Raw genomic sequence first — 72,089 nt, 5'->3', positions numbered from 1 at the left:
CATACTGCAGCACGCGACATAACTTTGCAGACGATAAGTACAACCGTTTCAGAGAGAAGAGCGGCCAATGTGACGCACTGCTTTAAGTCGATTCGATAATATATTCCGAAAACGGACGGATTTCTTAGGTTTTTACTACATATGAAAACTTTTCGCATTCTCCCGTGCAACTCGGCTGCTAGTCCTCCTTTCATGCAGAATCTTAAGGTCCTAGCTCTAGTCCAAGGCACCAAAGCCAGCTAAAAAGTCAATAATCGATACCTAAAACTTGAATTGTACTACTTCTCACTGGCTATCACATCAACTTAGAAGCTTCATCTGTGTTCTACTATGGTGCTTTTAGTGACTCCGCATACCGCAGCACGCGACATAGCTTTGCAGACGATAAGTACAAGCGTTTCAGAGAGAAGAGGGGCCAATGTGACGATCTGGCTTTAAGTCGATTCGATAACAAATGACGAAAATGGACGGATTTCTCAGGTTTTTAATACATATGAACACTTTTCACATACTCCAGTGCAGCGCGGCTGCTAGTCCTCCTTTTATGCAGAATCTTAAGGTCCTAGCTCATGTCAAAGGCACCAAGGCCAGCTAAAAAGTCAATAATCGATACCTAAAACTTGAATTGTACTACATCTCACTGGCTATCACATCAACTTAGAAACTTCATCTGTGTTCTACTATGGTGCTTTTAGTGTCTCCACATACTGCAGCACGCGACATAGCTTTGCAGACGATAAGTACAACCGTTTCAGAGAGAAGAGCGGCCAATGTGACGCACTGCTTTAAGTCGATTCGATAATATATTCCGAAAACGGACGGATTTCTCAGGTTTTTACTACATATGAAAACTTTTCGCATTCTCCCGTGCAACTCGGCTGCTAGTCCTCCTTTCATGCAGAATCTTAAGGTCCTAGCTCAAGTCCAAGGCACCAAAGCCAGCAAAAAATTCAATATTCGATACCTAAAACTTGAATTGTACTGCTCCTTACTGGCTATTACATCAACTTAGAAGATTCATCTGTGTTCTACTATACTGCTTTTAGTGACTCCGCATACCGCAGCACGCGACATAGCTTTGCAGACGATAAGTACAACCGTTTCAGAGAGAAGGGCGGGCAATGTGACGATCTGGCTTCAAGTTGATTCGATAACAACTGACGAAAAAGGCCCGATTTCTCAGGTTTTTACCACATATGAACACCTTTCACATTCTCCCATGCAACTCGGCTGCTAGTCCTCCTTTCATGCAGAATCTTAAGGACATAGCTCATGTCCAAGGCACCAAAGCCAGCTAAAAAGTCAATAATCGATACCTAAAACTTGAGTTGTACTACTTCTTACTGGCTATTACATCAACTTAGAAGCTTCATCTGTGTTCCACTATGGTGATTTTAGTGTCTCCGCATACCGCAGCACACGACATAGCTTTGCAGACGATAAGTACAACCGTTTCAGAGAGAAGAGTGGTCAATGTGACGATCTGGCTTTCAGTAGATTCGATAACAAATGACGAAAATGGACGGTTTTCTCAGGTTTTTACTACATATAAACACTTTTCACATACTCCCGTGCAACGCGGCTGCTAGTCCTGATTTCATGCAGAATCGTAAGGTCCTAGCTCATGTCCAAGGCACCAAAGCCAGCTAAAAAGTCAATATTCGATTCCTAAAACTTGAATTGTATTACTTCTTACTGGCTATTACATCAACTTAGAAGCATCATCTGTGTTCTACTATGGTGCTTTTAGTGTCTCCGCATACCGCAGCACGCGACATTGCTTAGAAGACGATAAGTACAACCGTTTCAGAGAGAAGAGCGGCCAATGTGACGATCTGGCTTTAAGTCGATTCGATAACAAATGACGAAAACGGATGGATTTCTCAGGTTTTTACTACATATGAACACTTTTCACATTCTCCCATTAAACTCGGCAGATAGTCCTCCTTTCATGCAGAATCATAAGGACCTAGCTCATGCCAAAGGCACCAAAGCCAGCTAAAAAGTCAATAATCGATACCTAAAACTTGAAGTGTACTTCTTCTTACTTCCTATTACATCAACTTAGAAGCTTCATCTGTGTTCTACTATGGTGCTTTTAGTGTCACCGCATACCGCAGCACGCGACATAGCTGTGCAGACGATAAGTACAACCGTTTCAGAGAGAAGAGCGGCCAATGTGACGATCTGGCTTTAAGTTGATTCGATAACAAATGACGAAAATGGACGGATTTCTCAGGTTTTTACTACATATGAACACTTTTTACATTCTCCCGTGCAACTCGGCTGCTAGCCCTCCTTTCATGCAGAATCGTAAGGTCCTACCTCATGTCCAAGGCACCAAAGCCAGCTAAAAAGTCAATATTCGATACCTAAAACTTGAATTGTACTACTCCTTACTGGCTATTACATCAACTTAGAAGATTCATCTGTGTTCTACTATACTGCTTTTAGTGACTCCGCATACCGCAGCACGCGACATAGCTTTGCAGACGATAAGTACAACCGTTTCAGAGAGAAGGGCGGGCAATGTGACGATCTGGCTTCAAGTTGATTCGATAACAACTGACGAAAAAGGCCCGATTTCTCAGGTTTTTACCACATATGAACACCTTTCACATTCTCCCATGCAACTCGGCTGCTAGTCCTCCTTTCATGCAGAATCTTAAGGACATAGCTCATGTCCAAGGCACCAAAGCCAGCTAAAAAGTCAATAATCGATACCTAAAACTTGAGTTGTACTACTTCTTACTGGCTATTACATCAACTTAGAAGCTTCATCTGTGTTCCACTATGGTGATTTTAGTGTCTCCGCATACCGCAGCACACGACATAGCTTTGCAGACGATAAGTACAACCGTTTCAGAGAGAAGAGTGGTCAATGTGACGATCTGGCTTTCAGTAGATTCGATAACAAATGACGAAAATGGACGGTTTTCTCAGGTTTTTACTACATATAAACGCTTTTCACATACTCCCGTGCAACGCGGCTGCTAGTCCTGATTTCATGCAGAATCGTAAGGTCCTAGCTCATGTCCAAGGCACCAAAGCCAGCTAAAAAGTCAATATTCGATTCCTAAAACTTGAATTGTATTACTTCTTACTGGCTATTACATCAACTTAGAAGCTTCATCTGTGTTCTACTATGGTGCTTTTAGTGTCTCCGCATACCGCAGCACGCGACATTGCTTAGAAGACGATAAGTACAACCGTTTCAGAGAGAAGAGCGGCCAATGTGACGCACTGCTTTAAGTCGATTCGATAATATATTCCGAAAACGGACGGATTTCTCAGGTTTTTACTACATATGAAAACTTTTCGCATTCTCCCGTGCAACTCGGCTGCTAGTCCTCCTTTCATGCAGAATCTTAAGGTCCTAGCTCAAGTCCAAGGCACCAAAGCCAGCAAAAAATTCAATATTCGATACCTAAAACTTGAATTGTACTGCTCCTTACTGGCTATTACATCAACTTAGAAGCTTCATCTGTGTTCTACTATGGTGCTTTTAGTGTCTCCGCATACCGCAGCAAGCGACATAGCTTTGCAGACGATAAGTACAAGCGTTTCAGAGAAAAGAGGGGCCAATGTGACGATCTGGCTTTAAGTCGATTCGATAACAAATGACGAAAACGGACGGATCTCTCAGGTTTTTACTACATATGAACACTTTTTACATTCTCCCGTGCAACTCGGCTGCTAGCCCTCCTTTCATGCAGAATCGTAAGGTCCTACCTCATGTCCAAGGCACCAAAGCCAGCTAAAAAGTCAATATTCGATACCTAAAACTTGAATTGTACTACTCCTTACTGGCTATTACATCAACTTAGATGATTCATCTGTGTTCTACTATACTGCTTTTAGTGACTCCGCATACCGCAGCACGCGACATAGCTTTGCAGACGATAAGTACAACCGTTTCAGAGAGAAGGGCGGGCAATGTGACGATCTGGCTTCAAGTTGATTCGATAACAACTGACGAAAAAGGCCCGATTTCTCAGATTTTTACCACATATGAACACCTTTCACATTCTCCCATGCAACTCGGCTGCTAGTCCTCCTTTCATGCAGAATCTTAAGGACATAGCTCATGTCCAAGGCACCAAAGCCAGCTAAAAAGTCAATAATCGATACCTAAAACTTGAGTTGTACTACTTCTTACTGGCTATTACATCAACTTAGAAGCTTCAACTGTGTTCCACTATGGTGATTTTAGTGTCTCCGCATACCGCAGCACACGACATAGCTTTGCAGACGATAAGTACAACCGTTTCAGAGAGAAGAGTGGTCAATGTGACGATCTGGCTTTCAGTAGATTCGATAACAAATGACGAAAATGGACGGTTTTCTCAGGTTTTTACTACATATAAACACTTTTCACATACTCCCGTGCAACGCGGCTGCTAGTCCTGATTTCATGCAGAATCGTAAGGTCCTAGCTCATGTCCAAGGCACCAAAGCCAGCTAAAAAGTCAATATTCGATTCCTAAAACTTGAATTGTATTACTTCTTACTGGCTATTACATCAACTTAGAAGCTTCATCTGTGTTCTACTATGGTGCTTTTAGTGTCTCCGCATACCGCAGCACGCGACATTGCTTAGAAGACGATAAGTACAACCGTTTCAGAGAGAAGAGCGGCCAATGTGACGCACTGCTTTAAGTTGATTCGATAATATATTCCGAAAACGGACGGATTTCTCAGGTTTTTACTACATATGAAAACTTTTCGCATTCTCCCGTGCAACTCGGCTGCTAGTCCTCCTTTCATGCAGAATCTTAAGGTCCTAGCTCAAGTCCAAGGCACCAAAGCCAGCAAAAAATTCAATATTCGATACCTAAAACTTGAATTGTACTGCTCCTTACTGGCTATTACATCAACTTAGAAGCTTCATCTGTGTTCTACTATGGTGCTTTTAGTGTCTCCGCATACCGCAGCAAGCGACATAGCTTTGCAGACGATAAGTACAAGCGTTTCAGAGAAAAGAGGGGCGAATGTGACGATCTGGCTTTAAGTCGATTCGATAACAAATGACGAAAACGGACGGATCTCTCAGGTTTTTACTACATATGAACACTTTTTACATTCTCCCGTGCAACTCGGCTGCTAGCCCTCCTTTCATGCAGAATCGTAAGGTCCTACCTCATGTCCAAGGCACCAAAGCCAGCTAAAAAGTCAATATTCGATACCTAAAACTTGAATTGTACTACTCCTTACTGGCTATTACATCAACTTAGATGATTCATCTGTGTTCTACTATACTGCTTTTAGTGACTCCGCATACCGCAGCGCGCGACATAGCTTTGCAGACGATAAGTACAACCGTTTCAGAGAGAAGGGCGGGCAATGTGACGATCTGGCTTCAAGTTGATTCGATAACAACTGACGAAAAAGGCCCAATTTCTCAGGTTTTTACCACATATGAACACCTTTCACATTCTCCCATGCAACTCGGCTGCTAGTCCTCCTTTCATGCAGAATCTTAAGGACATAGCTCATGTCCAAGGCACCAAAGCCAGCTAAAAAGTCAATAATCGATACCTAAAACTTGAGTTGTACTACTTCTTACTGGCTATTACATCAACTTAGAAGCTTCATCTGTGTTCCACTATGGTGATTTTAGTGTCTCCGCATACCGCAGCACACGACATAGCTTTGCAGACGATAAGTACAACCGTTTCAGAGAGAAGAGTGGTCAATGTGACGATCTGGCTTTCAGTAGATTCGATAACAAATGACGAAAATGGACGGTTTTCTCAGGTTTTTACTACATATAAACACTTTTCACATACTCCCGTGCAACGCGGCTGCTAGTCCTGATTTCATGCAGAATCGTAAGGTCCTAGCTCATGTCCAAGGCACCAAAGCCAGCTAAAAAGTCAATATTCGATTCCTAAAACTTGAATTGTATTACTTCTTACTGGCTATTACATCAACTTAGAAGCTTCATCTGTGTTCTACTATGGTGCTTTTAGTGACTCCGCATACCGCAGCACGCGACATAGCTTTGCAGACGATAAGTACAAGCGTTTCAGAGAGAAGAGGGGCCAATGTGACGATCTGGCTTTAAGTCGATTCGATAACAAATGACGAAAACGGACGGATTTCTCAGGTTTTTACTACATATGAACACTTTTTACATTCTCCCGTGCAACTCGGCTGCTAGCCCTCCTTTCATGCAGAATCGTAAGGTCCTACCTCATGTCCAAGGCACCAAAGCCAGCTAAAAAGTCAATATTCGATACCTAAAACTTGAATTGTACTACTCCTTACTGGCTATTACATCAACTTAGAAGCTTCATCTGTGTTCTACTATACTGCTTTTAGTGACTCCGCATACCGCAGCACGCGACATAGCTTTGCAGACGATAAGTACAACCGTTTCAGAGAGAAGTGCGGGCAATGTGACGATCTGGCTTCAAGTTGATTCGATAACAACTGACGAAAAAGGCCCGATTTCTCAGGTTTTTACTACATATGAACACCTTTCACATTCTCCCATGAAACTCGGCTGCTAGTCCTCCTTTCATGCAGAATCTTAAGGACATAGCTCATGTCCAAGGCACCAAAGCCAGCTAAAAAGTCAATAATCGATACCTAAAACTTGAATTGTAATACTTCTTACTGGCTATTACATCAACTTAGAAGCTTCATCTGTGTTCCACTATGGTGCTTTTAGTGTCTCCACATACCGCAGCACGCGACATAGCTTTGCAGACGATAAGTACAACCGTTTCAGAGAGAAGAGCGGCCAATGTGACGATCTGGCTTTAAGTCGATTCGATAACAAATGAATAAAAGGGGACGGATTTCTCAGGTTTTTACTACATATGAACACTTTTCACATACTCCCGTGCAACGCGGCTGCTAGTCCTCCTTTCATGCACAATCTTAAGGTCCTACCTCATGTCCAAGGCACCAAAGCCAGCTAAAAAGTCAATAATCGATACCTAAAACTTGAATTGTACTACTTCTCACTGGCTATCACATCAACTTAGGAGCTTCATCTGTGTTCTACTATGGTGCTTTTAGTGACTCCGCATACCGCAGCACGCTACATAGCTTTGCAGACGATAAGGACAACCGTTTCAGAGAGAAGAGCGGGCAATGTGACGATCTGGCTTTAAGTCGATTCGATAACAAATTACGAAAACGGACGGATTTCTCAGGTTTTTACTACATATCAAAACTTTTCGCATTCTCCCGTGCAACTCGGCTGCTAGTCCTCCTTTCATGCAGAATCTTAAGGTCCTAGCTCATGTCCAAGGCACCAAAGCCAGCTAAAAAGTCAATAATCGATACCTAAAACTTGAATTGTACTACTTCTTACTGGCTATTACATCAACTTAGAAGTTTCATCTGTGTTCTACTATGGTGATTTTAGTGTCTCCGCATACCGCAGCACACGACATAGCTTTGCAGACGATAAGTACAACCGTTTCAGAGAGAAGAATGGCCAATGTGACGATCTGGCTTTCAGTCGATTCGATAACAAATGACGAAAATGGACGGATTTCTCAGGTTTTTACTACATATGAACACTTTTCACATACTCCCGTGCAACGCGGCTGCTAGTCCTCCTTTCATGCAGAATCGTAAGGTCCTAGCTCATATCCAAGGCACCAAAGCCAGCTAAAAATTCAATATTCGATACCTAAACCTTGAATTTTACTACTTCTTACTGGTTATTACATCAACTTTGATGCTTCATCTGTGTTCTACTATGGTGCTTTTAGTGTCTCCGCATACCGCAGCACGCGACATAGCTTTGCAGACGATAAGTACAACCGTTTCAGAGAGAAGAGCGGCCAATGTGACGACCTGGCTTTAAATCGATTCGATAACAAATGACGAAAACGGACGGATTTCTCAGGTTTTTACTACATATGAACACTTTCCACATTCTCCCATGCAACTCGGCTGCTAGTCCTCCTTTCATGCAGAATCATAAGGTCCTAGCTCATGTCCAAGGCACAAAAGCCAGCTAAAAAGTCAATAATCGATACCTAAAACTTGAATTGAACTACTTCTTACTGGCTTTACATCAACTTAGAAGCTTAATCTATGGTGCTTTTAGTGTCTCCGCATACCGCAGCACGCGACATAGCTTTGCAGACGATAAGTACAACCGTTTCAGAGAGAAGAGCGGCCAATGTGACGATCTGCTTTAAGTCGATTCGATAACAAATGACGAAAACGGACGGATTTCTCATTTTTTTACTACATATGAACACTTTCCACATTCTCCCATGCAACTCGGCTGCTAGTCCTCCTTTCATGCAGAATCAGAAGGTCCTAGCTCATGTCCAAGGCATAAAAGCCAGCTAAAAAGTCAATAATCGATAGCTAAACTTGAATTGTACTACTTCTCACTGGCAATCACATCAACTTAGAAGCTTCATCTGTGTTCTACTATGGTGCTTTTAGTGTCTCCGCATACTGCAGCACGCGACATAGCTTTGCAGACGATAGGTGCAACCGTTTCAGAGAGAAGAGCGGCCAATGTGACGCACTGCTTTAAGTCGATTCGATAATATATTCCGAAAACGGACGGATTTCTCAGGTTTTTACTACATATGAACACTTATCACATCCTCCCGTGCCACTCGGCTGCTAGTCCTCCTTTCATGCAGAATCTTAAGGTCCTAGCTCATGTCCAAGGCACCAAAGCCAGCAAAATATCAATAATCGATACCTAAATCTTGAATTGTACTACTTCTTACTGGCTATTACATCAACTTAGAAGCTTAATCTGTGTTCTACTATGGTGCTTTTAGTGTCTCCGCATACCGCAGCACGCGACATAGCTTTGCAGACGATAAGTACAACCGTTTCAGGGAGAAGAGCGGCCAATGTGACGCACTGCTTTAAGTCGATTCGATAATAAATTACGAAAATGGACGGATTTCTCAGGTTTTTACTATATATGAACACTTTTCGCATCCTCCCGTGCAACTCGGCTGCTAGTCCTCCTTTCATGCAGAATCTTAAGGTCCTAGCTCATGTCCAAGGCACCAAAGCCAGCTAAAAAGTCAATATTCGATACCTAAAACTTGAATTGTACTACTCCTTACTGGCTATTACATCAACTTAGATCCTTTATCTGTGTTCTACTATGGTGCTTTTAGTGTCTCCGCATACCGCAGCACGCGACATAGCTTTGCAGACGATAAGTACAACCGTTTCAGAGAAAAGAGCGGCCAATGTGACGATCTGGCTTTAAGTCGATTCGATAACAAATGACGAAAACGGACGGATTTCTCAGGTTTTTACTACATATGAACACTTTTCACATTCTCCCATGCAACACGGCTGCTAGTAGGCCTTTCATGCAGAATCATAAGGTCCTAGCTCATGTCCAAGGCAGAAAAGCCAGCTAAAAAGTCAATAATCGATACCTAAATCTTGAATTGTACTACTTCTTACTGGCTGTTACATCAACTTAGAAGCTTAATCTGTGTTCTACTATGGTGCTTTTAGTGTCTCCGCATACCGCAGCACGCGACATAGCTTTGCAGACGATAAGTACAACCGTTTCAGAGAGAAGAGCGGCCAATGTGACGCACTGCTTTAAGTCGATTCGATAATAAATTACGAAAACGGACGGATTTCTCAGGTTTTTACTACATATGAACACTTTTCGCATCCTCCCGTGCAACTCGGCTGCTAGTCCTCCTTTCATGCAGAATCTTAAGGTCCTAGCCCATGTCCAAGGCACCAAAGCCAGCTAAAAAGTCAATAATCGATACCTAAAACTTGAATTGTACTACTTCTCACTGGCTATCACATCAACTTAGAAGCTTCATCTGTGTTCTACTATGGTGCTTTTAGTGTCTCCGCATACTGCAGCATGCGACATAGCTTTGCAGACGATAAGTACAACCGTTTCAGAGAGAAGAGCGGCCAATGTGACGATCTGCTTTAAGTCGATTCGATAACAAATGACGAAAACGGACGGATTTCTCATTTTTTTACTACAGATGAACGCTATTCACATTCTCCCATGCATCTCGGCTGCTAGTCCTCCTTTCATGCAGAATCATAAGGTCCTAGCTCATGTCCAAGGCACCAAAGCCAGCTAAAAAGTCAATAATCGATACCTAAAACTTGAATTGTACTACTTCTCACTGGCTATCACATCAACTTAGAAGCTTCATCCGTGTTCTACTATGGTGCTTTTAGTGTCTCCGCATACTGCAGCACGCGACATAGCTTTGCAGACGATAAGTACAACCGTTTAAGAGAGATGAGCGGCAAATGTGACGCACTGCTTTAAGTCGATTCGATAATATATTCCGAAAACGGACGGATTTCTCAGGTTTTTACTACATATGAACACTTTTCGCAACCTCCCGTGCCACTCGGCTGCTAGTAATCCTTTCATGCACAATCATAAGGTCCTACCTCATGTCCAAGGCACCAAAGCCAGCTAAAAAGTCAATTTTCGATACCTAAAACTTGAATTGTACTACTCCTTACTGGCTATTACATCAACTTAGAAGCTTCATCTGTGTTCTACTATGGTGCTTTTAGTGACTCCGCATACCGCAGCACGCGACATAGCTTTGCAGACGATAAGTACAACCGTTTCAGAGAGAAGAGCGGGCAATATGACGATCTGGCTTCAAGTTGATTCGATAACAACTGACGAAAAAGGATGGATTTCTCAGGTTTTTACTACATATGAACACTTTTCACATTCTCCCATCCAACTCGGCTGCTAGTCCTCCTTCCATGCAGAATCTTAAGGACATAGCTCATGTCCAAGGCACCAAAGCCAGCTAAAAAGTCAATAATCGATACATAAAACTTGAATTGTACTACTTCTTACTGGCTATTACATCAACTTAGAAGCTTCATCTGTGTTCTACTATGGTGCTTTTAGTGTCTCCGCATACTGCAGCACGCGACATAGCTTTGCAGACGATAAGTACAACCGTTTAAGAGAGAAGAGCGGCCAATGTGACACACTGCTTTAAGTCGATTCGATAATATATTCCGAAAACGGACGGATTTCTCAGGTTTTTACTACATATGAACACTTTTCACAACCCTCCCGTGCCACTCGGCTGCTAGTCCTCCTTTCATGCAGAATCTTAAGGTCCTAGCCCATGTCCAAGGCACCAAAGCCAGCAAAAAGTCAATAATCGATACCTAAATCTTGAATTGTACTACTTCTTACTGGCTATTACATCAACTTAGAAGCTTAATCTGTGTTCTACTATGGTGCTTTTAGTGTCTCCGCATACAACAGCACGCGACATAGCTTTGCAGACGATAAGTACAACCGTTTCAGGGAGAAGAGCGGCCAATGTGACGCACTGCTTTAAGTCGATTCGATAATAAATTACGAAAATGGACGGATTTCTCAGGTTTTTACTATATATGAACACTTTTCGCATCCTCCCGTGCAACACGGCTGCTAGTCCTCCTTTCATGCAGAATCTTAAGGTCCTAGCTCATGTCCAAGGCACCAAAGCCAGCTAAAAAGTCAATATTCGATACCTAAAACTTGAATTGTACTACTCCTTACTGGCTATTACATCAACTTAGATCCTTCATCTGTGTTCTACTATGGTGCTTTTAGTGTCTCCGCATACCGCAGCACGCGACATAGCTTTGCAGACGATAAGTACAACCGTTTCAGAGAAAAGAGCGGCCAATGTGACGATCTGGCTTTAAGTCGATTCGATAACAAATGACGAAAACGGACGGATTTCTCAGGTTTTTACTACATATGAACACTTTTCGCATCCTCCCGTGCAACTCGGCTGCTAGTCCTCCTTTCATGCAGAATCTTAAGGTCCTAGCTATTGTCCAAGGCGCCAAAGCCAGCTAAAAAGTCAATATTCGATACCTAAAACTTGAATTGTACTACACCTTACTGGCTATTACATCAACTTAGAAGCTTCATCTGTGTTCTACTATGGTGCTTTTAGTGTCTCCGCATACCGCAGCACGCGACATAGCTTTGCAGACGATAAGTACAACCGTTTCAGAGAGAAGAGCGGCCAATGTGACGCACTGCTTTAAGTCGATTCGATAATAAATTACGAAAACGGACGGATTTCTCAGGTTTTTACTACATATGAACACTTTTCGCATCCTCCCGTGCAACTCGGCTGCTAGTCCTCCTTTCATGCAGAATCTTAAGGTCCTAGCCCATGTCCAAGGCACCAAAGCCAGCTAAAAAGTCAATAATCGATACCTAAAACTTGAATTGTACTACTTCTCACTGGCTATCACATCAACTTAGAAGCTTCATCTGTGTTCTACTATGGTGCTTTTAGTGTCTCCGCATACTGCAGCATGCGACATAGCTTTGAAGACGATAAGTACAACCGTTTCAGAGAGAAGAGCGGCCAATGTGACGATCTGCTTTAAGTCGATTCGATAACAAATGACGAAAACGGACGGATTTCTCATTTTTTTACTACATATGAACACTTTCCACATTCTCCCATGCAACTCGGCTGCTAGTCCTCCTTTCATGCAGAATCAGAAGGTCCTAGCTCATGTCCAAGGCATAAAAGCCAGCTAAAAAGTCAATAATCGATAGCTAAACTTGAATTGTACTACTTCTCACTGGCAATCACATCAACTTAGAAGCTTCATCTGTGTTCTACTATGGTGCTTTTAGTGTCTCCGCATACTGCAGCACGCGACATAGCTTTGCAGACGATAGGTGCAACCGTTTCAGAGAGAAGAGCGGCCAATGTGACGCACTGCTTTAAGTCGATTCGATAATATATTCCGAAAACGGACGGATTTCTCAGGTTTTTACTACATATGAACACTTATCACATCCTCCCGTGCCACTCGGCTGCTAGTCCTCCTTTCATGCAGAATCTTAAGGTCCTAGCCCATGTCCAAGGCACCAAAGCCAGCTAAAAAGTCAATAATCGATACCTAAAACTTGAATTGTACTACTTCTCACTGGCTATCACATCAACTTAGAAGCTTCATCTGTGTTCTACTATGGTGCTTTTAGTGTCTCCGCATACTGCAGCATGCGACATAGCTTTGCAGACGATAAGTACAACCGTTTCAGAGAGAAGAGCGGCCAATGTGACGATCTGCTTTAAGTCGATTCGATAACAAATGACGAAAACGGACGGATTTCTCATTTTTTTACTACAGATGAACGCTATTCACATTCTCCCATGCATCTCGGCTGCTAGTCCTCCTTTCATGCAGAATCATAAGGTCCTAGCTCATGTCCAAGGCACCAAAGCCAGCTAAAAAGTCAATAATCGATACCTAAAACTTGAATTGTACTACTTCTTACTGGCTATTACATCAACTTAGAAGCTTAATCTGTGTTCTACTATGGTGCTTTTAGTGTCTCCGCATACAACAGCACGCGACATAGCTTTGCAGACGATAAGTACAACCGTTTCAGGGAGAAGAGCGGCCAATGTGACGCACTGCTTTAAGTCGATTCGATAATAAATTACGAAAATGGACGGATTTCTCAGGTTTTTACTATATATGAACACTTTTCGCATCCTCCCGTGCAACACGGCTGCTAGTCCTCCTTTCATGCAGAATCTTAAGGTCCTAGCTCATGTCCAAGGCACCAAAGCCAGCTAAAAAGTCAATATTCGATACCTAAAACTTGAATTGTACTACTCCTTACTGGCTATTACATCAACTTAGATCCTTCATCTGTGTTCTACTATGGTGCTTTTAGTGTCTCCGCATACCGCAGCACGCGACATAGCTTTGCAGACGATAAGTACAACCGTTTCAGAGAAAAGAGCGGCCAATGTGACGATCTGGCTTTAAGTCGATTCGATAACAAATGACGAAAACGGACGGATTTCTCAGGTTTTTACTACATATGAACACTTTTCGCATCCTCCCGTGCAACTCGGCTGCTAGTCCTCCTTTCATGCAGAATCTTAAGGTCCTAGCTATTGTCCAAGGCGCCAAAGCCAGCTAAAAAGTCAATATTCGATACCTAAAACTTGAATTGTACTATACCTTACTGGCTATTACATCAACTTAGAAGCTTCATCTGTGTTCTACTATGGTGCTTTTAGTGTCTCCGCATACCGCAGCACGCGACATAGCTTTGCAGACGATAAGTACAACCGTTTCAGAGAGAAGAGCGGCCAATGTGACGCACTGCTTTAAGTCGATTCGATAATAAATTACGAAAACGGACGGATTTCTCAGGTTTTTACTACATATGAACACTTTTCGCATCCTCCCGTGCAACTCGGCTGCTAGTCCTCCTTTCATGCAGAATCTTAAGGTCCTAGCCCATGTCCAAGGCACCAAAGCCAGCTAAAAAGTCAATAATCGATACCTAAAACTTGAATTGTACTACTTCTCACTGGCTATCACATCAACTTAGAAGCTTCATCTGTGTTCTACTATGGTGCTTTTAGTGTCTCCGCATACTGCAGCATGCGACATAGCTTTGAAGACGATAAGTACAACCGTTTCAGAGAGAAGAGCGGCCAATGTGACGATCTGCTTTAAGTCGATTCGATAACAAATGACGAAAACGGACGGATTTCTCATTTTTTTACTACAGATGAACGCTATTCACATTCTCCCATGCTTCTCGGCTGCTAGTCCTCCTTTCATGCAGAATCATAAGGTCCTAGCTCATGTCCAAGGCACCAAAGCCAGCTAAAAAGTCAATAATCGATACCTAAAACTTGAATTGTACTACTTCTCACTGGCTATCACATCAACTTAGAAGCTTCATCTGTGTTCTACTATGGTGCTTTTAGTGTCTCTGCATACCGCAGCACGCGGCATAGCTTTGCAGACGATAAGTACAACGGTTTCAGAGAGAAAAGCGGGCAATATGACGATCTGGCTTCAAGTTGATTCGATAACAAATGACTAAAACGGACGGATTTCTCAGGTATTTACTACATATGAACACTTTCCACATTCTCCAATGCAACTCGACTGCTAGTCCTCCTCTCATGCAGAATCTTAAGGACATAGCTCATGTCCAAGGCACCAAAGCCAGCTAAAAAGTCAATAATCGATACCTAAATTGACTACATCTTACTAGCTATTACATCAACTTAGAAGCTTCATCTGTGTTCCACTATGGTGATTTTAGTGTCTCCGCAAACCGCAGCACGCGACATAGCTTTGCAGACGATAAGTACAACCGTTTCAGAGAGAAGAGAGGCCAATGTGACGATCTGGCTTTAAGTCGATTCGATAACAAATGACGAAAATGGACGGATTTCTCAGGTTTTTACTACATATGAACACTTGTCACATAGTCCCGTGCAACGCGGCTGCTAGTCCTCCTTTCATGCAGAATCTTAAGGTCCTAGCTCATGTCGAAGGCGCCAAAGCCAGCTAAAATGTCAATATTCGATACCTAAAACTTGAATTGTACTACTCCTTACTGGCTATTACATCAACTTAGTAGCTTCATCTGTGTTCTACTATGGTGCTTTTAGTGTCTCCGCATACCGCAGCACGCGACATAGCTTTGCAGACGATAAGTACAACCGTTTCAGAGAGAAGAGCGGCCAATGTGACGCACTGCTTTAAGTCGATTCCATAATAAATTACGAAAACGGACGGTTTTCTCAGGTTTTTACTACATATGAACACTTTTCGCATCCTCCCGTGCAACTCGGCTGCTAGTCCTCCTTTCATGCAGAATCTTAAGGTCCTAGCTATTGTCCAAGGCGCCAAAGCCAGCTAAAAAGTCAATATTCGATACCTAAAACTTGAATTGTACTACACCTTACTGGCTATTACATCAACTTAGAAGCTTCATCTGTGTTCTACTATGGTGCCTTTAGTGTCTCCGCATACTGCAGCATGCGACATAGCTTTGCAGACGATAAGTACAACCGTTTCAGAGAGAAGAGCGGCCAATGTGACGATCTGCTTTAAGTCGATTCGATAACAAATGACGAAAACGGACGGATTTCTCATTTTTTTACTACAGATGAACACTATTCACATTCTCCCATGCATCTCGGCTGCTAGTCCTCCTTTCATGCAGAATCATAAGGTCCTAGCTCATGTCCAAGGCATAAAAGCCAGCTAAAAAGTCAATAATCGATACCTAAAACTTGAATTGTACTACTTCTCACTGGCTATCACATCAACTTAGAAGCTTCATCCGTGTTCTACTATGGTGCTTTTAGTGTCTCCGCATACTGCAGCACGCGACATAGCTTTGCAGACGATAAGTACAACCGTTTCAGAGAGAAGAGCGGCCAATGTGACGCACTGCTTTAAGTCGATTCGATAATATATTCCGAAAACGGACGGATTTCTCAGGTTTTTACTACATATGAACACTTTTCGCATCCTCCCGTGCCACTCGGCTGCTAGTAATCCTTTCATGCACAATCATAAGGTCCTACCTCATGTCCAAGGCACCAAAGCCAGCTAAAAAGTCAATTTTCGATACCTAAAACTTGAATTGTACTACTCCTTACTGGCTATTACATCAACTTAGAAGCTTCATCTGTGTTCTACTATGGTGCTTTTAGTGACTCCGCATACCGCAGCACGCGACATAGCTTTGCAGACGATAAATGTAACCGTTTCAGAGAGAAGAGCGGGCAATATGACGAACTGGCTTCAAGTTGATTCGATAACAACTGACGGAAAAGGATGGATTTCTCAGGTTTTTACTACATATGAACACTTTTCACATTCTCCCATTCAACTCGGCTGCTAGTCCTCCTTTCATGCAGAATCTTAAGGACATAGCTCATGTCCAAGGCACCAAAGCCAGCTAAAAAGTAACTAATCGATACCTAAAACTTGAATTGTACTACTTCTTACTGGCTATTACATCAACTTTGAAGCTTCATCTGAGTTCTACTATGGTGCTTTTAGTGTCTCCGCATACCGCAGCACGCGACATAGCTTTGCAGACGATAAGTACAACCGTTTCAGAGAGAAGAGGGGCCAATGTGACGAACTGGCTTTAAGTCGATTCGATAACAAATGACGAAAATGGACGGATTTCTCAGGTTTTTACTACATATGAACACTTTTCACATACTCCCGTGCAACTCGGCTGCTAGTCCTCCTTTCATGCAGAATCTTAAGGTCCTAGCTCATGTCCAAGTCACCTAAGCCAGCTAAAAAGTCAATAATCGATACCTAAAACTTGAATTGTACTACTTCTCACTGGCTATCACATCAACTTAGAACCTTCATCTGTGTTCTACTATGGTGCTTTTAGTGTCTCCGCATACCGCAGCACGCGACATAGCTTTGCAGACGATAAGTACAACCGTTTCAGAGAGAAGAGAGGCCAATGTGACGATCTGGCTTTAAGTCGATTCGATAACAAATGACGAAAATGGACGGATTTCTCAGGTTTTTACTACATATGAACACTTGTCACATAGTCCCGTGCAACGCGGCTGCTAGTCCTCCTTTCATGCAGAATCTTAAGGTCCTAGCTCATGTCCAAGGCGCCAAAGCCAGCTAAAAAGTCAATATTTGATACCTAAAACTTGAATTGTACTACTCCTTACTGGCTATTACATCAACTTAGTAGCTTCATCTGTGTTCTACTATGGTGCTTTTAGTGTCTCCGCATACCGCAGCACGCGACATAGCTTTGCAGACGATAAGTACAAACGTTTCAGAGAAAAGAGCGGCCAATGTGACGCACTGCTTTAAGTCGATTCGATAACAAATTACGAAAACGGACGGATTTCTCAGGTTTTTACTACATATGAACACTTTTCGCATCCTCCCGTGCAACTCGGCTGCTAGTCCTCCTTTCATGCAGAATCTTAAGGTCCTAGCTCATGTCCAAGGCGCCAAAGCCAGCTAAAAAGTCAATATTCGATACCTAAAACTTGAATTGTACTACTCCTTACTGGCTATTACATCAACTTAGAAGCTTCATCTGTGTTCTACTATGGTGCTTTTAGTGTCTCCGCATACCGCAGCACGCGACATAGTTTTGCAGACGATAAGTACAACCGTTTCAGAGAGAAGAGGGGCCAATGTGACGAACTGGCCTCAAGTCGATTAGATAACAAATGACGAAAATGGACGGATTTCTCAGGCTTTTACTACATATGAACACTTTTCACATACTCCCGTGCAACGCGGCTGCTAGTCCTCCTTTCATGCAGAATCTTTAGGTCCTAGCTCATGTCCAAGGCACCAAAGCCAGCAAAAAAGACAATAATCGATACCTAAAACTTGAATTGTACTACGTCTCACTGGCTATCACATCAACTTAGAAGCTTCATCTGTGTTCTACTATGGTGCTTTTAGTGTCTCCGCATACTGCAGCACGCGACATAGCTTTGCAGACGATAAGTACAACCGTTTCAGAGAGAAGAGGGGCCCATGTGACGATCTGGCTTTAAGTCGAATCGATAACAAATGACGAAAACGGACGGATTTCTCAGGTTTTTACTACATATGAACGCTTTTTACATTTTCCCGTGAACTCGGCTGCTAGTCCTCCTTTCATGCAGAATCTTAAGGTACTAGGTCATGTCCAAGGCACCAAAGCCAGCAAAAAAGTCAATAATCGATACCTAAATCTTGAATTGTACTACTTCTTACTGGCTATTACTTCAACTTTGAAGCTTAATCTGTGTTCTACTATGGTGCTTTTAGTGTCTCCGCATACCGCAGCACGCGACATAGCTTTGCACACGATAAGTACAACCGTTTCAGAGAGAAGAGAGGCCAATATGACGATCTGGCTTTAAGTCGATTCGATAACAAATGACGAAAATGGACGGATTTCTCAGGTTTTTACTACATATGAACACATGAACACTTGTCACATAGTCCCGTGCAACGCGGCTGCTAGTCCTCCTTTCATGCAGAATCTTAAGGTCCTAGCTCATGTCCAAGGCACCAAAGCCAGCAAAAAAGACAATAATCGATACCTAAATCTTGAATTGTACTACTTCTTACTGGCTATTACATCAACTTTGAAGCTTCATCTGTGCTCTACTATGGTGCTTTTAGTGTCTCCGCATAGCGCAGCAAGCGACATAGCTTTGCAGACGATAAGTACAACCGTTTCAGAGAGAAGGGCGGCCAATGTGACGATCTGGCTTTAAGTCGATTCGATAACAAATGACGAAAACGGACGGATTTCTCAGGTTTTTACTACATATGAACACTTTTCACATTCTCCCATGCAACTCGGCTGCTAGTCCTCGTTTCATGCAGAATCATAAGGTCCAAGCTCATGTCCAAGGCACAAAAGCCAGCTAAAAAGTCAATAATCGATACCTAAATCTTGAATTGTACTATTTCTTACTGGCTATTACATCAACTTAGAAGCTTAATCTGTGTTCTACTATGGTGCTTTTAGTGTCTCCGCATACCGCAGCACGCGACATAGCTTTGCAGACGATAAGTACAACCGTTTGAGAGAGAATAGCGGCCAATGTGACGCACTGCTTTAAGTCGATTCCATAATAAATTACGAAAACGGACGGTTTTCTCAGGTTTTTACTACATATGAACACTTTTCGCATCCTCCCGTGCAACTCGGCTGCTAGTCCTCCTTTCATGCAGAATCTTAAGGTCCTAGCTATTGTCCAAGGCGCCATAGCCAGCTAAAAAGTCAATATTCGATACCTAAAACTTGAATTGTACTACACCTTACTGGCTATTACATCAACTTAGAAGCTTCATCTGTGTTCTACTATGGTGCTTTTAGTGTCTCCGCATACTGCAGCATGCGACATAGCTTTGCAGACGATAAGTACAACCGTTTCAGAGAGAAGAGCGGCCAATGTGACGATCTGCTTTAAGTCGATTCGATAACAAATGACGAAAACGGACGGATTTCTCATTTTTTTACTACAGATGAACACTATTCACACTCTCCCATGCATCTCGGCTGCTAGTCCTCCTTTCATGCAGAATCATAAGGTCCTAGCTCATGTCCAAGGCATAAAAGCCAGCTAAAAAGTCAATAATCGATACCTAAAACTTGAATTGTACTACTTCTCACTGGCTATCACATCAACTTAGAAGCTTCATCCGTGTTCTACTATGGTGCTTTTAGTGTCTCCGCATACTGCAGCACGCGACATAGCTTTGCAGACGATAAGTACAACCGTTTCAGAGAGAAGAGCGGCCAATGTGACGCACTGCTTTAAGTCGATTCGATAATATATTCCGAAAACGGACGGATTTCTCAGGTTTTTACTACATATGAACACTTTTCGCATCCTCCCGTGCCACTCGGCTGCTAGTAATCCTTTCATGCACAATCATAAGGTCCTACCTCATGTCCAAGGCACCAAAGCCAGCTAAAAAGTCAATTTTCGATACCTAAAACTTGAATTGTACTACTCCTTACTGGCTATTACATCAACTTAGAAGCTTCATCTGTGTTCTACTATGTTGCTTTTAGTGACTCCGCATACCGCAGCACGCGACATAGCTTTGCAGACGATAAATGTAACCGTTTCAGAAAGAAGAGCGGGCAATATGACGATCTGGCTTCAAGTTGATTCGATAACAACTGACGAAAAAGGATGGATTTCTCAGGTTTTTACTACATATGAACACTTTTCACATTCTCCCATTCAACTCGGCTGCTAGTCCTCCTTTCATGCAGAATCTTAAGGACATAGCTCAAGTCCAAGGCACCAAAGCCAGCTAAAAAGTCAATAATCGATACCTAAAACTTGAATTGTACTACTTCTTACTGGCTATTACATCAACTTTGAAGCTTCATCTGAGTTCTACTATGGTGCTTTTAGTGTCTCCGCATACCGCAGCACGCGGCATAGCTTTGCAGACGATAAGTACAACGGTTTCAGAGAGAAAAGCGTGCAATGTTACGATCTGGCTTCTAGTTGATTCGATAACAAATGACTAAAACGGACGGATTTCTCAGGTTTTTACTACATATGAACACTTTCCACATTCTCCAATGCAACTCGGCTGCTAGTCCTCTTTTCATGCAGAATCTTAAGGACATAGCTCATGTCCAAGGCACCAAAGCCAGCTAAAAAGTCAATAATCGATACCTAAATTGACTACATCTTACTAGCTATTACATCAACTTAGAAGCTTCATCTGTGTTCCACTATGGTGATTTTAGTGTCTCCGCGAACCGCAGCACGCGACATAGCTTTGCAGACGATAAGTACAACCGTTTCAGAGAGAAGAGAGGCCAATGTGACGATCTGGCTTTAAGTCGATTCGATAACAAATGACGAAAATGGACGGATTTCTCAGGTTTTTACTACATATGAACACTTGTCACATAGTCCCGTGCAACGCGGCTGCTAGTCCTCCTTTCATGCAGAATCTTAAGGTCCTAGCTCATGTCCAAGGCGCCAAAGCCAGCTAAAAAGTCAATATTCGATACCTAAAACTTGAATTGTACTACTCCTTACTGGCTATTACATCAACTTAGTAGTTTCATCTGTGTTCTACTATGGTGCTTTTAGTGTCTCCGCATACCGCAGCACGCGACATAGCTTTGCAGACGATAAGTACAACCGTTTCAGAGAGAAGAGCGGCCAATGTGACGCACTGCTTTAAGTCGATTCGATAACAAATTACGAAAACAGACGGATTTCTCAGGTTTTTACTACATATGAACACTTTTCGCATCCTCCCGTGCAACTCGGCTGCTAGTCCTCCTTTCATGCAGAATCTTATGGTCCTAGCTCATGTAAAAGGCGCCAAAGCCAGCTAAAAAGTCAATATTCGATACCTAAAACTTGAATTGTACTACTCCTTACTGGCTATTACATCAACTTAGAAGCTTCATCTGTGTTCTACTATGGTGCTTTTAGTGTCTCCGCATACCGCAGCACGCGACATAGCTTTGCAGACGATAAGTACAACCGTTTCAGAGAGAAGAGGGGCCAATGTGACGAACTGGCCTCAAGTCGATTAGATAACAAATGACGAAAATGGACGGATTTCTCAGGTTTTTACTACATATGAACACTTTTCACTTACTCCCGTGCAACGCGGCTGCTAGTCCTCCTTTCATGCAGAATCTTTAGGTCCTAGCTCATGTCCAACGCACCAAAGCCAGCTAAAAAGACAATAATCGATACCTAAAACTTGAATTGTACTACGTCTCACTGGCTATCACATTAACTTAGAAGCTTCATCTGTGTTCTACTATGGTGCTTTTAGTGTCTCCGCATACTGCAGCACGCGACATAGCTTTGCAGACGATAAGTACAACCGTTTCAGAGAGAAGAGGGGCCCATGTGACGATCTGGCTTTAAGTCGAATCGATAACAAATGACGAAAACGGACGGATTTCTCAGGTTTTTACTACATATGAACACTATTTACATTCTCCCGTGCAACTCGGCTGCTAGTCCTCCCTTCATGCAGAATCTTAAGGTCCTAGGTCATGTCCAAGGCACCAAAGCCAGCAAAAAAGTCAATAATCGATACCTAAATCTTGAATTGTACTACTTCTTACTGGCTATTACATCAACTTTGAAGCTTCATCTGTGTTCTACTATGGTGCTTTTAGTGTCTCCGCATTCCGCAGCACGCGACATAGCTTTGCAGACGATAAGTACAACCGTTTCAGAGAGAAGAGCGGCCACTGGAACGATCTGGCTTTAAGTCGATTCGATAACAAATGACGAAAACGGACGGTTTTCTCAGGTTTTTACTACATATGAACACTTTTCACATTCTCCCATTCAACTCGGCTGCTAGTCCTCCTTTCATGCAGAATCTTAAGGACATAGCTCAAGTCCAAGGCACCAAAGCCAGCTAAAAAGTCAATAATCGATACCTAAATCTTGAATTGTACTACTTCTTACTGGCTATTACATCAACTTTGAAGCTTCATCTGAGTTCTACTATGGTGCTTTTAGTGTCTCCGCATACCGCAGCACGCGGCATAGCTTTGCAGACGATAAGTACAACGGTTTCAGAGAGAAAAGCGGGCAATGTTACGATCTGGCTTCTAGTTGATTCGATAACAAATGACTAAAACGGACGGATTTCTCAGGTTTTTACTACATATGAACACTTTCCACATTCTCCAATGCAACTCGGCTGCTAGTCCTCCTTTCATGCAGAATCTTAAGGACATAGCTCATGTCCAAGGCACCAAAGCCAGCTAAAAAGTCAATAATCGATACCTAAATTGACTACATCTTACTAGCTATTACATCAACTTAGAAGCTTCATCTGTGTTCCACTATGGTGATTTTAGTGTCTCCGCGAACCGCAGCACGCGACATAGCTTTGCAGACGATAAGTACAACCGTTTCAGAGAGAAGAGAGGCCAATGTGACGATCTGGCTTTAAGTCGATTCGATAACAAATGACGAAAATGGACGGATTTCTCAGGTTTTTACTACATATGAACACTTGTCACATAGTCCCGTGCAACGCGGCTGCTAGTCCTCCTTTCATGCAGAATCTTAAGGTCCTAGCTCATGTCCAAGGCGCCAAAGCCAGCTAAAAAGTCAATATTCGATACCTAAAACTTGAATTGTACTACTCCTTACTGGCTATTACATCAACTTAGTAGTTTCATCTGTGTTCTACTATGGTGCTTTTAGTGTCTCCGCATACCGCAGCACGCGACATAGCTTTGCAGACGATAAGTACAACCGTTTCAGAGAGAAGAGCGGCCAATGTGACGCACTGCTTTAAGTCGATTCGATAACAAATTACGAAAACGGACGGATTTCTCAGGTTTTTACTACATATGAACACTTTTCGCATCCTCCCGTGCAACTCGGCTGCTAGTCCTCCTTTCATGCAGAATCTTAAGGTCCTAGCTCATGTCCAAGGCGCCAAAGCCAGCTAAAAAGTCAATATTCGATACCTAAAACTTGAATTGTACTACTCCTTACTGGCTATTACATCAACTTAGAAGCTTCATCTGTGTTCTACTATGGTGCTTTTAGTGTCTCCGCATACCGCAGCACGCGACATAGCTTTGCAGACGATAAGTACAACCGTTTCAGAGAGAAGAGGGGCCAATGTGACGAACTGGCCTCAAGTCGATTAGATAACAAATGACGAAAATGGACGGATTTCTCAGGTTTTTACTACATATGAACACTTTTCACTTACTCCCGTGCAACGCGGCTGCTAGTCCTCCTTTCATGCAGAATCTTTAGGTCCTAGCTCATGTCCAACGCACCAAAGCCAGCTAAAAAGACAATAATCGATACCTAAAACTTGAATTTTACTACGTCTCACTGGCTATCACATTAACTTAGAAGCTTCATCTGTGTTCTACTATGGTGCTTTTAGTGTCTCCGCATACTGCAGCACGCGACATAGCTTTGCAGACGATAAGTACAACCGTTTCAGAGAGAAGAGGGGCCCATGTGACGATCTGGCTTTAAGTCGAATCGATAACAAATGACGAAAACGGACGGATTTCTCAGGTTTTTACTACATATGAACACTTTTTACATTCTCCCGTGCAACTCGGCTGCTAGTCCTCCTTTCATGCAGAATCTTAAGGTCCTAGGTCATGTCCAAGGCACCAAAGCCAGCAAAAAAGTCAATAATCGATACCTAAATCTTGAATTGTACTACTTCTTACTGGCTATTACATCAACTTTGAAGCTTCATCTGTGTTCTACTATGGTGCTTTTAGTGTCTCCGCATTCCGCAGCACGCGACATAGCTTTGCAGACGATAAGTACAACCGTTTCAGAGAGAAGAGCGGCCACTGGAACGATCTGGCTTTAAGTCGATTCGATAACAAATGACGAAAACGGACGGTTTTCTCAGGTTTTTACTACATATGAACACTTTTCACATTCTCCCATGTAACTCGGCTGCTAGTCCTCCTTTCATGCAGAATCATAAGGTCCTAGCTCATGTCCAAGACACAAAAGCCAGCTAAAAAGTCAATAATCGATACCTAAAACTTTAATTGTACTACTTCTCACTGGCTATCACATCAACTTAGAAGCATCATCTGCGTTCTACTATGGTGCTTTTAGTGTCTCCGCATACTGCAGCACGCGACATAGCTTTGCAGACGATAAGTACAACCGTTTCAGAGAGAAAAGCGGGCAATGTTACGATCTGGCTTCAAGTTGATTCGATAACAAATGACTAAAACGGACCGATTTCTCAGGTTTTTACTACATATCAACACTTTTCACATTTTCCAATGCAACTCGGCTGCTAGTCCTCCTTTCATGCAGAATCTTAAGGACATAGCTCATGTCCAAGGCACCAAAGCCAGCTAAAAAGTCAATAATCGATACCTAAATTGACTACATCTTACTAGCTATTACATCAACTTAGAAGCTTCATCTGTGTTCCACTATGGTGATTTTAGTGTCTCCGCATACCGCAGCACGCGACATAGTTTTGCAGACGATAAGTACAACCGTTTCAGAGAGAAGAGAGGCCAATGTGACGATCTGGCTTTAAGTCGATTCGATAACAAATGACGAAAATGGACGGATTTCTCAGGTTTTTACTACATATGAACACTTGTCACACAGTCCCGTGCAACGCGGCTGCTAGTCCTCCTTTCATGCAGATTCTTAAGGTCCTAGCTCATGTCCAAGGCGCCAAAGCCAGCTAAAAAGTCAATATTCGATACCTAAAACTTGAATTGTACTACTCCTTACTGGCTATTACATCAACTTAGTAGCTTCATCTGTGTTCTACTATGGTGCTTTTAGTGTCTCCGCATACCGCAGCTCGCGACATAGCTTTGCAGACGATAAGTACAACCGTTTCAGAGAGAAGAGCGGCCAATGTGACGCACTGCATTAAGTCGAATCGATAACAAATTACGAAAACGGACGGATTTCTCATGGTTTTTACTACAAATGAACACTTTTCGCATCCTCCCGTGCAACTCGGCTGCTAGTCCTCCTTTTATGCAGAATCTTAAGGTCCTAGCTCATGTCCAAGTCGCCAAAGCCAGCTAAAAAGTCAATATTCGATACCTAAAACTTGAATTGTACTACTCCTTACTGGCTATTACATCAACTTAAAAGCTTCATCTGTGTTCTACTATGGTGCTTTTAGTGTCTCCGCATACCGCAGCACGCGACATAGCTTTGCAGACGATAAGTACAACCGTTTCAGAGAGAAGAGGGGCCAATGTGACGAACTGGCCTCAAGTCGATTAGATAACAAATGACGAAAATGGACGGATTTCTCAGGTTTTTACTACATATGAACACTTTTCACATACTCCCGTGCAACGCGGCTGCTAGTCTTCCTTTCATGCAGAATCTTTAGGTCCTAGCTCATGTCCAACGCACCAAAGCCAGCTAAAAAGACAATAATCGATACCTAAAACTTGAATTGTACTACGTCTCACTGGCTGTCACATCAAATTAGAAGCTTCATCTGTGTTCTACTATGGTGCTTTTAGTGTCTCCGCATACTGCAGCACGCGACATAGCTTTGCAGACGATAAGTACAACCGTTTCAGAGAGAAGAGGGGCCCATGTGACGATCTGGCTTTAAGTCGAATCGATAACAAATGACGAAAACGGACGGATTTCTCAGGTTTTTACTACATATGAACACTTTTTACATTCTCCCGTGCAACTCGGCTGCTAGTCCTCCTTTCATGCAGAATCTTAAGGTCATAGGTCATGTCCAAGGCACCAAAGCCAGCAAAAAAGTCAATAATCGATACCTAAATCTTGAATTGTACTACTTCTTACTGTCTATTACATCAACTTTGAAGCTTCATCTGTGTTCTACTATGGTGCTTTTAGTGTCTCCGCATACCGCAGCACGCGACATAGCTTTGCAGACGATAAGTACAACCGTTTCAGAGAGAAGAGCAGCCAATGTGACGATCTGGCTTTAAGTCGATTCGATAACAAATGACGAAAACGGACGGTTTTCTCAGGTTTTTACTACATATGAACACTTTTCACATTCTCCCATGTAACTCGGCTGCTAGTCCTCCTTTCATGCAGAATCATAAGGTCCTAGCTCATGTCCAAGGCACAAAAGCCAGCTAAAAAGTCAATAATCGATACCTAAAACTTTAATTGTACTACTTCTCACTGGCTATCACATCAACTTAGAAGCTTCATCTGCGTTCTACTATGGTGCTTTTAGTGTCTCCGCATACTGCAGCACGCGACATAGCTTTGCAGACGATAAGTACAACCGTTTCAGAGAGAAAAGCGGGCAATGTTACGATCTGGCTTCAAGTTGATTCGATAACAAATGACTAAAACGGACGGATTTCTCAGGTTTTTACTACATATCAACACTTTCCACATTCTCCAATGCATCTCAGCTGCTAGTCCTCCTTTCATGCAGAATCTTAAGGACATAGCTCATGTCCAAGGCACCAAAGCCAGCTAAAAAGTCAATAATCGATACCTAAATTGACTACATCTTACTAGCTATTACATCAACTTAGAAGCTTCATCTGTGTTCCACTATGGTGATTTTAGAGTCTCCGCGAACCGCAGCACGCGACATAGCTTTGCAGACGATAAGTACAACCGTTTCAGAGAGAAGAGAGGCCAATGTGACGATCTGGCTTTAAGTCGATTCGATAACAAATGACAAAAATGGACAGATTTCTCAGGTTTTTACTACATATGAACACTTGTCACATAGTCCCGTGCAACGCGGCTGCTAGTCCTCCTTTCATGCAGAATCTTAAGGTCCTAGCTCATGTCCAAGGCGCCAAAGCCAGCTAAAAAGTCAATATTCGATACCTAAAACTTGAATTGTACTACTCCTTACTGGCTATTACATCAACTTAGTAGCTTCATCTGTGTTCTACTATGGTGCTTTTAGTGTCTCCGCATACCGCAGCACGCGACATAGCTTTGCAGACGATAAGTACAACCGTTTCAGAGGGAAGAGCGGCCAATGTGACGCACTGCTTTAAGTCGATTCGATAACAAATTACGAAAACGGACGGATTTCTCAGGTTTTTACTACAAATGAACACTTTTCGCATCCTCCCGTGCAACTCGGCTGCTAGTCCTCCTTTTATGCAGAATCTTAAGGTCCTAGCTCATGTCCAAGTCGCCAAAGCCAGCTAAAAAGTCAATAATCGATACCTAAAACTTGAATTGTACTACTTCTCACTGGCTATCACATCAACTTAGAAGCTTCATCCGTGTTCTACTATGGTGCTTTTAGTGTCTCCGCATACTGCAGCACGCGACATAGCTTTGCAGACGATAAGTACAACCGTTTCAGAGAGAAGAGCGGCCAATGTGACGCACTGCTTTAAGTCGATTCGATAATATATTCCGAAAACGGACGGATTTCTCAGGTTTTTACTACATATGAACACTTTTCGCATCCTCCCGTGCCACTCGGCTGCTAGTAATCCTTTCATGCACAATCATAAGGTCCTACCTCATGTCCAAGGCACCAAAGCCAGCTAAAAAGTCAATTTTCGATACCTAAAACTTGAATTGTACTACTATTTACTGGCTATTACTTCAACTTAGAAGATTCATCTGTGTTCTACTATGGTGCTTTTAGTGACTCCGCATACCGCAGCACGCGACATAGCTTTGCAGACGATAAATGTAACCGTTTCAGAGAGAAGAGCGGGCAATATGACGATCTGGCTTCAAGTTGATTCGATAACAACTGACGAAAGAGGATGGATTTCTCAGGTTTTTACTACATATGAACACTTTTCACATTCTCCCATTCAACTCGGCTGCTAGTCCTCCTTTCATGCAGAATCTTAAGGACATAGCTCTGTCCAAGGCACCAAAGCCAGCTAAAAAGTCAATAATCGATACCTAAAACTTGAATTGTACTACTTCTTACTGGCTATTACATCAACTTTGAAGCTTCATCTGAGTTCTACTATGGTGCTTTTAGTGTCTCCGCATACCGCAGCACGCGGCATAGCTTTGCAGACGATAAGTACAACGGTTTCAGAGAGAAAAGCGGGCAATGTTACGATCTGGCTTCAAGTTGATTCGATAACAAATGACTAAAACGGACGGATTTCTCAGGTTTTTACTACATATGAACACTTTCCACATTCTCCAATGCAACTCGGCTGCTAGTCCTCCTTTCATGCAGAATCTTAAGGACATAGCTCATGTCCAAGGCACCAAAGCCAGCTAAAAAGTCAATAATCGATACCTAAATTGACTACATCTTACTAGCTATTACATCAACTTAGAAGCTTCATCTGTGTTCCACTATGGTGATTTTAGTGTCTCCGCGAACCGCAGCACGCGACATAGCTTTGCAGACGATAAGTACAACCGTTTCAGAGAGAAGAGAGGCCAATGTGACGATCTGGCTTTAAGTCGATTCGATAACAAATGACGAAAATGGACGGATTTCTCAGGTTTTTACTACATATGAACACTTGTCACATAGTCCCGTGCAACGCGGCTGCTAGTCCTCCTTTCATGCAGAATCTTAAGGTCCTAGCTCATGTCCAAGGCGCCAAAGCCAGCCAAAAAGTCAATATTCGATACCTAAAACTTGAATTGTACTACTCCTTACTGGCTATTACATCAACTTAGTAGTTTCATCTGTGTTCTACTATGGTGCTTTTAGTGTCTCCGCATACCGCAGCACGCGACATAGCTTTGCAGACGATAAGTACAACCGTTTCAGACAGAAGAGCGGCCAATGTGACGCACTGCTTTAAGTCGATTCGATAACAAATTACGAAAACGGACGGATTTCTCAGGTTTTTACTACATATGAACACTTTTCGCATCCTCCCGTGCAACTCGGCTGCTAGTCCTCCTTTCATGCAGAATCTTAAGGTCCTAGCTCATGTCCAAGGCGCCAAAGCCAGCTAAAAAGTCAATATTCGATACCTAAAACTTGAATTGTACTACTCCTTACTGGCTATTACATCAACTTAGAAGCTTCATCTGTGTTCTACTATGGTGCTTTTAGTGTCTCCGCATACCGCAGCACGCGACATAGCTTTGCAGACGATAAGTACATCCGTTTCAGAGAGAAGAGGGGCCAATGTGACGAACTGGCCTCAAGTCGATTAGATAACAAATGACGAAAATGGACGGATTTCTCAGGTTTTTACTACATATGAACACTTTTCACATACTCCCGTGCAACGCGGCTGCTAGTCCTCCTTTCATGCAGAATCTTTAGGTCCTAGCTCATGTCCAACGCACCAAAGCCAGCTAAAAAGACAATAATCGATACCTAAAACTTGAATTGTACTACGTCTCACTGGCTATCACATTAACTTAGAAGCTTCATCTGTGTTCTACTATGGTGCTTTTAGTGTTTCCGCATACTGCAGCACGCGACATAGCTTTGCAGACGATAAGTACAACCGTTTCAGAGAGAAGAGGGGCCCATGTGACGATCTGGCTTTAAGTCGAATCGATAACAAATGACGAAAACGGACGGATTTCTCAGGTTTTTACTACATATGAACACTTTTTACATTCTCCCGTGCAACTCGGCTGCTAGTCCTCCTTTCATGCAGAATCTTAAGGTCCTAGGTCATGTCCAAGGCACCAAAGCCAGCAAAAAAGTCAATAATCGATACCTAAATCTTGAATTGTACTACTTCTTACTGGCTATTACATCAACTTTGAAGCTTCATCTGTGTTCTACTATGGTGCTTTTAGTGTCTCCGCATTCCGCATCACGCGACATAGCTTTGCAGACGATAAGTACAACCGTTTCAGAGAGAAGAGCGGCCAATGGAACGATCTGGCTTTAAGTCGATTCGATAACAAATGACGAAAACGGACGGTTTTCTCAGGTTTTTACTACATATGAACACTTTTCACATTCTCCCATGTAACTCGGCTGCTAGTCCTCCTTTCATGCAGAATCATAAGGTCCTAGCTCATGTCCAAGGCACAAAAGCCAGCTAAAAAGTCAATAATCGATACCTAAAACTTTAATTGTACTACTTCTCACTGGCTATCACATCAACTTAGAAGCATCATCTGCGTTCTACTATGGTGCTTTTAGTGTCTCCGCATACTGCAGCACGCGACATAGCTTTGCAGACGATAAGTACAACCGTTTCAGAGAGAAAAGCGGGCAATGTTACGATCTGGCTTCAAGTTGATTCGATAACAAATGACTAAAACGGACGGATTTCTCAGGTTTTTACTACATATCAACACTTTCCACATTCTCCAATGCAACTCGGCTGCTAGTCCTCCTTTCATGCAGAATCTTAAGGACATAGCTCATGTCCAAGGCACCAAAGCCAGCTAAAAAGTCAATAATCGATACCTAAATTGACTACATCTTACTAGCTATTACATCAACTTAGAAGCTTCATCTGTGTTCCACTATGGTGATTTTTGTGTCTCCGCGAACCGCAGCACGCGACATAGTTTTGCAGACGATAAGTACAACCATTTCAGAGAGAAGAGCGGCCAATGTGACGATCTGGCTTTAAGTCGATTCGATAACAAATGACGAAAATGGACGGATTTCTCAGGTTTTTACTACATATGAACACTTGTCACATAGTCCCGTGCCACGCGGCTGCTAGTCCTCCTTTCATGCAGAATCTTAAGGTCCTAGCTCATGTCCAAGGCGCCAAAGCCAGCTAAAAAGTCAATATTCGATACCTAAAACTTGAATTGTACTACTCCTTACTGGCTATTACATCAACTTAGTAGCTTCATCTGTGTTCTACTATGGTGCTTTTAGTGTCTCCGCATACCGCAGCACGCGACATAGCTTTGCAGACGATAAGTACAACCGTTTCAGAGAGAAGAGCGGCCAATGTGACGCACTGCTTTAAGTCGATTCGATAACAAATTACGAAAACGGACGGATTTCTCAGGTTTTTACTACAAATGAACACTTTTCGCATCCTCCCGTGCAACTCGGCTGCTAGTCCTCCTTTTATGCAGAATCTTAAGGTCCTAGCTCATGTCCAAGTCGCCAAAGCCAGCTAAAAAGTCAATATTCGATACCTAAAACTTGAATTGTACTACTCCTTACTGGCTATTACTTCAACTTAAAAGCTTCATCTATGTTCTACTATGGTGCTTTTAGTGTCTCCGCATACCGCAGCACGCGACATAGCTTTGCAGACGATAAGTACAACCGTTTCAGAGAGAAGAGGGGCCAATGTGACGAACTGGCTTCAAGTCGATTAGATAACAAATGACGAAAATGGACGGATTTCTCAGGTTTTTACTACATATGAACACTTTTCACATACTCCCGTGCAACGCGGCTGCTAGTCCTCCTTTCATGCAGAATCTTTAGGTCCTAGCTCATGTCCAACGCACCAAAGCCAGCTAAAAAGACAATAATCGATACCTAAAACTTGAATTGTACTACGTCTCACTGACTGTCACATCAACTTAGAAGCTTCATCTGTGTTCTACTATGGTGCTTTTAGTGTCTCCGCATACTGCAGCACGCGACATAGCTTTGCAGACGATAAGTACAACCGTTTCAGAGAGAAGAGGGGCCCATGTGACGATCTGGCTTTAAGTCGAATCGATAACAAATGACGAAAACGGACGGATTTCTCAGGTTTTTACTACATATGAACACTTTTTACATTCTCCCGTGCAACTCGGCTGCTAGTCCTCCTTTCATGCAGAATCTTAAGGTCATAGGTCATGTCCAAGGCACCAAAGCCAGCAAAAAAGTCAATAATCGATACCTAAATCTTGAATTGTACTACTTCTTACTGTCTATTACATCAACTTTAAAGCTTCATCTGTGTTCTACTATGGTGCTTTTAGTGTCTCCGCATACCGCAGCACGCGACATAGCTTTGCAGACGATAAGTACAACCGTTTCAGAGAGAAGAGCGCCCAATGTGACGATCTGGCTTTAAGTCGATTCGATAACAAATGACGAAAACGGTCGGTTTTCTCAGGTTTTTACTACATATGAACACTTTTCACATTCTCCCATGTAACTCGGCTGCTAGTCCTCCTTTCATGCAGAATCATAAGGTCCTAGCTCATGTCCAAGGCACAAAAGCCAGCTAAAAAGTCAATAATCGATACCTAAAACTTTAATTGTACTACTTCTCACTGGCTATCACATCAACTTAGAAGCTTCATCTGCGTTCTACTATGGTGCTTTTAGTGTCTCCGCATACTGCAGCACGCGACATAGCTTTGCAGACGATAAGTACAACCGTTTCAGAGAGAAAAGCGGGCAATGTTACGATCTGGCTTCAAGTTGATTCGATAACAAATGACTAAAACGGACGGATTTCTCAGGTTTTTACTACATATGAACACTTTCCACATTCTCCAATGCAACTCGGCTGCTAGTCCTCCTTTCATGCAGAATCTTAAGGACATAGCTCATGTCCAAGGCACCAAAGCCAGCTAAAAAGTCAATAATCGATACCTAAATTGACTACATCTTACTAGCTATTACATCAACTTAGAAGCTTCATCTGTGTTCCACTATGGTGATTTTAGTGTCTCCGCGAACCGCAGCACGCGACATAGCTTTGCAGACGATAAGTACAACCGTTTCAGAGAGAAGAGAGGCCAATGTGACGATCTGGCTTTAAGTCGATTCGATAACAAATGACAAAAATGGACAGATTTCTCAGGTTTTTACTACATATGAACACTTGTCACATAGTCCCGTGCAACGCGGCTGCTAGTCCTCCTTTCATGCAGAATCTTAAGGTCCTAGCTCATGTCCAAGGCGCCAAAGCCAGCTAAAAAGTCAATATTCGATACCTAAAACTTGAATTGTACTACTCCTTACTGGCTATTACATCAACTTAGTAGCTTCATCTGTGTTCTACTATGGTGCTTTTAGTGTCTCCGCATACCGCAGCACGCGACATAGCTTTGCAGACGATAAGTACAACCGTTTCAGAGAGAAGAGGGGCCAATGTGACGAACTGGCCTCAAGTCGATTAGATAACAAATGACGAAAATGGACGGATTTCCCAGGTTTTTACTACATATGAACACTTTTCACATACTCCCGTGCAACGCGGCTGATAGTCCTCCTTTAATGCAGAATCTTAAGGTCCTAGCTCATATCCTAGGCACCAAAGCCAGCTAAAAAGTCAATATTCGATACCTAAAACTTGAATTGTACTACTCCTTACTGGCTATTACATTAACTTAGAATCTTCATCTGTGTTCTACTATGGTGCTTTTAGTGTCTCCGCATACCGCAGCACGCGACATAGCTTTGCAGACGATAAGTACAACCGTTTCAGAGAGAAGAGGGGCCAATGTGACGAACTGGCTTTAAGTCGATTCGATAACAAATGACGAAAATGGACGGATTTCTCAGGTTTTTACTACATATGAACACTTTACACATACTCCCGTGCAACGCGGCTGCTAGTCCTCCTTTCATGCAGAATCTTAAGGTCCTAGCTCATGTCCAAGGCACCTAAGCCAGCTAAAAAGTCAATAATCGATACCTAAAACTTGAATTGTAGTATTCCTCACTGGCTATCACATCAACTTAGAACCTTCATCTGTGTTCTACTATGGTGCTTTTAGTGTCTCCGCATACCGCAGCACGCGACATAGCTTTGCAGACGATAAGTACAACCGTTTCAGAGAGAAGAGGGGCCAATGTGACGATCTGGCTTTAAGTCGATTCGATAACAAGTGACGAAAACGGACGGATTTCTCAGGTTTATACTACATATGAACACTTTTTACATTCTCCCGTGCAACTCGGCTGCTAGTCCTCCTTTCATGCAGAATCGTAAGGTCTTAGCTCATGTCCAAGGCACCAAAGCCAGCAAAAAAGTCAATAATCGATACCTAAATCTTGAATTGTACTACTTCTTACTGGCTATTACATCAACTTTGAAGCTTCATCTGTATTCTACTATGGTGCTTTTAGTGTCTCCGCATACCGCAGCACGCGACATAGCTTTGCAGACGATAAGTACAATCGTTTCAGAGAGAAGAGGGGCCAATGTGACGATCTGGCTTTAAGTCGATTCGATAACAAGTGACGAAAACGGACGCATTTTGCAGGTTTTTACTACATATGAACACTTTTCACATTCTCCCAAGCATCTCGGCTGCTAGTCCTCCTTCCGTGCGGAATCATAAGGTCCTAGCTCATGTCCAAGGCACAAAAGCCAGCTAAAAGGTCAATAATCGATACCTAAAACTTGAATTGTACTACTTCTTACTGGCTATTACATCAACTTAGAAGCTTAATCTGTGTTCTACTATGGTGCTTTTAGTGTCTCCGCATACTGCAGCACGCGACATAGCTTTGCAGACGATAAGTACAACCGTTTCAGAGAGAAGAGGGGCCCATGTGACGATCTGGCTTTAAGTCGAATCGATAACAAATGACGAAAACGGACGGATTTCTCAGGTTTTTACTACATATGAACACTTTTTACATTCTCCCGTGCAACTCGGCTGCTAGTCCTCCTTTCATGCAGAATCTTAAGGTCATAGGTCATGTCCAAGGCACCAAAGCCAGCAAAAAAGTCAATAATCGATACCTAAATCTTGAATTGTACTACTTCTTACTGTCTATTACATCAACTTTAAAGCTTCATCTGTGTTCTACTATGGTGCTTTTAGTGTCTCCGCATACCGCAGCACGCGACATAGCTTTGCAGACGATAAGTACAACCGTTTCAGAGAGAAGAGCGCCCAATGTGACGATCTGGCTTTAAGTCGATTCGATAACAAATGACGAAAACGGACGGTTTTCTCAGGTTTTTACTACATATGAACACTTTTCACATTCTCCCATGTAACTCGGCTGCTAGTCCTCCTTTCATGCAGAATCATAAGGTCCTAGCTCATGTCCAAGGCACAAAAGCCAGCTAAAAAGTCAATAATCGATACCTAAAACTTTAATTGTACTACTTCTCACTGGCTATCACATCAACTTAGAAGCTTCATCTGCGTTCTACTATGGTGCTTTTAGTGTCTCCGCATACTGCAGCACGCGACATAGCTTTGCAGACGATAAGTACAACCGTTTCAGAGAGAAAAGCGGGCAATGTTACGATCTGGCTTCAAGTTGATTCGATAACAAATGACTAAAACGGACGGATTTCTCAGGTTTTTACTACATATCAACACTTTCCACATTCTCCAATGCAACTCGGCTGCTAGTCCTCCTTTCATGCAGAATCTTAAGGACATAGCTCATGTCCAAGGCACCAAAGCCAGCTAAAAAGTCAATAATCGATACCTAAATTGACTACATCTTACTAGCTATTACATCAACTTAGAAGCTTCATCTGTGTTCCACTATGGTGATTTTAGTGTCTCCGCGAACCGCAGCACGCGACATAGCTTTGCAGACGATAAGTACAACCGTTTCAGAGAGAAGAGAGGCCAATGTGACGATCTGGCTTTAAGTCGATTCGATAACAAATGACAAAAATGGACAGATTTCTCAGGTTTTTACTACATATGAACACTTGTCACATAGTCCCGTGCAACGCGGCTGCTAGTCCTCGTTTCATGCAGAATCTTAAGGTCCTAGCTCATGTCCAAGGCGCCAAAGCCAGCTAAAAAGTCAATATTCGATACCTAAAACTTGAATTGTACTACTCCTTACTGGCTATTACATCAACTTAGTAGCTTCATCTGTGTTCTACTATGGTGCTTTTAGTGTCTCCGCATACCGCAGCACGCGACATAGCTTTGCAGACGATAAGTACAACCGTTTCAGAGAGAAGAGGGGCCAATGTGACGAACTGGCCTCAAGTCGATTAGATAACAAATGACGAAAATGGACGGATTTCCCAGGTTTTTACTACATATGAACACTTTTCACATACTCCCGTGCAACGCGGCTGATAGTCCTCCTTTAATGCAGAATCTTAAGGTCCTAGCTCATATCCTAGGCACCAAAGCCAGCTAAAAAGTCAATATTCGATACCTAAAACTTGAATTGTACTACTCCTTACTGGCTATTACATTAACTTAGAATCTTCATCTGTGTTCTACTATGGTGCTTTTAGTGTCTCCGCATACCGCAGCACGCGACATAGCTTTGCAGACGATAAGTACAACCGTTTCAGAGAGAAGAGGGGCCAATGTGACGAACTGGCTTTAAGTCGATTCGATAACAAATGACGAAAATGGACGGATTTCTCAGGTTTTTACTACATATGAACACTTTACACATACTCCCGTGCAACGCGGCTGCTAGTCCTCCTTTCATGCAGAATCTTAAGGTCCTAGCTCATGTCCAAGGCACCTAAGCCAGCTAAAAAGTCAATAATCGATACCTGAAACTTGAATTGTAGTATTCCTCACTGGCTATCACATCAACTTAGAACCTTCATCTGTGTTCTACTATGGTGCTTTTAGTGTCTCCGCATACCGCAGCACGCGACATAGCTTTGCAGACGATAAGTACAACCGTTTCAGAGAGAAGAGGGGCCAATGTGACGATCTGGCTTTAAGTCGATTCGATAACAAGTGACGAAAACGGACGGATTTCTCAGGTTTATACTACATATGAACACTTTTTACATTCTCCCGTGCAACTCGGCTGCTAGTCCTCCTTTCATGCAGAATCGTAAGGTCTTAGCTCATGTCCAAGGCACCAAAGCCAGCAAAAAAGTCAATAATCGATACCTAAATCTTGAATTGTACTACTTCTTACTGGCTATTACATCAACTTTGAAGCTTCATCTGTATTCTACTATGGTGCTTTTAGTGTCTCCGCATACCGCAGCACGCGACATAGCTTTGCAGACGATAAGTACAATCGTTTCAGAGAGAAGAGGGGCCAATGTGGCGATCTGGCTTTAAGTCGATTCGATAACAAGTGACGAAAACGGACGCATTTTGCAGGTTTTTACTACATATGAACACTTTTCACATTCTCCCAAGCATCTCGGCTGCTAGTCCTCCTTCCGTGCGGAATCATAAGGTCCTAGCTCATGTCCAAGGCACAAAAGCCAGCTAAAAGGTCAATAATCGATACCTAAAACTTGAATTGTACTACTTCTTACTGGCTATTACATCAACTTAGAAGCTTAATCTGTGTTCTACTATGGTGCTTTTAGTGTCTCCGCATACCGCAGCACGCGACATAGCTTTGCAGACGATAAGTACAACCGTTTCAGAGAGAAGGGTGGGCCCATGTGACTATCTGGCTTTAAGTCGATTCGATAACAAATGACGAAAACGGACGGTTTTCTCAGGTTTTTACTACATATGAACACTTTTCACATACTCCCGTGCAACGCGGCTGCTAGTTCTCCTTTCATGCAGAATCTTTAGGTCCTAGCTCATGTCCAACGCACCAAAGCCAGCCAAAAAGACAATAATCGATACCTAAAACTTTAATTGTACTACTTCTCACTGGCTATCACATCAACTTAGAAGCTTCTACATCTACATCTACATGACTACTCTGCAATTCACATTTAAGTGCTTGGCAGAGGGTTCATCGAACCACAATCATACTATCTCTCTACTATTCCACTCCCGAACAGCGAGCGGGAAAAACGAACACCTAAACCTTTCTGTTCGAGCTCTGATTTCTCTTATTTTATTTTGATGATCATTCCTACCTATGTAGGTTGGGCTCAACAAAATATTTTCGCATTCGGAAGAGAAAGTTGGTGACTGAAATTTCGTAAAAAGGTCTCGCCGCGACGAAAAACGTCTATGCTGTAATGACTTCCATCCCAACTCGTGTATCATATCTGCCACACTCTCTCCCCTATAACGCGATAATACAAAACGAGCTGCCCTTCTTTGCACCCTCTCGATGTCCTCCGTCAATCCCACCTGGTAAGGATCCCACACCGCGCAGCAATATTCTAACAGAGGACGAACGAGTGTAGTGTAAGCTGTCTCTTTAGTGGACTTGTTGCATCTTCTAAGTGTCCTGCCAATGAAACGCAACCTTTGGCTCGCCTTCCCGACAATATTATCTATGTGGTCCTTCCAACTGAAGTTGTTTGTAATTTTAACACCCAGGTACTTAGTTGAATTGACAGCCTTGAGAATTGTACTATTTATCGAGTAATCGAATTCCAACGGATTTCTTTTGGAACTCATGTGGATCATCTCACACTTTTCGTTATTTAGCGTCAACTGCCACCTGACACACCATACAGCAATCTTTTCTAAATCGCTTTGCAGCTGATACTGGTCTTCGGATGACCTTACTAGACGGTAAATTACAGCATCATCTGCGAACAACCTAAGAGAACTGCTCAGATTGTCACCCAGGTCATTTATATAGATCAGGAACAGTAGAGGTCCCAGGACGCTTCCCTGGGGAACACCTGATATCACTTCAGTTTTACTCGATGATTTGCCGTCTATTACTACGAACTGCGACCTTCCTGACAGGAAATCACGAATCCAGTCGCACAACTGAGACGATACCCCATAGCTCCGCAGCTTGATTAGAAGTCGCTTGTGAGGAACGGTGTCAAAAGCTTTCCGGAAATCTAGAAATACGGAATCAACTTGAGATCCCCTGTCGATAGCGGCCATTACTTCGTGCGAATAAAGAGCTAGCTGCGTTGCACAAGAGCGATGTTTTCTGAAGCCATGCTGATTACGTGTCAATAGATCGTTCCCTTCGAGGTGATTCATAATGTTTGAATACAGTATATGCTCCAAAACCCTACTGCAAACCGACGTTAATGATATAGGTCTGTAGTTAAATGGATTACTCCTACTACCCTTCTTGAACACTGGTGCGACCTGCGCAATTTTCCAATCTGTAGGTACAGATCTATCGGTGAGCGAGCGGTTGTATATGAGTGCTAAGTAGGGAGCTATAGTATCAGCGTAATCTGAAAGGAACCTAATCGGTATACAATCTGGACCTGAAGACTTGCCCGTATCAAGCGATTTGAGTTGCTTCGCAACCCCTAAGGTATCTACTTCTAAGAAACTCATGCTAGCAGATGTTCGTGTTTCAAATTCTGGAATATTCCATTCGTCTTCCCTGGTGAAGGAATTTCGGAAAACTGCGTTCAATAACTCCGCTTTAGCGGCGCAGTCGTCGATAACAGTACCATCGGCACTGCGCAGCGAAGGTATTGACTGCGTCTTGCCGCTTGTGTACTTTACATACGACCAGAATTTCTTCGGATTTTCTACCAAATTTCGAGACAATGTTTCGTTGTGGAACCTATTAAAGGCATCTCGCATCGAAGTACGTGCCAAATTTCGCGCGTCTGTAAATTTTAGCCCATCTTCAGGATTTCGCGTTCTTCTGAACTTCGCATGCTTTTTCCGTTGCCTCTGCAACAGCGTTCGGACCTTTTTTGTGTACCACGGGGGATCCGTTCCATCTCTTACCAATTTATGAGGTATGAATATCTCAATTGCTGTTGCTACTATATCTTTGAATTTGAGCCACATCTCGTCTACATTCGCATAGTCAGTTCGGAAGGAATGGAAATTGTCTTTTAGGAAGGCTTCTAGTGGTACTTTATCCGCTTTTTTAAATAAAATTATTTTGCGTTTGTTTCTGATGGATTTGGAAGAAATGGTATTGAGCCTAGCTACAATGACCTTGTGATCACTAATCCCTGTATCAGTCATGATGCTCTCTATCAGCTCTGGATTGTTTGTGGCCAAGAGGTCAAGTGTGTTTTCGCAACCATTTACAATTCGCGTGGGTTCGTGGACTAACTGCTCTAAATAATTTTCGGAGAATGCATTTAGGACAATCTCGGAAGACGTTTTGTGTCTACCACCGGTTTTGAACAAGTATTTTTGCCAACATACCGAGGGTAGGTTGAAGTCCCCACCAACTATAACCGTATGAGTGGGGTATTTATTTGTTACGAGACTCAAACTTTCTCTGAACTGTTCCGCAACTGTATCATCGGAGTCTGGGGGTCGGTAGAAGGAGCCAATTATTAACTTTATTCGGCTGTTAAGTATAACCTCCACCCACACCAATTCGCACAGAGTATCTACTTCGACTTCACTACAAGATAAACCACTACTGACAGACACCAACACTCCACCACCAATTCTGCCTAATCTATCTTTCCTGAACACCGTCTGAGACTTCGTAAAAATTTCTGCAGAACTTATTTCAGGCTTTAGCCAGCTTTCTGTACCTATAACGATATCCGCTTCTGTGCTTTCTATTAGCGCTTGAAGCTCAGGGACTTTTCCAGCGCAACTACAACAGTTTACAACTATAATTCCGACTGTTCCTTGATCCAAGCACGTCCTGTAATTGCCAAGCACCCTTTGACATTGCAGCCCATCCCGCACTTTCCCGAGGCCTTCATCTGCGTTCTACTATGGTGCCTTTAAAGTCTCCGCATACTGCAGCACGCGACATAGCTTTGCAGACGATAAGTACAACCGTTTCAGAGAGAAGAGCGGCCAATATGACGCACTGCTGTAAGTCGATTCCATAATAAATTACGAAAACGGACGGATTTCTCAGGTTTTTACTACATATGAACACTTTTCGCATCCTCCCGTGCAACTCGGCTGCTAGTCCTCCTTTCATGCAGAATCTTAAGGTCCTAGCTCATGTCCAAGGCACCAAAGCCAGCTAAAAAGTCAATATTCGATACCTAAAACTTGAATTGTACTACTCCTTACTGGCTATTACATCAACTTAGAAGCTTCATCTGTGTTCTACTATGGTGCTTTTAGTGTCTCCGCATACCGCAGCACGCGACATAGCTTTGCAGATGATAAGTACAACCGTTTCTGAGAGAAGAGGGGCCAATGTGACGAACTGGCCTCAAGTCGATTAGATAACAAATGACGAAAATGGACGGATTTCACAGGTTTTTACTACATATGAACACTTTTCACATACTCCCGTGCAACGCGGCTGATAGTCCTCCTTTAATGCAGAATCTTAAGGTCCTAGCTCATGTCCTAGGCACCAAAGCCAGCTAAAAAGTCAATATTCGATACCTAAAACTTGAATTGTACTACTCCTTACTGGCTATTACATTAACTTAGAATCTTCATCTGTGTTCTACTATGGTGCTTTTAGTGTCTCCGCATACCGCAGCACGCGACATAGCTTTGCAGACGATAAGTACAACCGTTTCAGAGAGAAGAGGGGCCAATGTGACGAACTGGCTTTAAGTCGATTCGATAACAAATGACGAAAATGGACGGATTTCTCAGGTTTTTACTACATATGAACACTTGTCACACAGTCCCGTGCAACGCGGCTGCTAGTCCTCCTTTCATGCAGATTCTTAAGGTCCTAGCTCATGTCCAAGGCGCCAAAGCCAGCTAAAAAGTCAATATTCGATACCTAAAACTTGAATTGTACTACTCCTTACTGGCTATTACATCAACTTAGTAGCTTCATCTGTGTTCTACTATGGTGCTTTTAGTGTCTCCGCATACCGCAGCACGCGACATAGCTTTGCAGACGATAAGTACAACCGTTTCAGAGAGAAGAGCGGCCAATGTGACGCACTGCTTTAAGTCGAATCGATAACAAATTACGAAAACGGACGGATTTCTCAGGTTTTTACTACAAATGAACACTTTTCGCATCCTCCCGTGCAACTCGGCTGCTAGTCCTCCTTTTATGCAGAATCTTAAGGTCCTAGCTCATGTCCAAGTCGCCAAAGCCAGCTAAAAAGTCAATATTCGATACCTAAAACTTGAATTGTACTACTCCTTACTGGCTATTACATCAACTTAAAAGCTTCATCTGTGTTCTACTATGGTGCTTTTAGTGTCTCCGCATACCGCAGCACGCGACATAGCTTTGCAGACGATAAGTACAACCGTTTCAGAGAGAAGAGGGGCCAATGTGACGAACTGGCCTCAAGTCGATTAGATAACAAATGACGAAAATGGACGGATTTCTCAGGTTTTTACTACATATGAACACTTTTCACATACTCCCGTGCAACGCGGCTGCTAGTCTTCCTTTCATGCAGAATCTTTAGGTCCTAGCTCATGTCCAACGCACCAAAGCCAGCTAAAAAGACAATAATCGATACCTAAAACTTGAATTGTACTACGTCTCACTGGCTGTCACATCAAATTAGAAGCTTCATCTGTGTTCTACTATGGTGCTTTTAGTGTCTCCGCATACTGCAGCACGCGACATAGCTTTGCAGACGATAAGTACAACCGTTTCAGAGAGAAGAGGGGCCCATGTGACGATCTGGCTTTAAGTCGAATCGATAACAAATGACGAAAACGGACGGATTTCTCAGGTTTATACTACATATGAACACTTTTTACATTCTCCCGTGCAACTCGGCTGCTAGTCCTCCTTTCATGCAGAATCTTAAGGTCATAGGTCATGTCCAAGGCACCAAAGCCAGCAAAAAAGTCTATAATCGATACCTAAATCTTGAATTGTACTACTTCTTACTGTCTATTACATCAACTTTGAAGCTTCATCTGTGTTCTACTATGGTGCTTTTAGTGTCTCCGCATACCGCAGCACGCGACATAGCTTTGCAGACGATAAGTACAACCGTTTCAGAGAGAAGAGCAGCCAATGTGACGATCTGGCTTTAAGTCGATTCGATAACAAATGACGAAAACGGACGGTTTTCTCAGGTTTTTACTACATATGAACACTTTTCACATTCTCCCATGTAACTCGGCTGCTAGTCCTCCTTTCATGCAGAATCATAAGGTCCTAGCTCATGTCCAAGGCACAAAAGCCAGCTAAAAAGTCAATAATCGATACCTAAAACTTTAATTGTACTACTTCTCACTGGCTATCACATCAACTTAGAAGCTTCATCTGCGTTCTACTATGGTGCTTTTAGTGTCTCCGCATACTGCAGCACGCGACATAGCTTTGCAGACGATAAGTACAACCGTTTCAGAGAGAAAAGCGGGCAATGTTACGATCTGGCTTCAAGTTGATTCGATAACAAATGACTAAAACGGACGGATTTCTCAGGTTTTTACTACATATCAACACTTTCCACATTCTCCAATGCAACTCAGCTGCTAGTCCTCCTTTCATGCAGAATCTTAAGGACATAGCTCATGTCCAAGGCACCAAAGCCAGCTAAAAAGTCAATAATCGATACCTAAATTGACTACATCTTACTAGCTATTACATCAACTTAGAAGCTTCATCTGTGTTCCACTATGGTGATTTTAGAGTCTCCGCGAACCGCAGCACGCGACATAGCTTTGCAGACGATAAGTACAACCGTTTCAGAGAGAAGAGAGGCCAATGTGACGATCTGGCTTTAAGTCGATTCGATAACAAATGACAAAAATGGACAGATTTCTCAGGTTTTTACTACATATGAACACTTGTCACATAGTCCCGTGCAACGCGGCTGCTAGTCCTCCTTTCATGCAGAATCTTAAGGTCCTAGCTCATGTCCAAGGCGCCAAAGCCAGCTAAAAAGTCAATATTCGATACCTAAAACTTGAATTGTACTACTCCTTACTGGCTATTACATCAACTTAGTAGCTTCATCTGTGTTCTACTATGGTGCTTTTAGTGTCTCCGCATACCGCAGCACGCGACATAGCCTTGCAGACGATAAGTACAACCGTTTCAGAGGGAAGAGCGGCCAATGTGACGCACTGCTTTAAGTCGATTCGATAACAAATTACGAAAACGGACGGATTTCTCAGGTTTTTACTACAAATGAACACTTTTCGCATCCTCCCGTGCAACTCGGCTGCTAGTCCTCCTTTTATGCAGAATCTTAAGGTCCTAGCTCATGTCCAAGTCGCCAAAGCCAGCTAAAAAGTCAATAATCGATACCTAAAACTTGAATTGTACTACTTCTCACTGGCTATCACATCAACTTAGAAGCTTCATCCGTGTTCTACTATGGTGCTTTTAGTGTCTCCGCATACTGCAGCACGCGACATAGCTTTGCAGACGATAAGTACAACCGTTTCAGAGAGAAGAGCGGCCAATGTGACGCACTGCTTTAAGTCGATTCGATAATATATTCCGAAAACGGACGGATTTCTCAGGTTTTTACTACATATGAACACTTTTCGCATCCTCCCGTGCTACTCGGCTGCTAGTAATCCTTTCATGCACAATCATAAGGTCCTACCTCATGTCCAAGGCACCAAAGCCAGCTAAAAAGTCAATTTTCGATACCTAAAACTTGAATTGTACTACTATTTACTGGCTATTACTTCAACTTAGAAGATTCATCTGTGTTCTACTATGGTGCTTTTAGTGACTCCGCATACCGCAGCACGCGACATAGCTTTGCAGACGATAAATGTAACCGTTTCAGAGAGAAGAGCGGGCAATATGACGATCTGGCTTCAAGTTGATTCGATAACAACTGACGAAAAAGGATGGATTTCTCAGGTTTTTACTACATATGAACACTTTTCACATTCTCCCATTCAACTCGGCTGCTAGTCCTCCTTTCATGCAGAATCTTAAGGACATAGCTCTGTCCAAGGCACCAAAGCCAGCTAACAAGTCAATAATCGATACCTAAAACTTGAATTGTACTACTTCTTACTGGCTATTACATCAACTTTGAAGCTTCATCTGAGTTCTACTATGGTGCTTTTAGTGTCTCCGCATACCGCAGCACGCGGCATAGCTTTGCAGACGATAAGTACAACGGTTTCAGAGAGAAAAGCGGGCAATGTTACGATCTGGCTTCAAGTTGATTCGATAACAAATGACTAAAACGGACGGATTTCTCAGGTTTTTACTACATATCAACACTTTCCACATTCTCCAATGCAACTCGGCTGCTAGTCCTCCTTTCATGCAGAATCTTAAGGACATAGCTCATGTCCAAGGCACCAAAGCCAGCTAAAAAGTCAATAATCGATACCTAAATTGACTACATCTTACTAGCTATTACATCAACTTAGAAGCTTCATCTGTGTTCCACTATGGTGATTTTAGTGTCTCCGCGAACCGCAGCACGCGACATAGCTTTGCAGACGATAAGTACAACCGTTTCAGAGAGAAGAGAGGCCAATGTGACGATCTGGCTTTAAGTCGATTCGATAACAAATGACGAAAATGGACGGATTTCTCAGGTTTTTACTACATATGAACACTTGTCACATAGTCCCGTGCAACGCGGCTGCTAGTCCTCCTTTCATGCAGAATCTTAAGGTCCTAGCTCATGTCCAAGGCGCCAAAGCCAGCCAAAAAGTCAATATTCGATACCTAAAACTTGAATTGTACTACTCCTTACTGGCTATTACATCAACTTAGTAGTTTCATCTGTGTTCTACTATGGTGCTTTTAGTGTCTCCGCATACCGCAGCACGCGACATAGCTTTGCAGACGATAAGTACAACCGTTTCAGACAGAAGAGCGGCCAATGTGACGCACTGCTTTAAGTCGATTCGATAACAAATTACGAAAACGGACGGATTTCTCAGGTTTTTACTACATATGAACACTTTTCGCATCCTCCCGTGCAACTCGGCTGCTAGTCCTCCTTTCATGCAGAATCTTAAGGTCCTAGCTCATGTCCAAGGCGCCAAAGCCAGCTAAAAAGTCAATATTCGATACCTAAAACTTGAATTGTACTACTCCTTACTGGCTATTACATCAACTTAGAAGCTTCATCTGTGTTCTACTATGGTGCTTTTAGTGTCTCCGCATACCGCAGCACGCGACATAGCTTTGCAGACGATAAGTACATCCGTTTCAGAGAGAAGAGGGGCCAATGTGACGAACTGGCCTCAAGTCGATTAGATAACAAATGACGAAAATGGACGGATTTCTCAGGTTTTTACTACATATGAACACTTTTCACATACTCCCGTGCAACGCGGCTGCTAGTCCTCCTTTCATGCAGAATCTTTAGGTCCTAGCTCATGTCCAACGCACCAAAGCCAGCTAAAAAGACAATAATCGATACCTAAAACTTGAATTGTACTACGTCTCACTGGCTATCACATTAACTTAGAAGCTTCATCTGTGTTCTACTATGGTGCTTTTAGTGTTTCCGCATACTGCAGCACGCGACATAGCTTTGCAGACGATAAGTACAACCGTTTCAGAGAGAAGAGGGGCCCATGTGACGATCTGGCTTTAAGTCGAATCGATAACAAATGACGAAAACGGACGGATTTCTCAGGTTTTTACTACATATGAACACTTTTTACATTCTCCCGTGCAACTCGGCTGCTAGTCCTCCTTTCATGCAGAATCTTAAGGTCCTAGGTCATGTCCAAGGCACCAAAGCCAGCAAAAAAGTCAATAATCGATACCTAAATCTTGAATTGTACTACTTCTTACTGGCTATTACATCAACTTTGTAGCTTCATCTGTGTTCTACTATGGTGCTTTTAGTGTCTCCGCATTCCGCATCACGCGACATAGCTTTGCAGACGATAAGTACAACCGTTTCAGAGAGAAGAGCGGCCAATGGAACGATCTGGCTTTAAGTCGATTCGATAACAAATGACGAAAACGGACGGTTTTCTCAGGTTTTTACTACATATGAACACTTTTCACATTCTCCCATGTAACTCGGCTGCTAGTCCTCCTTTCATGCAGAATCATAAGGTCCTAGCTCATGTCCAAGGCACAAAAGCCAGCTAAAAAGTCAATAATCGATACCTAAAACTTTAATTGTACTACTTCTCACTGGCTATCACATCAACTTAGAAGCATCATCTGCGTTCTACTATGGTGCTTTTAGTGTCTCCGCATACTGCAGCACGCGACATAGCTTTGCAGACGATAAGTACAACCGTTTCAGAGAGAAAAGCGGGCAATGTTACGATCTGGCTTCAAGTTGATTCGATAACAAATGACTAAAACGGACGGATTTCTCAGGTTTTTACTACATATCAACACTTTCCACATTCTCCAATGCAACTCGGCTGCTAGTCCTCCTTTCATGCAGAATCTTAAGGACATAGCTCATGTCCAAGGCACCAAAGCCAGCTAAATAGTCAATAATCGATACCTAAATTGACTACATCTTACTAGCTATTACATCAACTTAGAAGCTTCATCTGTGTTCCACTATGGTGATTTTTGTGTCTCCGCGAACCGCAGCACGCGACATAGTTTTGCAGACGATAAGTACAACCATTTCAGAGAGAAGAGCGGCCAATGTGACGATCTGGCTTTAAGTCGATTCGATAACAAATGACGAAAATGGACGGATTTCTCAGGTTTTTACTACATATGAACACTTGTCACATAGTCCCGTGCCACGCGGCTGCTAGTCCTCCTTTCATGCAGAATCTTAAGGTCCTAGCTCATGTCCAAGGCGCCAAAGCCAGCTAAAAAGTCAATATTCGATACCTAAAACTTGAATTGTACTACTCCTTACTGGCTATTACATCAACTTAGTAGCTTCATCTGTGTTCTACTATGGTGCTTTTAGTGTCTCCGCATACCGCAGCACGCGACATAGCTTTGCAGACGATAAGTACAACCGTTTCAGAGAGAAGAGCGGCCAATGTGACGCACTGCTTTAAGTCGATTCGATAACAAATTACGAAAACGGACGGATTTCTCAGGTTTTTACTACAAATGAACACTTTTCGCATCCTCCCGTGCAACTCGGCTGCTAGTCCTCCTTTTATGCAGAATCTTAAGGTCCTAGCTCATGTCCAAGTCGCCAAAGCCAGCTAAAAAGTCAATATTCGATACCTAAAACTTGAATTGTACTACTCCTTACTGGCTATTACTTCAACTTAAAAGCTTCATCTATGTTCTACTATGGTGCTTTTAGTGTCTCCGCATACCGCAGCACGCGACATAGCTTTGCAGACGATAAGTACAACCGTTTCAGAGAGAAGAGGGGCCAATGTGACGAACTGGCTTCAAGTCGATTAGATAACAAATGACGAAAATGGACGGATTTCTCAGGTTTTTACTACATATGAACACTTTTCACATACTCCCGTGCAACGCGGCTGCTAGTCCTCCTTTCATGCAGAATCTTTAGGTCCTAGCTCATGTCCAACGCACCAAAGCCAGCTAAAAAGACAATATTCGATACCTAAAACTTGAATTGTACTACGTCTCACTGACTGTCACATCAACTTAGAAGCTTCATCTGTGTTCTACTATGGTGCTTTTAGTGTCTCCGCATACTGCAGCACGCGACATAGCTTTGCAGACGATAAGTACAACCGTTTCAGAGAGAAGAGGGGCCCATGTGACGATCTGGCTTTAAGTCGAATCGATAACAAATGACGAAAACGGACGGATTTCTCAGGTTTTTACTACATATGAACACTTTTTACATTCTCCCGTGCAACTCGGCTGCTAGTCCTCCTTTCATGCAGAATCTTAAGGTCATAGGTCATGTCCAAGGCACCAAAGCCAGCAAAAAAGTCAATAATCGATACCTAAATCTTGAATTGTACTACTTCTTACTGTCTACTACATCAACTTTAAAGCTTCATCTGTGTTCTACTATGGTGCTTTTAGTGTCTCCGCATACCGCAGCACGCGACATAGCTTTGCAGACGATAAGTACAACCGTTTCAGAGAGAAGAGCGCCCAATGTGACGATCTGGCTTTAAGTCGATTCGATAACAAATGACGAAAACGGACGGTTTTCTCAGGTTTTTACTACATATGAACACTTTTCACATTCTCCCATGTAACTCGGCTGCTAGTCCTCCTTTCATGCAGAATCATAAGGTCCTAGCTCATGTCCAAGGCACAAAAGCCAGCTAAAAAGTCAATAATCGATACCTAAAACTTTAATTGTACTACTTCTCACTGGCTATCACATCAACTTAGAAGCTTCATCTGCGTTCTACTATGGTGCTTTTAGTGTCTCCGCATACTGCAGCACGCGACATAGCTTTGCAGACGATAAGTACAACCGTTTCAGAGAGAAAAGCGGGCAATGTTACGATCTGGCTTCAAGTTGATTCGATAACAAATGACTAAAACGGACGGATTTCTCAGGTTTTTACTACATATCAACACTTTCCACATTCTCCAATGCAACTCGGCTGCTAGTCCTCCTTTCATGCAGAATCTTAAGGACATAGCTCATGTCCAAGGCACCAAAGCCAGCTAAAAAGTCAATAATCGATACCTAAATTGACTACATCTTACTAGCTATTACATCAACTTAGAAGCTTCATCTGTGTTCCACTATGGTGATTTTAGTGTCTCCGCGAACCGCAGCACGCGACATAGCTTTGCAGACGATAAGTACAACCGTTTCAGAGAGAAGAGAGGCCAATGTGACGATCTGGCTTTAAGTCGATTCGATAACAAATGACAAAAATGGACAGATTTCTCAGGTTTTTACTACATATGAACACTTGTCACATAGTCCCGTGCAACGCGGCTGCTAGTCCTCCTTTCATGCAGAATCTTAAGGTCCTAGCTCATGTCCAAGGCGCCAAAGCCAGCTAAAAAGTCAATATTCGATACCTAAAACTTGAATTGTACTACTCCTTACTGGCTATTACATCAACTTAGTAGCTTCATCTGTGTTCTACTATGGTGCTTTTAGTGTCTCCGCATACCGCAGCACGCGACATAGCTTTGCAGACGATAAGTACAACCGTTTCAGAGAGAAGAGGGGCCAATGTGACGAACTGGCCTCAAGTCGATTAGATAACAAATGACGAAAATGGACGGATTTCCCAGGTTTTTACTACATATGAACACTTTTCACATACTCCCGTGCAACGCGGCTGATAGTCCTCCTTTAATGCAGAATCTTAAGGTCCTAGCTCATATCCTAGGCACCAAAGCCAGCTAAAAAGTCAATATTCGATACCTAAAACTTGAATTGTACTACTCCTTACTGGCTATTACATTAACTTAGAATCTTCATCTGTGTTCTACTATGGTGCTTTTAGTGTCTCCGCATACCGCAGCACGCGACATAGCTTTGCAGACGATAAGTACAACCGTTTCAGAGAGAAGAGGGGCCAATGTGACGAACTGGCTTTAAGTCGATTCGATAACAAATGACGAAAATGGACGGATTTCTCAGGTTTTTACTACATATGAACACTTTACACATACTCCCGTGCAACGCGGCTGCTAGTCCTCCTTTCATGCAGAATCTTAAGGTCCTAGCTCATGTCCAAGGCACCTAAGCCAGCTAAAAAGTCAATAATCGATACCTAAAACTTGAATTGTAGTATTCCTCACTGGCTATCACATCAACTTAGAACCTTCATCTGTGTTCTACTATGGTGCTTTTAGTGTCTCCGCATACCGCAGCACGCGACATAGCTTTGCAGACGATAAGTACAACCGTTTCAGAGAGAAGAGGGGCCAATGTGACGATCTGGCTTTAAGTCGATTCGATAACAAGTGACGAAAACGGACGGATTTCTCAGGTTTATACTACATATGAACACTTTTTACATTCTCCCGTGCAACTCGGCTGCTAGTCCTCCTTTCATGCAGAATCGTAAGGTCTTAGCTCATGTCCAAGGCACCAAAGCCAGCAAAAAAGTCAATAATCGATACCTAAATCTTGAATTGTACTACTTCTTACTGGCTATTACATCAACTTTGAAGCTTCATCTGTATTCTACTATGGTGCTTTTAGTGTCTCCGCATACCGCAGCACGCGACATAGCTTTGCAGACGATAAGTACAACCGTTTCAGAGAGAAGAGGGGCCAATGTGACGATCTGGCTTTAAGTCGATTCGATAACAAGTGACGAAAACGGACGCATTTTGCAGGTTTTTACTACATATGAACACTTTTCACATTCTCCCAAGCATCTCGGCTGCTAGTCCTCCTTCCGTGCGGAATCATAAGGTCCTAGCTCATGTCCAAGGCACAAAAGCCAGCTAAAAGGTCAATAATCGATACCTAAAACTTGAATTGTACTACTTCTTACTGGCTATTACATCAACTTAGAAGCTTAATCTGTGTTCTACTATGGTGCTTTTAGTGTCTCCGCATACCGCAGCACGCGACATAGCTTTGCAGACGATAAGTACAACCGTTTCAGAGAGAAGGGTGGGCCCATGTGACTATCTGGCTTTAAGTCGATTCGATAACAAATGACGAAAACGGACGGTTTTCTCAGGTTTTTACTACATATGAACACTTTTCACATACTCCCGTGCAACGCGGCTGCTAGTTCTCCTTTCATGCAGAATCTTTAGGTCCTAGCTCATGTCCAACGCACCAAAGCCAGCCAAAAAGACAATAATCGATACCTAAAACTTTAATTGTACTACTTCTCACTGGCTATCACATCAACTTAGAAGCTTCTACATCTACATCTACATGACTACTCTGCAATTCACATTTAAGTGCTTGGCAGAGGGTTCATCGAACCACAATCATACTATCTCTCTACTATTCCACTCCCGAACAGCGAGCGGGAAAAACGAACACCTAAACCTTTCTGTTCGAGCTCTGATTTCTCTTATTTTATTTTGATGATCATTCCTACCTATGTAGGTTGGGCTCAACAAAATATTTTCGCATTCGGAAGAGAAAGTTGGTGACTGAAATTTCGTAAAAAGGTCTCGCCGCGACGAAAAACGTCTATGCTGTAATGACTTCCATCCCAACTCGTGTATCATATCTGCCACACTCTCTCCCCTATAACGCGATAATACATAACGAGCTGCCCTTCTTTGCACCCTCTCGATGTCCTCCGTCAATCCCACCTGGTAAGGATCCCACACCGCGCAGCAATATTCTAACAGAGGACGAACGAGTGTAGTGTAAGCTGTCTCTTTAGTGGACTTGTTGCATCTTCTAAGTGTCCTGCCAATGAAACGCAACCTTTGGCTCGCCTTCCCGACAATATTATCTATGTGGTCCTTCCAACTGAAGTTGTTTGTAATTTTAACACCCAGGTACTTAGTTGAATTGACAGCCTTGAGAATTGTACTATTTATCGAGTAATCGAATTCCAACGGATTTCTTTTGGAACTCATGTGGATCATCTCACACTTTTCGTTATTTAGCGTCAACTGCCACCTGACACACCATACAGCAATCTTTTCTAAATCGCTTTGCAGCTGATACTGGTCTTCGGATGACCTTACTAGACGGTAAATTACAGCATCATCTGCGAACAACCTAAGAGAACTGCTCAGATTGTCACCCAGGTCATTTATATAGATCAGGAACAGTAGAGGTCCCAGGACGCTTCCCTGGGGAACACCTGATATCACTTCAGTTTTACTCGATGATTTGCCGTCTATTACTACGAACTGCGACCTTCCTGACAGGAAATCACGAATCCAGTCGCACAACTGAGACGATACCCCATAGCTCCGCAGCTTGATTAGAAGTCGCTTGTGAGGAACGGTGTCAAAAGCTTTCCGGAAATCTAGAAATACGGAATCAACTTGAGATCCCCTGTCGATAGCGGCCATTACTTCGTGCGAATAAAGAGCTAGCTGCGTTGCACAAGAGCGATGTTTTCTGAAGCCATGCTGATTACGTGTCAATAGATCGTTCCCTTCGAGGTGATTCATAATGTTTGAATACAGTATATGCTCCAAAACCCTACTGCAAACCGACGTTAATGATATAGGTCTGTAGTTAAATGGACTACTACCCTTCTTGAACACTGGTGCGACCTGCGCAATTTTCCAATCTGTAGGTACAGATCTATCGGTGAGCGAGCGGTTGTATATGAGTGCTAAGTAGGGAGCTATAGTATCAGCGTAATCTGAAAGGAACCTAATCGGTATACAATCTGCCCGTATCAAGCGATTTGAGTACAATCTGCCCGTATCAAGCGATTTGAGTTGCTTCGCAACCCCTAAGGTATCTACTTCTAAGAAACTCATGCTAGCAGATGTTCGTGTTTCAAATTCTGGAATATTCCATTCGTCTTCCCTGGTGAAGGAATTTCGGAAAACTGCGTTCAATAACTCCGCTTTAGCGGCGCAGTCGTCGATAACAGTACCATCGGCACTGCGCAGCGAAGGTATTGACTGCGTCTTGCCGCTTGTGTACTTTACATACGACCAGAATTTCTTCGGATTTTCTACCAAATTTCGAGACAATGTTTCGTTGTGGAACCTATTAAAGGCATCTCGCATCGAAGTACGTGCCAAATTTCGCGCGTCTGTAAATTTTAGCCCATCTTCAGGATTTCGCGTTCTTCTGAACTTCGCATGCTTTTTCCGTTGCCTCTGCAACAGCGTTCGGACCTTTTTTGTGTACCACGGGGGATCCGTTCCATCTCTTACCAATTTATGAGGTATGAATATCTCAATTGCTGTTGCTACTATATCTTTGAATTTGAGCCACATCTCGTCTACATTCGCATAGTCAGTTCGGAAGGAATGGAAATTGTCTTTTAGGAAGGCTTCTAGTGGTACTTTATCCGCTTTTTTAAATAAAATTATTTTGCGTTTGTTTCTGATGGATTTGGAAGAAATGGTATTGAGCCTAGCTACAATGACCTTGTGATCACTAATCCCTGTATCAGTCATGATGCTCTCTATCAGCTCTGGATTGTTTGTGGCCAAGAGGTCAAGTGTGTTTTCGCAACCATTTACAATTCGCGTGGGTTCGTGGACTAACTGCTCTAAATAATTTTCGGAGAATGCATTTAGGACAATCTCGGAAGACGTTTTGTGTCTACCACCGGTTTTGAACAAGTATTTTTGCCAACATACCGAGGGTAGGTTGAAGTCCCCACCAACTATAACCGTATGAGTGGGGTATTTATTTGTTACGAGACTCAAACTTTCTCTGAACTGTTCCGCAACTGTATCATCGGAGTCTGGGGGTCGGTAGAAGGAGCCAATTATTAACTTTATTCGGCTGTTAAGTATAACCTCCACCCACACCAATTCGCACAGAGTATCTACTTCGACTTCACTACAAGATAAACCACTACTGACAGACACCAACACTCCACCACCAATTCTGCCTAATCTATCTTTCCTGAACACCGTCTGAGACTTCGTAAAAATTTCTGCAGAACTTATTTCAGGCTTTAGCCAGCTTTCTGTACCTATAACGATATCCGCTTCTGTGCTTTCTATTAGCGCTTGAAGCTCAGGGACTTTTCCAGCGCAACTACAACAGTTTACAACTATAATTCCGACTGTTCCTTGATCCAAGCACGTCCTGTAATTGCCAAGCACCCTTTGACATTGCAGCCCATCCCGCACTTTCCCGAGGCCTTCATCTGCGTTCTACTATGGTGCCTTTAAAGTCTCCGCATACTGCAGCACGCGACATAGCTTTGCAGACGATAAGTACAACCGTTTCAGAGAGAAGAGCGGCCAATATGACGCACTGCTGTAAGTCGATTCCATAATAAATTACGAAAACGGACGGATTTCTCAGGTTTTTACTACATATGAACACTTTTCGCATCCTCCCGTGCAACTCGGCTGCTAGTCCTCCTTTCATGCAGAATCTTAAGGTCCTAGCTCATGTCCAAGGCACCAAAGCCAGCTAAAAAGTCAATATTCGATACCTAAAACTTGAATTGTACTACTCCTTACTGGCTATTACATCAACTTAGAAGCTTCATCTGTGTTCTACTATGGTGCTTTTAGTCTCTCCGCATACCGCAGCACGCGACATAGCTTTGCAGATGATAAGTACAACCGTTTCTGAGAGAAGAGGGGCCAATGTGACGAACTGGCCTCAAGTCGATTAGATAACAAATGACGAAAATGGACGGCTTTCACAGGTTTTTACTACATATGAACACTTTTCACATACTCCCGTGCAACGCGGCTGATAGTCCTCCTTTAATGCAGAATCTTAAGGTCCTAGCTCATGTCCTAGGCACCAAAGCCAGCTAAAAAGTCAATATTCGATACCTAAAACTTGAATTGTACTACTCCTTACTGGCTATTACATTAACTTAGAATCTTCATCTGTGTTCTACTATGGTGCTTTTAGTGTCTCCGCATACCGCAGCACGCGACATAGCTTTGCAGACGATAAGTACAACCGTTTCAGAGAGAAGAGGGGCCAATGTGACGAACTGGCTTTAAGTCGATTCGATAACAAATGACGAAAATGGACGGATTTCTCAGGTTTTTACTACATATGAACCCTTTACACATACTCCCGTGCAACGCGGCTGCTAGTCCTCCTTTCATGCTGAATCTTAAGGTCCTAGCTCATGTCCAAGGCACCAAAGCCAGCTAAAAAGTCAATAATCGATACCTAAAACTTGAATTGTAGTATTCCTCACTGGCTATCACATCAACTTAGAACCTTCATCTGTGTTCTACTATGGTGCTTTTAGTGTCTCCGCATACCGCAGCACGCGACATAGCTTTGCAGACGATAAGTACAACCGTTTCAGAGAGAAGAGGGGCCAATGTGACGATCTGGCTTTAAGTCGATTCGATAACAAGTGACGAAAACGGACGGATTTCTCAGGTTTATAATACATATGAACACTTTTTACATTCTCCCGTGCAACTCGGCTGCTAGTCCTCCTTTCATGCAGAATCGTAAGGTCTTAGCTCATGTCCAAGGCACCAAAGCCAGCAAAAAAGTCAATAATCGATACCTAAATCTTGAATTGTACTACTTCTTACTGGCTATTACATCAACTTTGAAGCTTCATCTGTATTCTACTATGGTGCTTTTAGTGTCTCCGCATACCGCAGCACGCGACATAGCTTTGCAGACGATAAGTACAACCGTTTCAGAGAGAAGAGCGGCCAATGTGACAATCTGGCTTTAAGTCGATTCGATAACAAATGACGAAAACGGACGCATTTTGCAGGTTTTTACTACATATGAACACTTTTCACATTCTCCCAAGCATCTCGGCTGCTAGTCCTCCTTCCGTGCGGAATCATAAGGTCCTAGCTCATGTCCAAGGCACAAAAGCCAGCTAAAAGGTCAATAATCGATACCTAAAACTTGAATTGTACTACTTCTTACTGGCTATTACATCAACTTAGAAGCTTAATCTGTGTTCTACTATGGTGCTTTTAGTGTCTCCGCATACCGCAGCACGCGACATAGCTTTGCAGACGATAAGTACAACCGTTTCAGAGAGAAGGGTGGGCCCATGTGACTATCTGGCTTTAAGTCGATTCGATAACAAATGACGAAAACGGACGGTTTTCTCAGGTTTTTACTACATATGAACACTTTTCACATTCTCCCATGTAACTCGGCTGCTAGTCCTCCTTTCATGCAGAATCATAAGGTCCTAGCTCATGTCCAAGGCACAAAAGCCAGCTAAAAAGTCAATAATCGATACCTAAAACTTTAATTGTACTACTTCTCACTGGCTATCACATCAACTTAGAAGCATCATCTGCGTTCTACTATGGTGCTTTTAGTGTCTCCGCATACTGCAGCACGCGACATAGCTTTGCAGACGATAAGTACAACCGTTTCAGAGAGAAAAGCGGGCAATGTTACGATCTGGCTTCAAGTTGATTCGATAACAAATGACTAAAACGGACGGATTTCTCAGGTTTTTACTACATATCAACACTTTCCACATTCTCCAATGCAACTCGGCTGCTAGTCCTCCTTTCACGCAGAATCTTAAGGACATAGCTCATGTCCAAGGCACCAAAGCCAGCTAAAAAGTCAATAATCGATACCTAAATTGACTACATCTTACTAGCTATTACATCAACTTAGAAGCTTCATCTGTGTTCCACTATGGTGATTTTAGTGTCTCCGCGAACCGCAGCACGCGACATAGTTTTGCAGACGATAAGTACAACCGTTTCAGAGAGAAGAGCGGCCAATGTGACGATCTGGCTTTAAGTCGATTCGATAACAAATGACGAAAATGGACGGATTTCTCAGGTTTTTACTACATATGAACACTTGTCACATAGTCCCGTGCAACGCGGCTGCTAGTCCTCCTTTCATGCAGAATCTTAAGGTCCTAGCTCATGTCCAAGGCGCCAAAGCCAGCTAAAAAGTCAATATTCGATACCTAAAACTTGAATTGTACTACTCCTTACTGGCTATTACATCAACTTAGTAGCTTCATCTGTGTTCTACTATGGTGCTTTTAGTGTCTCCGCATACCGCAGCACGCGACATAGCTTTGCAGACGATAAGTACAACCGTTTCAGAGAGAAGAGCGGCCAATGTGACGCACTGCTTTAAGTCGATTCGATAACAAATTACGAAAACGGACGGATTTCTCAGGTTTTTACTACAAATGAACACTTTTCGCATCCTCCCGTGCAACTCGGCTGCTAGTCCTCCTTTTATGCAGAATCTTAAGGTCCTAGCTCATGTCCAAGTCGCCAAAGCCAGCTAAAAAGTCAATATTCGATACCTAAAACTTGAATTGTACTACTCCTTACTGGCTATTACATCAACTTAAAAGCTTCATCTATGTTCTACTATGGTGCTTTTAGTGTCTCCGCATACCGCAGCACGCGACATAGCTTTGCAGACGATAAGTACAACCGTTTCAGAGAGAAGAGGGGCCAATGTGACGAAATGGCCTCAAGTCGATTAGATAACAAATGACGAAAATGGACGGATTTCTCAGGTTTTTACTACATATGAACACTTTTCACATACTCCCGTGCAACGCGGCTGCTAGTCCTCCTTTCATGCAGAATCTTTAGGTCCTAGCTCATGTCCAACGCACCAAAGCCAGCTAAAAAGACAATAATCGATACCTAAAACTTGAATTGTACTACGTCTCACTGGCTGTCACATCAACTTAGAAGCTTCATCTGTGTTCTACTATGGTGCTTTTAGTGTCTCCGCATACTGCAGCACGCGACATAGCTTTGCAGACGATAAGTACAACCGTTTCAGAGAGAAGAGGGGCCCATGTGACGATCTGGCTTTAAGTCGAATCGATAACAAATGACGAAAACGGACGGATTTCTCAGTTTTATACTACATATGAACACTTTTTACATTCTCCCGTGCAACTCGGCTGCTAGTCCTCCTTTCATGCAGAATCTTAAGGTCATAGGTCATGTCCAAGGCACCAAAGCCAGCAAAAAAGTCAATAATCGATACCTAAATCTTGAATTGTACTACTTCTTACTGTCTATTACATCAACTTTCAAGCTTCATCTGTGTTCTACTATGGTGCTTTTAGTGTCTCCGCATTCCGCAGCACGCGACATACCTTTGCAGACGATAAGTACAAACGTTTCAGAGAGAAGAGCGGGCAATATGACGATCTGGCTTCAAGTTGATTCGATAACAACTGACGAAAACGGATTTCTCATTTTTTTACTACAGATGAACACTATTCACATTCTCCCATGCATCTCGGCTGCTAGTCCTCCTTTCATGCAGAATCTTAAGGACATAGCTCATGTCCAAGGCACCAAAGCCAGCTAAAAAGTCAATAATCGAAACCTAAAACTTGAATTGTACTACTTCTTACTGGCTATTACATCAACTTTGAAGCTTCATCGGAGTTCTACTATGGTGCTTTTAGTGTCTCCGCATACCGCAGCAAGCGGCATAGCTTTGCAGACGATAAGAACAACGGTTACAGGAGAAAAGCGGGCAATGTGACGATCTGGCTTCAAGTTGATTCGATAACAAATGACTAAAACGCACGGATTTCTCAGGTTTTTACTACATATGAACACTTTCCACATTCTCCAATGCAACTCGGCTGCTAGTCCTCCTTTCATGCAGAATCTTAAGGACATATCTCATGTCCAAGGCACAAAAGCCAGCTAAAAAGTCAATAATCGATACCTAAATTGACTACATTTTACTAGCTATTACATCAACTTAGAAGCTTCATCTGTGTTCCACTATGGTGATTTTAGTGTCTCCGCAAACCGCAGCACGCGAAATAGCTTTGCAGACGATAAGTACAACCGTTTCAGAGAGAAGAGAGGCCAATGTGACGATCTGGCTTTAAGTCGATTCGATAACAAATGACGAAAATGGACGGATTTCTCAGGTTTTTACTACATATGAACACTTGTCACATAGTCCCGTGCAACGCGGCTGCTAGTCCTCCTTTCATGCAGAATCTTAAGGTCCTAGCTCATGTCCAAGGCGCCAAAGCCAGCTAAAAAGTCAATATTCGATACCTAAAACTTGAATTGTACTACTCCTTACTGGCTATTACATCAACTTAGTAGCTTCATCTGTGTTCTACTATGGTGCTTTTAGTGTCTCCGCATACCGCAGCACGCGACATAGCTTTGCAGACGATAAGTACAACCGTTTCAGAGAGAAGAGCGGCCAATGTGACGCACTGCTTTAAGTCGATTCGATAATAAATTACGAAAACGGACGGATTTCTCAGGTTTTTACTACATATGAACACTTTTCGCATCCTCCCGTGCAACTCGGCTGCTAGTCCTCCTTTCATGCAGAATCTTAAGGTCCTAGCTAATGTCCAAGGCGCCAAAGCCAGCTAAAAAGTCAATATTCGATACCTAAAACTTGAATTGTACTACTCCTTACTGGCTATTACATCAACGTAGAAGCTTCATCTGTGTTCTAATATGGTGCTTTTAGTGTCTCCGCATACCGCAGCACGCGACATAGCTTTGCAGACGATAAGTACAACCGTTTCAGAGAGAAGAGGGGCCAATGTGACGAACTGGCCTCAAGTCGATTAGATAACAAATGACGAAAATGGACGGATTTCTCAGGTTTTTACTACATATGAACACTTTTCACATACTGCCGTGCAACGCGGCTGATAGTCCTCCTTTCATGCAGAATCTTAAGGTCCTAGCACATGTCCAAGGCACCAAAGCAAGCTAAAAAGTCAATATTCGATACCTAAAACTTGAATTGTACTACTCCTTACTGGCTATTACATCAACTTAGAAGCTTCATCTGTGTTCTACTATGGTGCTTTTAGTGTCTCCGCATACCGCAGCACGCGACATAGCTTTGCAGACGATAAGTACAACCGTTTCAGAGAGAAGAGCGGCCAATGTGACGAACTGGCTTTAAGTCGATTCGATAACAAATGACGAAAAAGGACGGATTTCTCAGGTTTTTTTTACATATGAACACTTTTCACATACTCCCGTGCAACGCGGCTGCTAGTCCTCCTTTCATGCAGAATCTTAAGGTCCTAGCTCATGTCCAAGGCACCTAAGCCAGCTAAAAAGTCAATAATCGATACCTAAAACTTGAATTGTACTACTTATCACTGGCTATCACATCAACTTAGAACCTTCATCTGTGTTCTACTATGGTGCTTTTAGTGTCTCCGCATACCACAGCACGTGACATAGCTTTGCAGACGATAAGTACAACCGTTTCAGAGGGAAGAGGGGCCAATGTGACGATCTGGCTTTAAGTCGATTCGATAACAAGTGACGAAAACGGACGGATTTCTCAGGTTTATACTACATATGAACACTTTTTACATTCTCCCGTGCAACTCGGCTGCTAGTCCTCCTTTCATGCAGAATCGTAAGGTCCTAGCTCATGTCCAAGGCACCAAAGCCAGCAAAAAAGTCAATAATCGATACCTAAATCTTGAATTGTACTACTTCTTACTGGCTATTACATCAACTTTGAAGCTTCATCTGTATTCTACTATGGTGCTTTTAGTGTCTCTTCATACCGCAGCACGCGACATAGCTTTGCAGACGATAAGTACAACCGTTTCAGATAGAAGAGCGGCCAATGTGACAATCTGGCTTTAAGTCGATTCGATAACACATGACGAAAACGGACGCATTTTTCAGGTTTTTACTACATATGAACACTTTTCACATTCTCCCAAGCAACTAGGCTGCTAGTCCTCCTTTCATGCAGAATCTTTAGGTCCTAGCTCATTTCCAAGGCACCAAAGCTAGCTAAAAAGACAATAATCGATACCTAGAACTTGAATTGTACTACGTCTCACTGGCTATCACATCAACTTAGAAGCTTCATCTGTGTTCTACTATGGTGCTTTTAGTGTCTCCGCATACTGCAGCACGCGACATAGCTTTGCAGACGATAAGTACAACCGTTTCAGAGAGAAGAGGTGCCCATGTGACGATCTGGCTTTAAGTCGATTCGATAACAAATGACGAAAACGGACGGATTTCTCAGGTTTTTACTACATATGAACACTTTTTACATTCTCCCGTGCAACTCGGCTGCTAGTCCTCCTTTCATGCAGAATCTTAAGGTCCTAGCTCATGTCCAAGGCACCAAAGACAGCAAAAAAGTCAATAATCGATACCTAAATCTTGAATTGCACTACTTCTTACTGGCTATTACATCAACTTTGAAGCTTCATCTGTGTTCTACTATGGTGCTTTTAGTGTCTCCGCATACCGCAGCACGCGACATAGCTTTGCAGACGATAAGTACAACCGTTTCAGAGAGAAGAGCGGCCAATGTGACGATCTGGCTTTAAGTCGATTCGATAACAAATGACGAAAATGGACGGATTTCTCAGGTTTTTACTACATATGAACACTTGTCACATAGTCCCGTGCAACGCGGCTGCTAGTCCTCCTTTCATGCAGAATCTTAAGGTCCTAGCTCATGTCCAAGGCGCCAAAGCCAGCTAAAAAGTCAATATTCGATACCTTAAACTTGAATTGTACTACTCCTTACTGGCTATTACATCAACTTAGAAGCTTCATCTGTGTTCTACTATGGTGCTTTTAGTGTCTCCGCATACCGCAGCACGCGACATAGCTTTGCAGATGATAAGTACAACCGTTTCAGAGAGAAGAGTGGCCAATGTGAGGAACTGGCCTCAAGTCGGTTAGATAACAAATGACGAAAATGGACGGATTTCACAGGTTTTTACTACATATGAACACTTTTCACATACTCCCGTGCAACGCGGCTGATAGTCCTCCTTTCATGCAGAATCTTAAGGTCCTAGCTCATGTCCAAGGCACCAAAGCCAGCTAAAAAGTCAATATTCGATACCTAAAACTTGAATTGTACTACTCCTTACTGGCTATTACATCAACTTAGAAGCTTCATCTGTGTTCTACTATGGTGTTTTTAGTGTCTCCGCATACCGCAGCACGCGACATAGCTTTGCAGACGCTAAGTACAACCGTTTCAGAGAGAAGAGGGGCCAATGTGGCGAACTGGCTTTAAGTCGATTCGATAACAAATGACGAAAATGGACGGATTTCTCAGTTTTTTAATACATATGAACACTTTTCACATATTCCCGTGCAACGCGGCTGCTAGTCCTCCTTTCATGCAGAATCTTAAGGTCCTAGCTCATGTCCAAGGCACCTAGCCAGCTAAAAAGTCAATAATCGATACCTAAATCTTGAATTGTACTACTTCTTACTGGCTATTACATCAACTTTGAAGCTTCATCTGTATTCTACTATGGTGCTTTTAGTGTCACCGCATACCGCAGCACGCGACATAGCTTTGCAGACGATAAGTACAACCGTTTCAGAGAGAAGAGCGGCCAATGTGACAATCTGGCTTTAAATCGATTCGATAACAAATGACGAAAACGGACGCATTTTTCAGGTTTTTACTACATATGAACACTTTTCACATTCTCCCAAGCAACTCGGCTGCTAGTCCTCCTTCCGTGCGGAATCATAAGGTCCTAGCTCATGTCCAAGGCACAAAAGCCAGCTAAAAGTTCAATAATCGATACGTAAAACTTGAATTGTACTACTTCTTACTGGCTATTACATCAACTTAGAAGCTTAATCTGTGTGCTACTATGGTGCTTTTAGTGTCTCCGCATACCGCAGCCCGCGACATAGCTTTGCAGACGATAAGTACAACCGTTTCAGAGAGAAGAGGGGCCCATGTGACGATCTGGCTTTAAGTCGATTCGATAACGGACGGATTAGTCAGGTTTTTGCTACATATGAACACTTTTTACATCCTCCCGTGCAACGCGGCTGCTAGTCCTCCTTTCATGCAGAATCTTTAGGTCCTAGCTCATGTCCAAGGCACCAAAGCCAGCTAAAAAGTCAATAATCGATACCTAAAACTTGAATTGTACTACTTCTCACTGGCTATCACATCAACGTAGAAGCTTCATCTGTGTTCTACTATGGTGCTTTTAGTGTCTCTGCATACTGCAGCACGCGACATAGCTTTGCAGACGATAAGTACAACCGTTTCAGAGAGAAGAGGGGCCAATGTGACGATCTGGCTTTAAGTCGATTCGATAACAAATGACGGAAACGGACGGATTTCTCAGGTTTTTACTACATATGAACACTTTTCACATTCTCCCATGCTACTCGGCAGCTAGTCCTCCTTTCATGCAGAATCATAAGGTCCTAGCTCATGTCCAAGGAACAAAAGCCAGCTAAAAAGTCAATAATCGATACCTAAAACTTGAATTGTACCACTCCTTACTGGCTATTACATCAACTTAGAAGCGTCATCGGTGATCTACTATGGTGCTTTTAGTGTCTCCGCATACCGCAGAATGCGACATAGCTTTGCAGACGATAAGTACAACCGTTTCAGAGAGAAGAGGGGCCAATGTGACGAACTGGCCTCAAGTCGATTAGATAACAAATGACGAAAATGGACGGATTTCTCAGGTTTTTACTACATATCAACACTTTTCACATACTCCCGTGCAACGCGGCTGATAGTCCTCCTTTCATGCAGAATCTTAAGGTCCTAGCTCTTGTCCAAGGCACCAAAGCAAGCTAAAAAGTCAATATTCGATACCTAAAACTTGAATTGTACTACTCCTTACTGGCTATTACATCAACTTAGAAGCTTCATCTGTGTTCTACTAGGGTGCTTTTAGTGTCTCCGCATACCGCAGCACGCGACATAGCTTTGCAGACGATAAGTACAACCGTTTCAGAGAGAAGAGCGGCCAATGTGACGAACTGGCTTTAAGTCGATTCGATAACAAATGGCGAAAATGGACGGATTTCTCAGGTTTTTACTACATATGAACACTTTTCACATACTCCCGTGCAACGCGGCTGCTAGTCCTCCTTTCATGCAGAATCTTAAGGTCCTAGCTCATGTCCAAGGCACCTAAGCCAGCTAAAAAGTCAATAATCGATACCTAAAACTTGAATTGTACTACTTCTCACTGGCTATCACATCAAGTTAGAACCATCATCTGTGTTCTACTATGGTGCTTTTAGTGTCTCCGCATACCACAGCACGCGACATAGCTTTGCAGACGATAAGTACAACCGTTTCAGAGAGAAGAGGGGCCAATGTAACGATCTGGCTTTAAGTCGATTCGATAACAAGTGACGAAAACGGACGGATTTCTCAGGTTTATACTACATATGAACACTTTTTACATTTTCCCGTGCAACTCGGCTGTTAGTCCTCCTTTCATGCAGAATCGTAAGGTCCTAGCTCATGTCCAAGGCACCAAAGCCAGCAAAAAAGTCAATAATCGATACCTAAATCTTGAATTGTACTACTTCTTACTGGCTATTACATCAACTTTGAAGCTTCATCTGTATTCTACTATGGTGCTTTTAGTGTCTCTTCATACCGCAGCACGCGACGTAGCTTTCCAGACGATAAGTACAACCGTTTCAGATAGAAGAGCGGCCAATGTGACAATCTGGCTTTAAGTCGATTCGATAACACATGACGAAAACGGACGCATTTTTCAGGTTTTTACTACATATGAACACTTTTCACATTCTCCCAAGCAACTAGGCTGCTAGTCCTCCTTCCGTGCGGAATCATAAGGTCCTAGCTCATGTCCAAGGCACAAAAGCCAGCTATAAGGTCAATAATCGATACCTAAAACTTGAATTGTACTACTTCTTACTTGCTATTACATCAACTTAGAAGCTTAATCTGTGTTCTGCTATGGTGCTTTTAGTGTCTCCGCATACCACAGCACGCGACATAGCTTTGCAGACGATAAGTACAACCATTTCAGAGAGAAGAGGGGTACAGGTGACGATCTGGCTTTAAGTCGATTCGATAACAAATGACGAAAACGGACGGATTTCTCAGGTTTTTACTACATATGAACACTTTTCACATTCTCCCTTTCAACTCGGCTGCTAGTCCTCCTTTCATGCAGAATCTTAAGGACATAGCTCATGTCCAAGGCACCAAAGCCAGCTAAAAAGTCAATAATCGAAACCTAAAACTTGAATTGTACTACTTCTTACTGGCTATTACATCAACTTAGAAGCTTCATCTGTGTTCCACTATGGTGATTTTAGTGTCTCCGCATACCGCAGCACGCGACATAGCTTTGCAGACATAAGTACAACCGTTTCAGAGAGAAGAGGGGCCAATGTGACGATCTGGCTATAAGTCGATTCGATAACAAATGACGAAAATGGACGGATTTCTCAGGTGTTTACTACATATGAACACTTTTCACAAACTCCCATGCAACGCGGCTGCTAGTCTTCCTTTCATGCAGAATCTTAAGGTCCTAGCTCATGTCCAAGGCACCAAAGCCAGCTAAAAAGTCAATAATCGATACCTAAAACGTTAATTGTACTACTTCTTACTGTCTATTACATCAACTTTGAAGTTTCATCTGTGTTCTACTATGGTGCTTTTAGTGTCTCCGCATACCGCAACACGCGACATAGCTTTGCAGACAATAAGTACAACCGTTTCAGAGAGAAGAGCGGCCAATGTGACGATCTGGCTTTAAGTCGATTCGATAACAAATGACGAAAACGGATGGATTTCTCAGGTTTTTACTACATATGAACACTTTTCACATTCTCCCATGCAACTCGGCTGCTAGTCCTCCTTTCATGCAGAATCATAAGGACCTAGCTCATGACAAAGGCACCAAAGCCAGCTAAAAAGTCAATTATCGATTCCTAAATCTTGAATTGTACTACTTCTTACTGGCTATTACATCAACTTAGAAGCTTCATCTGTGTTCCACTCTGGTGATTTTAGTGTCTCCGCATACCGCAGCACGCGACATAGCTTTGCAGACGATAAGTACAACCGTTTCAGAGAGAAGAGCGACCAATGTGACGATCTGGCTTTAAGTCGATTCGATAACAAATGACGAAAAGGGACGGATTTCCTAGGTTTTTACTACATATGAAAACTTTTCACATTCTCCGTGCAACGCGGCTGCTAGTCCTCCTTTCATGCAGAATCTTAAGGTCCTAGCTCATGTCCAAGGCAACATAGCCAGCAAAAAGTCAATAACCGATACCTAAAACTTGAATTGTACTACCTCTTACTGGCTATTACATCAACTTAGAAGCTTAACCTGTGTTCTAGTATGGTGCTTTTAGTGTCTCCGCATACCGCAGCACACGACATAGCTTTGCAGACGATAAGTACAACCGTTTCAGAGAGAAGAGCGGCCAATGTGACGATCTGGCTTTAAGTCGATTCGATAACAAATGACGAAAACGGACGGATTTCTCAGGTTTGTACTACATATGAACACTTTTCACATTCTCCCATGCAACTCGGCTGCAAGTAGTCCTTTCATGCAGAATCTTAAGGTCCTAGCTCATGGCCAAGGCACCAAAGCCAGCTAAAACGTCAATTATCGATACCTAAAACTTGAATTGTACTACTTCTTACTGGCTATTACATCAACTTAGAAGCTTCATCTGTGTTCTACTATGGTGCTTTTAGTGTCTCCGCATACCGCAGCACGCGACATAGCTTTGCAGACGATAAGTACAAATGTTTCAGAGAGAAGAGCGGCCAATGTGACGATCTGGCTTCAAGTCGATTCGATAACAAATGACGAAAACGGACGGATTTCTCAGGTTTTTACTACATATGAACACTTTTCACATTTTCCCATACAACTCGGCTGCTAGTCCTCCTTTCATGCAGAATCATAAGGTCCTAGCTCATGTCCAAGGCACCAAAGCCAGCTAAAAATCAATAATCGATACGTAAATCTTGAATTGTACTACTTCTTATTGGCTATCACATCAACTTAGAAGCTTCATCTGAGTTCTACTATGGTGCTTTTAGTGTCTACGCATACCGCAGCACGCGACATAGCTTTGCAGACGATAAGTACAACCGTTTCAGAGAGAAGAGCGGCCAATGTGACGATCTGGCTTTAAGTCGATTCCATAACAAATTACGAAAACGGACGGATTTCTCAGGTTTTTACTACATATGAACACTTTTCACATTCTCCCATGCAACTCGGCTGCTAGTCCTCCTTTCATGCAGAATCTTAAGATCCTAGCTCATGTCAAAGTCACCAAAGCCAGCTAAAAAGTCAATAATCGATACCTAAAACTTGAATTGTACTACTTCTTACTGGCTATTACATCAACTTAGAAGCTTCGTCTGTGTTCTAGTATGGTGCTTTTAGTGTCTCTGCATACCGCAGCACGCGACATAGCTTTGCAGACGTTAAGTACAACCGTTTCAGAGAGAAGAGCGGCCAATGTGACGATCTGGCTTTAAGTCTATTCGATAACAAATGACGAAAACGGACGGATTTCTCAGGTTTTTAATACATATGAACACTTGTCACATACTCCCATGCAACGCGGCTCCTAGTCCTCCTTTCATGCAGAATCTTAATGTCCTAGCTCATTTCCAAGGCACCAAAGATAGCTAAAAAGTCAATAATCCATACCTAAAACTTGAATTGTACTACTTCTTACTTGCTATTACATCAACTTAGAAGCTTCATCTGTGTGTCCACTATGGTGCTTTTCGTGTCTCGGCATACCGCAGCACGCGACATAGCTTTGCAAACGATAAGTACAACCGTTTCAGAGAGAAGAGCGGCCAATGTGACGATCTGGCTTCAAGTCCATTCGATAACAAATGACGAAAACGGACGGATTTTTCAGGTTTTTACTACATATGAACACTTTTCACATTCTCCCATGCAACTCGGCTGCTAGTCCTCCTTTCATGCAGAATCTTAAGGTCCTAGCTCATGTCCAAGGCACCAAAGCCAGCAAAAAAGTCAATAATCGACACCTAAATCTTGAATTGTACTACTTCTTACTGGCTATTACATCAACTTTGAAGCTTCATCTGTGTTCTACTATGGTGCTTTTAGTGTCTCCGCATACCGCAGCACAAGACATAGCTTTGCAGACGATAAGTACAACCGTTTCAGAGAGAAGAGCGGACAATGTGACGATCTGGCTTTAAGTCGATTCGATAACAAATGACGAAAATGGGCGGATTTCTCAGGTTTTTACTACATATGAACACTTTTCACATTCTCCCATTCAACTCGGCTGCTACTCCTCCTTTCATGCAGAATCTTAAGGTCCTAGCTCATGTCCAAGGCACCAAAGCCAGCTAAAAAGTCAATATTCGATACCTAAAACTTGAATAGTACTAGTCCTTACTGGCTATTACATCAACTTAGAAGCTTCATCTGTGTTCTACTATGGTGATTTTAGTGTCTCCGCATACCGCAGCACGCGACATAGCTTTGCAGACGATAAGTACAACCGTTTCAGAGAGAAGAGGGGCCAATGTGACGATCTGGCTTTAAGTCGATTCGATATCAAATGACGGAAACGGACGGATTTCTCAGGTTTTTACTACATATGAACACTTTTCACATTCTCCCATGCTACTCGGCAGCTAGTCCTCCTTTCATGCAGAATCTTAAGGTCCTAGCTCATGTCCAAAGCACCAAAGCCAGCTAAAAAGTCAATAATCGATACCTAAAACTTGAATTGTACTACTTCTCACTGGCTATCACATCAACTTAGAAGCTTCATCTCTGTTCTACTATGGTGCTTTTAGTGTTTCTCGCATACTGCAGCACGCGACATAGCTTTGCAGACGATAAGTACAACCGTTTCAGAGAGAAGAGCGGCCAATGTGACGATCTGGCTTTAAGGCGATTCGATAACAAATGACGAAAACGGACGGATTTCTCATTTTTTTACTACATATGACCACTATTCACATTCTCCCATGCATCTCGGCTGCTAGTCCTCCTTTCATGCAGAATCATAAGGTCCTAGCTCATGTCCAAAACACAAAAGCCAGCTAAAAAGTCAATAATCGATACCTTAAACTTGAATTGTACTACTTCTTACTGGCTATTACATCAACTTAGAAGCTTCATCCGTGTTCTACTATGGTGCTTTTAGTGTCTCCGCATACCGCAGCACGCGACATAGCTTTGCAGACGATAAGTACAACCGTTTCAGAGAGAAGAGCGGCCAATGTGACGCACTGCTTTAAGTCGATTCGATAATAAATTACGAAAACGGACGGATTTCTCAGGTTTTTACTACATATGAACACTTTTCGCATCCTCCCGTGCAACTCAGCTGCTAGTCCTCCTTTCATGCAGAATCTTAAGGTCCTAGCCCATGTCCAAGGCACCAAAGCCTGCTAAAAAGTCAATATTCGATACCTAAAACTTGAATTGTACTACTCCTTACTGGCTATTACATCAACTTAGAAGCTTCATCTGTGTGTCCACTATGGTGCTTTTTGTGTCTCGGAATACCGCAGCACGCGAGATAGCTTTGCAAACGATAAGTACAACCGTTTCAGAGAGAAGAGCGGCCAATGTGACGATCTGGCTTTAAGTCGATTCGGTAACAAATGACGAAAACGAACGAATTTCTCAGGTATTTACTACAGATGAACACTTTTCACATTCTCCCATGCAACTCGGCTGCTAGTCCTCCTTTCATGCAGAATCTTAAGGACCTATCTCATGTCCAAGGCACCAAAGACAGCTAAAAAGTCAATAATCGATACCTAAACCTTGAATTGTACTACTTCTTACTGGCTATTACGTCAACTTAGAAGCTTCATCTGTGTTCCACTATGGTGATTTTAGTATCTCCGCATACCGCAATATGCGACATAGCTTTGCAAACGATAAGTACAACCGTTTCAGAGAGAAGAGCGGCCAATGTGACGATCTGGCTTTAAGTCGATTCCATAACAAATGACGAAAATGGACGGATATATCAGGTTTTTACTACATATGAACAATTTTCACATACTCCCGTGCAACGCGGCTGCTAGTCCTCCTTTCATGCAGAAACTTAAGGTCCTAGCTCATGTCCAAGGCACCAAAGCTAGCTAAAAAGTCAATAATCGATACCTAAAACTTGAATTGTACTACTTCTTACTGGCTATTACATCAACTTAGAAGCTTCATCCGTGTTCTACTATGGTGCTTTTAGTGTCTCCGCATACCGCAGCACGCGACATAGCTTTGCAGACGATAAGTACAACCGTTTCAGATAGAAGAGCGGCCAATGTGACGATCTTGCTTCAAGTCGATTCGATAACAAATGACGAAAACGGGCGGATTTCTCAGGTTTTTACTACATATGAACACTTTTCACATTGTCCCATACAACTCGGCTGCTAGTCCTCCTTTCATGCAGAATCTTAAGGTCCTAGCTCATGTCCAAGTCACCAAAGCCAGCTAAAAAGTCAATAATCGATACCTAAACCTTGAATTGTACTACTTCTTACTGGCTATTACATCAACTTAGAAGCTTCATCTGTGTTCTACTATGGTGCTTTTAGTGTCTCCGCATACCGCACCATGCGACATAGCTTTGCAGACGATAAATGTAACCGTTTCAGACAGAAGGGCGGCCAATGTGACGATCTGGCTTTAAGTCGATTCGATAACAAATGACGAAAATGGACGGATATATCAGGTTTTTACTACATATGAACAATTTTCACATACTCCCGTGCAACGCGGCTGCTAGTCCTCCTTTCATGCAGAAACTTAAGGTCCTAGCTCAAGTCCAAGGCACCAAAGCTAGCTAAAAAGTCAATAATCGATACCTAAAACTTGAATTGTACTACTTCTTACTGGCTATTACATCAACTTAGAAGCTTCATCCGTGTTCTACTATGGTGCTTTTAGTGTCTCCGCATACCGCAGCACGCGACATAGCTTTGCAGACGATAAGTACAACCGTTTCAGAGAGAAGAGCGGCCAATGTGACGATCTGGCTTTAAGTCGATTCGGTAACAAATGACGAAAACGAACGAATTTCTCAGGTATTTACTACAGATGAACACTTTTCACATTCTCCCATGCAACTCGGCTGCTAGTCCTCCTTTCATGCAGAATCTTAAGGACCTATCTCATGTCCAAGGCACCAAAGACAGCTAAAAAGTCAATAATCGATACCTAAACCTTGAATTGTACTACTTCTTACTGGCTATTACGTCAACTTAGAAGCTTCATCTGTGTTCCACTATGGTGATTTTAGTATCTCCGCATACCGCAGCATGCGACATAGCTTTGCAAACGATAAGTACAACCGTTTCAGAGAGAAGAGCGGCCAATGTGACGATCTGGCTTTAAGTCGATTCCATAACAAATGACGAAAATGGACGGATTTCTCAGGTTTTTACTACATATGAACACTTTTCACATTCTCCCATTCAACTCGGCTGCTAGTCCTCCTTTCGTGCAGAATCTTAAGGACATAGCTCATGTCCAAGAACCAAAGCCAGCTAAAAAGTCAATATTCGATAGCTAAAACTTGAATTGTACTACTTCTTACTGGCTATTACATCAACTTAGAAGCTTCATCTG

The sequence above is a fragment of the Schistocerca gregaria genome, unplaced genomic scaffold (assembly GCF_023897955.1).
Source record: "Schistocerca gregaria isolate iqSchGreg1 unplaced genomic scaffold, iqSchGreg1.2 ptg000352l, whole genome shotgun sequence".
Lineage (NCBI taxonomy): Eukaryota > Metazoa > Arthropoda > Insecta > Orthoptera > Acrididae > Schistocerca > Schistocerca gregaria.
Note: the sequence above shows the minus strand (reverse complement) of the source record.